The 71839-nt window shown below is 42.5% G+C and overlaps 1 protein-coding gene and 1 pseudogene across 1 annotated transcript; one reads left to right on the top strand and one right to left on the bottom strand.

The window, feature by feature from the left end:
* Window positions 1–11531: 11531 nt before the first annotated feature.
* On the top strand, window positions 11532–43341 carry Pum3 (pumilio RNA binding family member 3). The gene is made up of 18 exons (XM_034484678.2): window positions 11532–11611; window positions 14272–14363; window positions 15387–15605; window positions 17081–17216; window positions 17783–17858; window positions 18655–18748; window positions 18987–19053; window positions 20102–20276; window positions 22233–22336; window positions 23484–23562; window positions 25626–25724; window positions 26483–26536; window positions 27286–27366; window positions 33802–33944; window positions 34448–34670; window positions 36990–37077; window positions 39157–39247; window positions 43081–43341. The coding sequence occupies exons 2-18, from the start codon at window positions 14279–14281 to the stop codon at window positions 43211–43213; spliced, it is 1947 nt and encodes a 648-aa protein (XP_034340569.1). The 5' UTR covers window positions 11532–11611; window positions 14272–14278; the 3' UTR covers window positions 43214–43341.
* A 20438-nt stretch (window positions 43342–63779) lies between these two features.
* LOC117698513 (charged multivesicular body protein 1a pseudogene) lies at window positions 63780–64235 on the bottom strand (annotated as a pseudogene).
* Between the last annotated feature and the right edge of the window lie 7604 nt (window positions 64236–71839).

The raw sequence follows: 71839 nt of genomic DNA, 5'->3' as shown, positions 1-71839 counted from the left end.
GATTGGCAGTCAGGAATCAGTGATAGCCAAAATGGAAGTGATGGTGACCTTTAACCCTCAAGGCCAGACTCTTAGCAACCTATTTCCTTGAGCTGGGTCCCAAATCCTAAAGGTTATACAACCTCCTTAAACACTAGCTGGGAACCAACTGTTCAAACACAGGACCCTGTGGGGACATTTCATATTCAAACCTCGACAAAGGGTTCTGTGCTTTTAAGAACAATGGAGCTGGATGATTTCCTGCAGGAGAGAAATGAGCAGCTGGGTGCCTTTTAACAATGAAGACCTAGTAGGAGGGCCAGCGGACTTTTGGTAGTTTTCAAATAGGCTTCTACCTCCTGTGGGCAAAAGGACAAGCTGAGGAAAAAACACATTTAAAAGTCACGAATCTCAAGATTCTTGCAAGTGTTCAGCCATTGTGGTTTATTATAGTCAGGCCAGTGTTCTAGTTGAAGACACTTGAGACTCTGAAATGTGAGCTAGGGACATGAGAAGATACACCAGTGTCAGTACCGAGCATCCCAGCCAAAATCTAGAGTCCCCTCATACAGGAAAATATGCAAATCTCTCTCCCTGTAAGAACCCCTGTCTTCTCTCCCCAGCCAACAGTTGCCTCATTGCCTCCCTTAGCCATCAGACCAATAACTAAGATTAAGTCCCAGCAGCATGCTGGTCCTGATGATGGAGATGGTCGTAGAGCAGACTTTCAAGAATTTCCCTGTGCACACCGTCCAAGGCAGAAGACTCAGAGGATGAATTACAAGGATACTGGACTGAGGGACTAAACGGAGCAAATGAACACGCAAAGATAGACTTGGGTCACTTTCCCAAGGCATGCTTCTTAACATCTTGGCATGATCTCCAAAGGTCAGAGCGGAGCCATTGTTGTATGGCTTCCCAAATGCCTGCGTTTACCATAGCAGATGGTAAAAGATAATGAAAGCAGTTGGAAAATAGGATGAGAAGCAGTTCAAATTACTTAGAGTGAACAACATTCATTTCTAGTTTTGTACCAGGGCTATGTTAGCTCGCCCACCCTCTGTCTTAATTTAGTCCGAAGAGATCTGGGCCATCTGGACACTACACAGAATGTCACTTCAAACCAGTACATCAATAAAACAAAGGCATGGCTGGAATGCTAGAGACCTTGATTAGAAACAGGTGTTCCATAGGGCAGGCAGTAAACTCTACAAAGCGGGCCACTGCATTAAAGCTTCTAGGAATCCTATGAGAATAGACATGAAATGGTAACATTTTTGCATGCTAATACACATCCACAAAGGAAAAGTCACTGAACAATCACTTTAGCCAATTGACATTGGTCAGTCTCCAGCTATGGATATGACGGGTATATGGATGCAATAACTATGGTGGCAGAGATGGACTCTAGATATAGGTCCACGGCACACATAGTCACTAACAAAGACCAATGTAACTACTACTTCCAGTGACCAAAGGCCAAAAAGGACACTATGGCACTTTTACACAAAGAAACCAGTAAGTCACTTGGTGGCAAGTTCATGACATCAGGTTCTACTCACTCTGAGGTGACCCCTCCCCCGTTCCTTCTGATAGAAGCAATGTCCAATTTCCATTATGAGTTGTCCTTTGCCATTCACAGAATCTCCACTAAGATCTGAATCTATTAGCCTAAGAAATGCCTGGTCCTTGGGCACAAATTCTACAGAACATAACCTGCATGCAGGAGATGCACATCAGAGTAAAGCAGGGGCAGTGGAGACCTGCACCTTGAGATTCATGTGCCATGTCACACCCTGTACTATCCAGATACAGACAATCTGACAAAGCATGATGGTGGCTTTTTGGAGACATAGCTTAAGCACTGGCTAAGAGCTAACCATCTTCAAAAATGAAGTGCTGTCTTCCAGAATACAGAGCAAGTGGTGTACTCCTGAAGATAATGCATGTGTTTAAAGATGATACATGTATCTAGGGACCAAGGGATAGCAGTTATGAATGGAGACAATTGCCACTATTCTCTGTGTCCTTCTTGGAAAAAAATTATGCTTCCTGTCTCAAACTATAAGCTCTGTAAGGCAAAAATAAATAATAAAAAAATTCCCAATAGGGACACACTTGCCAGAGGAGAGAGGAAGAGATCCATTGAATTATGGATGCCACCTAGATCTTTTGGACTGGTTGTATCCAAGACCAGCAGATAAGAAGAGGAATCACTCTTGTGGCCAGAAAAATTAACTCTGATTAGTAGAAGTTACTGCTGCTTCTATACACTAGAGACAGGAAGAAGAGGATGAAGAGCCCAGGTGACCCACTTAGATGTTTTGCAGGGTTCTTTAGCCCCCATTGTAGCTGTAGACATGTAGCAAAGCCTTAGAAAAGTATGATTACGAATAGTGCAAATGACTATGTAAGCCAGCTCTCAGAATCGTGTTGACAGAGATGAGTCCCAATGGGGAGCAGAAAAGGAAGCCCTAGAGCCCCGGTTGCAGCCCCTAGGAGATGAGTTTGTCCCACACATCTCTTTCTTTTAATTTTTCTTTGAGTGGAGAAGTATAGGGACCTTGGAAGAGCTGCTTTCCAGCTTAGTTGAGAGATAGATTGTATGAGGGTTGGACTCTGGTAGCCACAGAGTGAACTGCTCCGGGTGCTTCTCGAGGAAGAGACTGGAATTTGCAGTCCTGTGATTTCAGGAACCACGGTAACAAGAATGCTCTATCTATGTTCTTCCTAGATCCTCTTAGCCAGTGGCTGAGTGCAGCAGCCATTCTAGAGCCCAGATGTTCCTACCCTACAGGCCTTCTTAAGTAGACACTTAAGCAAGTGTCTACTCTGCACTTCCTTCCCTGTTGTGTAGCCAGGACTTTCTAGAAGCATTTATTATATGAAGGCTTCTTACCACAGCACCTCCTTCTGGCTCTCCCTTCATAGTTGTCAAGTCTAAATCCACACCCCACACACACACTGATGCCATTTTTCTACTCTCACCTCTTTCACAAGCTTTGTTCAGGATAAAGCTCTTGACCCTTTAAATCTAACTTGGCATCCACAATCTGGTGACAGGAGGAGTTAATTTTTTTTTCCTTCATCATAAAAAGCAGTGGTAAGTGCAGACAGGAAGTTGGGTCATTTATTGTAAGGTACAAATTAAATTTTTATTATTTTTAAAAGTAAAATTGTAATGATAATTAGAAAATTATTTGTTGAGGCTGGAGAGATGTCTCCCTCATTAAGAACACTCGCTTTTCTTCTAGAAGACCTGGGTTTAATAATCAGCTCCCAGGTGCCTATAATTCCAGGTCTGGGGATCAAGTACCCTATTATGGGCGGCAAGGCCTCCCACACATAAGCAGTAGGTAGCATCTACACACAGAAACACATACATAGATAAAAATAAATCTTTAAAAAGGAAAAAGGAATGCTATTCTTTGAAACCACAAGTTTCTTCTTTGTTCATCTAATGACTAAATATATGCTTTGTCATTGTGTCTTTATTGCTCATAGGTTAAAGAAATCATAAAGTAAAACAAATCGCTGCTTTGTAAAGGAAATAGCTTTCATCAAGTTCAAAAGCAAAAGTTAGAAGCTTACACCACAAGCTCCTTTATTGTCCTCATTCTGGTTAAGAACACAAACCTGCTGCATGCTGCTGAATTGTTGGGTACAACATCCTAGCACCGTGCACATGTGCTGTGTGTGAGTGATTGAGTGTAGGCTTTAAGTGGCGCTCGTTTTTTATTGTGTTTTCCCATCACATGCTGATGTGACAAACCCTTAAAGGTGGCACAAGTACATTGATCAGATCAACCTTTACCCAGGGCACATTGCTTTTCTCTCGTTTCCAAAGCATGTCACAATAAAAGTAGATAAAGCTAAGGCTAACTTCATGTTTACTGGACAACAAGAACATAATAAATAATTAGTGGTTAGACTCACTATCTCACATTTTAAGAAACTTGAGGCATGAAAAAAAAACAAGCTGCTTACTCTGAAGCAGTTCTTTATTTACAGAGGAAAATATATTATTGATGATGGCTCTGTTTCCATGGATTTATTATTCTAATACATTCTGAAAATAAAACCATCTTTGCTAAATGTTTATTTATGCTTCACATCAACATGCCCTTTATCCCTAAATATACAGGTGAGAAACAGAAAACCCAAATTAATTTTAAAGAACTTAGGGCAGGGGAGGTGTGTGGGAGATGACACCGGACACCGGACACCTTATTTTGAAAGAAGGATGGAAGGAGAGAGAGGGGGAGGGGAAGGAGAAGGGGGAGGGGGAAGGGGAGGGGAAGGGAGGGGAAGGGGAGGAGGAGAGGGAGGGGAGGGGGAAAGGGAGAGGGAGAGGGACAGGGACAGGGACAGGGACAGGGAGAGAAGGACAGGAAGAGGGAGAGGGAGAGAGGGAGGGAGGGAGGGAGAGAAGGAGAGAGGGAGAGGGAGAGAGAATGCAATCATACTGAATTGAGAAAAGAAAAAGCAAGCATTCCCGAAACAGGTTTTGAGATGTACAGTTCAAATTTAGATTTTTCAACTTCTTGTAGCTTTAATCATTATAAGAGTCTCCAGTCAATAAAAGATGTGTCCAAGACATTCTACTTAGAGAAACAAGAATATTATACATTAATTCTTATCTTTGTTGACTGCAATAAAATTAAAGAGCAGGACTTTGCAAGGTTTAATTAGAAAACCAAATCAACAATTTGAAGCTCATTCCTTAAACAAGTGGCTCTTGATTTAGCTGCACATTAGGACAACCTGGGGAGCTTCCATGCTCCTTCCACCTAGGTCCACTCAAGAGCAATTAAATGGGAATTACTGACATTTTTAACTCTACAGGTGATTCTGGTGTGCGTCCAAGATTGACAAAGATTTCCTTGGATACTAAAGTTATTTTAAGCTTCAAAGTGTATTCATTTAAGCTACAAATTAAATATCTACAGCTCCACAGCCTTTTAGTCTTAGAAGTAGCAACGCAGCCCAGTTTTAAACCCTGATATAGAAGAACATCCTTGCTGGGTCTTTTCCTTCTGGGATGAGAACTGAGTCCTTTTAAAACAGGAAAAGTGAACTTCACCCCTTTGTCCATTCCCCTGGCCCAGGACTAAACAGAAGAGGACATCTGCCCATCAGAAAGCATCAGGCATAATCAGGATAAATAAAGGCTAACCATGTTGTTTATGTCCACATAGAAGTCGGCTCAAAAATCACTACTCTTAACTATATAGCCACAGTAGTGAACCCTTTAAATAGATTCTCATCTAACTAACTACAGATTAAACTTCATGCTATATCATAGAGCATCAAAAACATCTGGAAATATGGAGGTCTACATTAATATCATTACAGTTGAAGAATGGACAAAGTTCCTGGGTTACAAACAAAATCATAAGATGCAACACTTTTGTATCATCCTATAAGAACGAAAAATACTTCCTTACTCCAAACAAATAAAACTCCTAGATCAATCCATCTCGACAGCTTAGGGGACTTTATTTTTAAATGCATTACTACTAATAATGAAGGCTTTGCTATAGAACAAGTTTTTATCCCCTTTGGTGAAGAGGCAGATGAGCAGTGAAGGGTTAGTGTGTATGTTCAAGTGGCTTGGATGTGTCACCCAGAAGATGAGGTGCGGCTAGTTCTGAAACTAAAGACACAAACGTTCACGGACTGTGTGGTGGGGGTTGTGGTGGTTTGAATCTGAGCGGCCCCATAGACCCATATGTTTGAATACTTTGGATTAGAAAAGCAGTTGGATGCTGTAAGTGGGGCTTAGTGGGAGCATGGAAGACAGTGGTGCTGAGGGTGATTTGAGCTGTCGGGGCCCGGCTCAAAGGGTTTCAGAGGAGAATATTTGTATGTGACGTAGAGATTATTCTTGTGATATTTTGGCTAAGAATGTGGCTGCTTTCTGCCCTTGTCCAGAAAAATCTGCCTAAGGTTAAATTGAAGAGTTTTGGATTGTGTTGACAGAAGAAATCTCAAAGCAGCCTAGCATATTCTCTATCATGAGGCTTGGTGTTCACTCTTATGCAAATCTATATTGAATAGGAGCAAGCTGAGCAAGGAAAAACAGAAAATGTTCAATTCGAGGGGGAAAGGCGCACCAGGAAATGAAATAGAGTTAAGTCCTGTGTTCAAGGAGATTAGGAGATTAAAGAGAGGCCTGATATTAAATAAAATAAAAGGAGTGGTAAGCTCAAGGCAAGATCCCACCCAGGTAAGCTTTCAAATTGTAAAAAGGAATTAAAGAAAAGTTTAGGGCCAGGCCTAGTGGCACATGCCTTTAATCCCAGCACTTGAGGCAGAGACTATTCAATCTCTGAGTTCAAGGTGAGCCTGGTTCTCAGAGCAAGTTCCTATACAGCCGAACTTAGACAATGAAGGAAACCATCAAAACCAAAACGCTGATGCAGATACAATCTGATGGAGGATGAGCCGCGTTCCAGCTCAGTAAGCAGTAGAACTTGGCAGGTTTGGCTAAGTGGCTCTGGCTTTAGATTCAAGGATACAAGAAAGGAGTAATGGAATCTTGCTCCATGAAAGCTGCTGAGGTCAGGTGTGTGGCAGGGGTGTCCCTGCATGGAGGTCCAGAGAGGCCACTGTCTGAAGCTGTGCTGGTGAAGCCCGGATTGCCTTGGAGACACTAACATATTGGAGATGCCAGAGTTGTGGGATATCTGCCAAGGAAAGCCGATAACAGGGAACGGATCCAGCCCAAGAGGAAGACATGCCTTGCAGTCAACAAAGCTGAATGGAGTTGGAGATCTGAAGCAGGCTTTGACATCAGACATAGAGATGTAGAGTTTGGAGTTTGCCCATCTGGTTGTTCGTTTTGCTTAAGTCCAGTATTTCCTCCCTATGCTCTCTTGCCTCCCCTTTGGAGTGGCAATGTATAACCTGTGCCATTGTATGTTCAGAAGTATGTGATCTGCCTCTTCAGTTTGATTTTACAGAGGGATACAGTTAACAGATTGCATGGGTCTCAGAAGAGACTTAGAAGTTTGGGCTTCTAAACAAGTTTGATACTGTTATAGACTGTGGGGACTTTCGAAGTTAGACTACATGCATTTTGCATTATGATGTGGCTACAAGCCTGTGAGGACCAGTGAGTGGAATGCGGGGCTTAACTAGGAAAGGCCCCCCATAGACTCATGTGTTGGAATGCTTGGTTCATAGAAAGTGACACTACCCGGTGGTGTGGCCTTGTTGGAGGAGATGTGGTTTTGTTGGAGGAAGTGTATCCCTGAGGGTGGGCTATGAGGTCTCCTATGCTCAAACCAGACCCAGTGTGGCATTGCCTTTTCTTGTTGCCTGCCAATCTAGATGTAGAACTTCTTCTTCACCATTTCTGCTTGTTTGCTGTGATGCTTTCTGCCATGGTAATAATCGGCTAAATCTCTGAACCTGTAAGCTAGCCCCAGCTAAGTGTCTCTCCTTATAAGAGTTGCCTAGGTCATGCTGTCTCTTCATAGCAACGGAAACCCTAACTCAGGTATATTCTGTAGTTCTTTTCCTTCTGGGAGCATTTACTTGTCAGGGGTTTCCAAGTGCTCGATGGACACTGCCAACCAGGCTCCTGTAGGCCTTGGGTTCTCGTTCCTTATTCTCCTTCCTTTGGCATTTGTCAAGTTAATAAATACCAGTTAGTAAAAGCAGTCCAGAGGCAGCCACATGGAATTTGGAATCTGACTTTTGGAACCAAAGCTAGTGCTTTCCCTTCCTGAAAGGGGGGTGGGGGGGGAACACCTTCATAATTCCTATTTAATTCATTTCTTTTAAAGTTATCATACAAACGAATCAGTTTCATTGTGAAACTTTAACACATGTATGTGTATATATTTATACTCTGTTCTTATGTATCCCCTCAGTGTTCTCTCCACCCCTCCTCCCCTCCACTTTCTCCTTCCTCCCTTCAAATATGCTTTCTTTCTGCTTTCATGTTACAATTATCTTTTGTTCTCCTCTCCCTCCAAAGCTCTGCATCCCAAGTCTCCTTTCTAGTGCCATGCCCTATACACAATCAGGGGCAGGAGGAGTAAATATATTTGTCACAATAAAGGCAGACAAGTATTTATGAAATCTGTGTGCTGACCAGTGGGATGGGTAACTAGCAAACTGTACCGTCTTATGTATTACTCTTCTCAAGCTAAATGTCTCAAAGAGTAAAACACTGAGTGAATTGGAAGATAAGACAATCTTAAGGTCTTAGTCACTGTGAAGACACATCATGACCAAGGCAAGTATTAGAAACAAGAGCATTTAATTGAGGGATTGCTTACAGTTTCAGACGTTCAGTCCTTTATTGTCATGGTGGGAAGCACAGTAGAAGCCTGGCAGCACTCATAGCTAGAGTAGCTGAGAGCTACATCCTGATTCTCAGGCCAAGAAGAGAGAGAAATTGGGCCTGGCTTGGGCTTCTGAAACCTCTAAGCCCACCCTTCAGTGATACACTTCCTCTAACAAGGTCATACCTACTCCAACAAGGGCACACCTCCTAGTCTTTTTCAAACAGCCCACTCCTCTGTGACTAAACATTCAAATACATGAGCTTATAGGGACCATTCTCACTCAAACCACCAGTCAGTACTCCAGGGATCAAGTACTAAATGTTTGTCTTTTCCAGATGTAGTTGGCTGGAATCTGCCAAAGATATCCAGACTTTAATCCACAGAGTATGTAAATATGATTGTATTTGGATAAAAAGGTCTTTGCAAGTATAATTAGGAACTGGAGATATCCTGTTGGGTCTTAAAACAAACTGAGTCCCTTTTGTAGGCTCTTGGTCTTGTAGATAAAAAGAACTGAAAATCAGACTCAGAAGAGCGCAAAGACAATTTTATTGGAGTTTGCTTTCATTGATTCTTAAGGGTGCTTTTTAAAAATCTTATTGCGTGTGTACTTGCAATGTTGCATGTGTGGAAAGTCAGAGGATATATTGGGTTCCAGGGATTAAATTCACGCCAGTGCTCAAGCTTGGGCAAGCAGCTTCACCTGCTGAGCTATCTTAACAGCATTGTGTATGTGCTTGTGTTGTGTGTTTGAGAAACCAAAAGGGACAGCAAGCTAGAGATCTTGACAGCTTCCAGGAAGATGGAATTGGACAAGGAAAAAGTTAAGCTTTCCAAATTATTAGTTAAGAAAGTAGGCAGGATCAATAACATAGAGCCTGGTGCATGACGAGTCGGGGAAGGTTCTTCAGAGAAAACAAATGTCCAGCGAGCGAAGGTAATCCAGTTTGGGATTGGATTGCTAGCCAAAATAGGGAGATATAGAAAGGGAGGTGGAAAAGTTGGAGTCAGTTGTAATTCAAAAAGCAGGACGACAGAGTAGGAAGCGTCTGTAAGGGACTGCCTCGTAAGAGAAGCTTCAGGGAGACTCATAAGAACATATTTCTTTGAGACCATGATGCCTCCCATCTTAACATGCTTTTAAGTTTATTATCTTTTGTAAGGTTTCTAAACATTTCCTCTCCAGATGTTTGACAGGCAGATTTGGATTAACTGGAGGGTCTAATATGCTTTTGTAATTTTATCTTTTGATTAGTTTAGAATATATGTGCCTCCACCCAGCAACAGAGGGATGATTCTGGTCTCATTTTTTCATCAAAAAACAAAAACCTGAAGATCTTTTTAAAATTAAAGTAAAACAAAATAATAAAACAGCCACACTTTATCAGGATTTTTATAGCCTTTCCTTGATGGATCACAATAAAGCCCTGCAACTCCATCCCTTTCATGTAGTATGTATGGAATTTGTTTTCATAAGCCTCTTGTAACAGCTTAATATTAAATATTGAGGGGCAGTTATGATACACCGTTCACACGGTACTTCACATGGTACTTTTAAAAAGGATCAACTGTGGTTATTTTCCATTGTCTTAAATAGGTATTGTTGGCTATTTACACCAACTCAAGAGACAGGGAAGGCTTTTTCTGCCATGGCCTCCCTGTGTAAATTTTGTATACTTAGTAAACCCTCAAGGCACAAAAGTGGGCAGGCCCTGGCCTCAGGAGCTCCAGCAGCAAGAGTGTAAAGGCTAAGAGAGCTCTAACTGCCTTTCCAGTTGCAGGAAAGTGACCAGACCCCGCCTCATGTCCCTTTGACTTCCCTAATGGTCATTTTCTAAGGCTGTAATAGCCATTCCCAGCCCTGAGGTGGGAAAGTAGCCAGGCCTCACCCTTTAATAAAAAAAAAAAAAAAAAAAAAATTCCCTCCAATTCCAGGCCACCCTGGAAAGTCCTCCCTTCCCCAGAAAACAGACATATTCCCTCATCCCTCAATCCTGCCCAGTTCTCTGTTGCTCCTCATCCAAGCAGAGGGAGCCACCCTCCTTAGCTTTTCCCTCCAAATTAATCTCTTGCCTGAGATTTATTGTGCAGTGTGACTTTGTGGTATTCCGTGGCTCCTGACTGCCAGGATACCTTTTGGAGCAGAACTGTCACAGGGGAAATTTTCTCTGAGCCAGAGCAAAGCTGTAACACATCGGGGAAACTTTCCCAGCAGCTGGAGCACAACTTCTGCTTCAACACTTTATAGGTTTGTTACCAAAGACCCAAGAGGCAGGGTCCACAGGGGATTATAGTCTCCAAGCTTATTTGCGAGCTAACAAACTGACAAGTATTCTTACAACAAAGACCCAGGAGAAAAAAAGGCAAGGGCAGGAAACAGATAGTCATAAGCCAGGGAACGCCTGAAGCATCAGAAAGTTCGTTCACTCCTTGGGGCTTCAAAGGGGGCCCCGCTCAACCAACATCTGCATTTCAGAACTTTTAGGCAATAAGGTTGTTTGGCATGACGTAGGATCCCCTGGAACTGAGTTTACAGTAAGCCCCCATGTAGGTGCTGGGAATTGAACCCAGATCCTCTCCAAGAGCAGAAAATAGCTTAGCCATCTTTGCAGCCCGCCAAGACCAAGCTTACTACCTCTATTGCTTCCTCGGTAAAATGGAGTAATACGTTAAATATATATCCTGAAGTGGAAAAATGGGGAAATGTATGCCTAAGAATAGGCCGACGTTAAAAACGCCAAACATTTATGGAGAGAGCTTTTCACAATAATATACTGTGCTCCGTTCTTTACACTTACGATTCCCGAGGGATCTAGTTATTCAGAGATTCACAGCTAGGGTGGGAAATAAGGGAGACATGAGAGTTGGCAACAAGATTACAACAGAACAGACTCCGGTACAATTTTTATCCTCCAGGCTAGAGTAACGAAAAAGACGGAGATGAACACATTAACAAACGAGCAGTCCGAACGATAATCCGGACCGCAGACTCAAGATCTTTTAACTCCTTCAGAAACAGGGTGGCCCTCGCGAGAACCTAAGTCGCTCCCAGAAATCTGCAGGTTTAAGCGTCACTTTCCCGAGCCACTGACTAGTCTTCCATCGGACGGATCCCTTCAAGGGCCAAAATTCATTAGCCCTCGCGTCTCTTCCTGAGGAGTGGCGAAAATGGACCAATTAGAAACTATCGATTTCGTATTTCCTAAGCTCCACCCCTTGACCCAGCACCAGGACGGAACAATACAATCAGAGGATCCGGGGGCGGGACAGAACGCGGAAGCGGAAGCGGCGGTGGGTGGCGGAACTCCGCGAGCTTCTGCCCCACGTGTGCGGTGAGTGTTATGGAGAGTTTGATGAGGGATGTGCGGGGCCAGTTTCCGCCGACCGCTCTGGACCGGGGAGTTCTGTGGAGTAATGGGCGAGCGGCGTCTTCAGACCCGCCCCCGGGACGGTCTACCCGGCCGCTTCGATGGCTCGGAGTTGGAGGAATCCTGGCGAGGGCTGGAGTTAAGCCCTCTCCGTTGATTATTGTAGAGTTAGAGGAACTAGTTTTGCTTTGAAACCCAACCTGTGCGGGTCACAGTCACCCCTCCCGTCCCGTGGCAGACACTGTGCATAGGAGCAGTGCAGGAAAAAACTGAAGAAGTGATCCATAAGCCGAGACCTAAAGCATGGTGGGAGGCAACAGTATTTTAAACAGAGGCGGTGGGCTGTCCTGGAGGTGGGAGTTAGGAGTACGGCGCGGACTGGACAACGAGGAGGGTAGATCGTTGTGTGTAATGGGAAGCAGTTTTCTTTGTTCCGATGCATATAAAATATTGAAGGATTATTAGAAAAAATCGAGAAGCTCATGGTAGGCCTTAATTCTCGTAAAGAAAAATGTACTTAATTTGCAAGTTCGGTAAGGAGTGTTTTGATGATTTGCATTGAGTGTTAGTAGTAGAGACAGAGGTCTCTTTAAGGAGATTGCAGAATAACTTACTGATGGGTATAAGATGACTGACAAGTAAAAATCAGGAGCAATGCTCCAGTTTTCTCTTTGAGAAGTGGAGTAGATGATACCTCGTTTGCTACAGCAAGACTAGGCAGGGAGAGAAAGAGAGCAACTTGTAGTGGGAATGCAGAAGATCATGTCTCAGACATTAAGCATAAGATGCCAATTATATACATAATCAAGAAGTGTTGAGGACTAAGTTCTGTAGGTTTAAGAAGCCGTCTTGGGATCTGAAGACACCCTTGGCCCAAGGCTCCACGGTCTAGAAAACCTAATTTGCTTGTCTTGCTCTTGGGTTAGCCATTAATTTGATAGTGAAGTAACTTCAAAAACAGTGAGTTAGTGATCAGGGTTAACGTCATCGTGGCTGCCACATCCCTTTGTCACTGTGAGAACAGCATCTTCGATATCATGTGCCATCCTCTCCCCTGGCCCAGGCATAACCTCAATCTAACAATGAAAATCTTAAAGCCCCAAAGGGGACATAACCTGTAAAAGCAGAAGAGGTGTGATGGCTACATTACTAGTATCTTGGAATAGGAAGAGGACAGGAGTGAGAAAATTAACTTGCAAATAAACCCTGTTATACCAGTGTTAATTTCGTAAGTATCATCACACTGTCTTTTAAGTTGTCAGTGAGGAAGCTGGGTAACAGATCTATAGGCTCTGTATCATTTTAACTCCAGTGTAAGATACATAGTTTCAAAATAGAGTATGTAAATAAAGGTATCTTTAGGAAGCTACATGTGAGGGCCATTGGCACAGTTGCTTAGCATGTGCTATTTACATGAAACCTCCATGCAGGAATGCAAATGTGAATGTGATATCTTACCAAGTGATAAAATGAGTGTACAATCAAAATGCACAGTGGGAAGCTGAACAGTTGCTGTGCTGGGATTATAGATCGTGCTTGGGAAGTCTTGTGCAATAGGTAGTTCACAGTAGCAAATTAAAGAACTTGAAAACCCTTTCTTTACTCGCTGACCACTACTGTTTGATTCACCGCTTCTCAGTCTCAGATACAACCTGGAACCCTGCTGAAGATGTTCCAGTGTCCTGAGGAATTCATCCCGTTTTGAGTTTTGAAACAGTATCTCATGATGTAGGCCAGGCTGGCCTCTAGTTTATGTTGCCCTGAGTAGCCTTGAACTCACAGTGATCCTTCTGCCTCAGTCCAGGTGCTAGGATTACAACTGTGTGTCAACACAATCAACCAGAAATTAATTCTTGGATGGAAGTTTCTAATGTGTAAACCTTGTCTAGGAATTCTTGCAGGCGACTCTTGAGGTCATATAGAGATGGGTGAGCATGTAGCTTTGGGCACAGTAGACATGAACATGGTGATGCTTGCCTTTTGTCCATACATGTTCTGCTTCTTGCAGAGTTTGTAAATTGGTGGGAGGTATCTGTTACCTATACTCAATGAAGGTCACTGGGCCCAACAGTGACATGTGAGGCAGATTCTTTGAAATAAAGTATTACATAACTCGACGTGACTTAGAGATCAGCAAGTCATTTAACTACCTCTGAAACAGCTGGCCAGTAACCTTTGTTTTAGCTTTCTTTTGTTTTTATTTAATTGCAATGTGTGTTGAGTGCAGCCTATTGCTGGTTCCTGCCTTGTAACGTAGATGCTGAGAAATCCAATGGCAAAGTTGCTATTACTCATCACCAAGGCTTCCCAGGTTAAAAGCTGCTAACAGTGGTGTTTACTCTTACAGTGGTCTGTATTTAGCCAGTGCTGTTGCTTAAGTGTTGCCTCCGGGTGTGTCACACACTAGCCAGGGTGTGCATGTCCTGGGCTCTTAGGCTGGGATCTTTCAGCCTTCCGTTTTAATGTCTTAGAGGTAGCTATTACTTGGTGGACCTGAGAGCCTCCAGGCTGTGCCTGGGTGCATTATCTGAACTCAAGGACTAAGTGCTGCACCAACTACTTAATGACTCTTATTATATGAGCAAGTCAGTGATTCTTTGTGGATTTTGGCTTTTGTTTTTCAGAAGTAGTATGATGGAAGTCAAAGGGAAGAAAAAAATTGCAGGAAAGAGTCCACAGGCATCACAAGGAAAGAATAGATTTCATAAAAACAGTGGTAAGAGGGCCTTGCCCAAATGTGCTTCCCTTCTGGTGACTACTTAGATTATGGGTAATGGGAAAAGGATTTATAGCAGGTGCCGCTCTGTTTACGGACTGGGATTACAGTGAACATGGTAAGAAGAGGCCACTGCTACTGCCCACAAGCTAACCTGTTTTTCGTGGAACTTCTGCATGATTGCCAGAATCATTGAGGAATTTTTTATTTCTAAACAGTCCTTTGTGTCAGCAGTTGATGTGATCTCATGGTGTTCACATTCATTCTCTGTACAGTTTGTTTTAATATTGATGAGTGGGGCTGGCTAATCACAGCTTTTGCTTTCTGACTTCCGAATGGTGATGCCTCTGTCATTCCATCGGGTGTCAGTATTGCAGAGTAGACGCATCCAGGCCTATATAGATAACTGTTTCCTAAGCAGACTTAGGATTCCCCTCGGAATGGTCTTGTTAGCTGTTGTTATTGGCATCCTGTTTGTTAGGTATATGTAAGCTTTTTGACCAAATATTTTAACCAAATAATGTTATTATAGGCGTTACGATTTTTCCCAAATTAGACCTTTTCAGAAATACATTTAGCTCATTTTTATGATATACTTTCTTATTTTCAGTGATACTTATTTTGTTCTTAGACTCTTAATAGAACCACTGATGGAGATTTTTGTATAAATACTGATGGTAGAGCCAGTAACCTCTAGCATATGCTTAAAACAGCAGAAATATGCCAAGCTAACACTAGTGGTTGTTTCTAGGAGGTAAATTATAGTTTATTATGAACACCTCTGCTTTCTGGGGCTTACATCACTAGTCTGTATTACAGTTTTATAATCAGAAAGTTTTCTTTTGATTTTGATTTGATTGTTTAAATTCAAATCTAATCAAAAGGGTTAATGCGTGTTTGAGGATAAGGCTGTCTGTCTGTTGCACTACAGAGCACGTCAGTTTCTGCTGCATGCAGTTGAGTGGATGCCAGTGACTTAGGCTTAGAGTAGGTGAACTAACATGCTTTTGTTGTTACTGCCAGAGTCTAATTCTTCAAAGACATTGCCAAGGAAAGCTGTTAAGGATGGTGGACCTAAAGTCACATCTAAGAACTTTGAGAAAGGTGCTACAAAACCCAGCAAGAAGGGTGTGAAGCAGTTCAAGAACAAGCCACAAGGGGGCAAAGGACCGAAGGACAAATTTCAGAAGGCAAATAAATTCAACAAGAAGAGGAAATTCCAGCCAGATGGTAACAGTGATGGTAAGTGTGACTCATACAGATATTGCAGAAACCTCCCCGTGCTGAGTGGTGGCTGAAACAAGGTGTGCAGGTCCTCCACACTGTCAAGACCACCTGTCCTTGCTCTGACACAGGCAGCATTTTGAAGTAAAAGGACGGAAGCACACAAGGGTTTAAGTAAACAACAGCATGTTTGCTAATCAAAATTTCTCTTCCTGGCTTCGTGGATCAGAGCACTTGTTCTTGCAGATGGCCCAAGTTTGATTCTCAGCACCCTCATGGTCCCTCACATCCATCCGGAATTCCATTCAAGGGGATCAGTGTCTTCTTCTGACCTCCTCAGGCACCAAGCACATATGCTGTGCACAGATATGAATGTTATCAAAACGCTCACAAGATGAATCTAAAAACAACTGGTATTTATACTTAGGACTTACAATGACTCAGTTTACTTTTTTATTCTTTCGGTTTTTGCAGTGAGTCAAATTTATAATCAGAGTGGGAGACATTTAAAAATAACTAATTTCTAAAGGACTTGGGGGAGAGACTCGTGTAAATAATACCCTAGTGAAATACTTTCTTCATTTTTCTCACTGGTTGGTATTACTGTTGTGTGACTGATCACATAATCAGGTTTCAAAGATTGCAATATAATACAGCTATAAGTAGATAATCTGTATAAAACTTTATAGCATCAATCTGTAGAAAACTTAGAAGCTTGCTATGTATTGTCATGGGTGAAAAGTGACTGTGGATTGTCCCTGGATTTGTATCTTGTTTCTACCACGTGGGGGTGGGGGGGCTTTGGACAATGCACTTAATGGGTGGTACCTGCTTCCCTAGTGTGGAGGGGGTGATTAAAGCCATATCTGCCTCATGCTCTAAGAATTAAATAATGCATGACAGCTCTTGGAACACGGAGTTTTTGTTTTTGATGTTTTGATTGAATGCGAGCCCCATGTGTACAAGTGCCCTACCACTGAGCTTCACCACCCACTTTTGAACAGTGGATTTCTCAAATTATTTTTCCCGTTTTAAATCTGGACTAACTTGTTTCCATTGTAAACTCTGACTTAAAGACAGTTGTCCATGCTCTAAAATGGAGTGTTGTTTCACAATTGAAGATGGTACTTCACATGTGTAGGCACTTTTATAATCCTTTTATATTCCATTTTCTCACTAGGTCTCCTGTTAAGAATAAGATAAGCCATTAAAATGGCTGGGCTGTGGCCAGCCAAGGTGGTACATAGACTAACTGAGTTTGAGGCTAGCTTGTGAGACCCTTGTCTTTTAAAAAGCTATTAAATAAATTGTTTTAGATACATTTTAAATGTATAGACTGGCTAAAAATTGTGATCAAATGTAAACGTTCTGGGAAATTGTGTTTTCCCCTTGTAGCTTCTAGAATGAGCATTGGTTCTGGTGATTGTCCTTTGTACTAACTTCACATTTGCGTATAGTATTTGGGATGCTAAACACATTGAATCTGGATCTAGGATCAACAGCCAAGAAACCCAAGTGGGATGACTTCAAAAAGAAGAAGAAAGAGCTGAAGCAGAGCAGGCAGCTCAGTGATAAGACCAACTACGACATCGTGGTTCGAGCAAAGCACATTTGGGAGAGCTTGAGAAGGTACTGCCACTTCGCTCTATCAGTCCATCTGAGACAAGGGCAGCGGGAAGGGTGGCCTGCAAACAGACAGTGCTGTGGGCATCAAAGACAGCGCCTAGTTTCTCTGTTGCATATGCACTCAGTCTGCTGTCACGGCAGCAGGATGGCTGTCTGCTTGGTGCAGACGTGTGTGAAGTCATTAGAATAGTGTCAGATAGCTTTATGGAAATGGAGAGACTCAAATAGATTTGATATCTATCCTGAAAGATTGCGTAGAAAATGAAGGACAATTTCTTATCAGCCAGCTTTTGAGATGTTTAAGTATTTGCCATCTGAGATTGTTTTATTATTTTTCTTTGCTTCTGAAGTTCTGGCTGTTAAGATTTAGATTGATGCATAAAATTATACCTTGTGAGATGAGTTTCTGTCTCTGAGAAAATTGCTTTTGTCTGGCTGCTCCAGAATAATAATTTTAATGTCAGAGATTTGCTGCCTTCAAAGGAAAAACTGCACTGAACTGGTGACCATATATTGCATGGTGTTTGGTTTTCATGTTTAAAATAACTTCATCTGTGCTTCCTCTGCAGAAAAGATTGTGACAAGGAAAAACGAGTGAAGCTCATGAGTGATTTGCAGAAGTTGATTCAAGGGAAAATTAAAACTGTGAGTAGAGTGTGCTCATTATTCTATTTTTAAAAGAAATCCAAGTTGCCTTTGCTCTTAGGGAAGAATAGTTGGCTGTTTGTGACAGGGGCCCACTGTTACACACATGCACAAGTGCTATTTCAGTGGCGGGACTCAAGTGTAAATGAAGTTCTTTTGTTTCGTGATTACTTTATGCATTGACATTGTTTCAGCTGCTTTTGCATATTTTATTTTTAGTGTGCTTGAGTGTTGACTGGCTCATGGCCACCTGTGTCCAAGTGTGGAAATTTTCCCCTGTGGCATCGTGCTAGTGTTCACAGCTTTCAGATTCTGGAACAGCAGATATTAATGAAAAGTGCCAGTCCAAATTGAGGGGCCATAATGCTGTAGAGTTGTGACTAGATTCAAAAACCGATTAACTGAGCTTTCTTCTCCTGTGATGGTCAGCGTGCTGTTTGTATGTGGTTCTGGTAACTGATGCAGCAACATGTCGGCATTGGTCAGTCCCACATCAGAACCTGTGAATGTTCAGCAAACAAAGCTGTAATCAATGCAGTCCTGTGGCTGTAGTTTTAGTTAGGATTGGAAGTTGAAAGGTGGTAGAATCTTCCCATCTCTTGAATTTATTTTAGTTATTAAATGTAAGAAGCAAAGCCAAATAATAGTAGCTCATATAATTAGACGTATTTTTGCCTGTGTCTAGTGCAGTCTACACTGAAAAAAAAAGTATAAATTGTAAGAAATGGTGTAAATAGTAAGAAACATGATTGCTCAGAAGTTTTGAGTCTAGAAAGCTGCAACCATTCTCCTACAGATTGCCTTTGCACATGACTCCACTCGAGTGATCCAGTGCTTCATTCAGTATGGGAATGAGGAGCAGAGGAAGCAGGCTTTCGAAGAATTGCAAGGTATTGTTAATAATGTGTTCATCTCGTAGTAAAGTCACTTGTTTTCTCTTGGAATGCTGAAGAATATCTAGAGAGTAGTTCCATGTTTTCTATGAGACCATTTTCGTTGCTGTGTTTCTTTGCCTGGGGCGAGGAGAGTTAGCTCTCATCCACAGTCTTGGCCTGCTCTTCGTTCCTTGTTTTTGGACATCTGCAGTGAGAGGCTCAGATCACTGAGATGCTTTGTTTTCCCCTCCAGGTGACTTGGTTGAATTAAGTAAAGCCAAATATTCCAGGAATATCGTTAAGAAATTTCTCATGTATGGGTAAGTTGTAAAGTGGTGGTGGTAGTGGTGGTTCTTAACTTGCAGTTTTGTGGATTTTACTTTTGCCAGAATGTTACTTTAAAATCTCTGGTCTTGGTGATTATCTCCAGAGACTTGTGGTCTTCGTAGGGCATAACACCTTAAAATAGTAACTGAAATTGACTTTAAAAAAAAAAAATGGTGCTGCCTTCTCTGTTCTTAAGGACCTGTTTTTACATAGTAACATAGAACAAAGCATTGGAATACTGTTGGTTAACAGTATTTATTTAGTTGATAGTTATTGGAATAACTTGAGTTAACAGTATTTAGAGGGTAGAAGGTTAGGGACAGATAAACTGACTCTGAATACTGCTTGAGACAGAAGAAAGTCTAATTGTGTTACCGGCTATTATCAGCAGTTCAGATGCTTTAGAGAAAATCCTGTTTTTGAGACAGTTGAAGTTTATTTTATCTCCGTCTGTCCCCTTGACTTTACCCTCTCCTCCCCCGTACTCCCTTGTGGTCTGACTCTGGCACTTTCTATGTACTGGCGGCTGCTCTAGGTGCATCTTAGTTCACCTAGTTCTTCTAGAACTGTGTTTCTGGGTTTTTGTTTGTTTGTTTGTTTGTTTGTTTGTTTTTAATGAAGATGCTGAGACACTGAGAAGTTTTAAGATTTCAGGGCTGGGGCTGTAACTTGGTGGTAGAGCATTTGCTTTTCATTCATGAGGTTTTTGATTCTGTTTTACAATTTAAAATTAAAAAAAGAAAGAGAGAGAGAGAGAGAGAGAGAGAGAGAGAGAGAGAGAGAGAGAGAGAGAGATCAGCTCTTTGGGCTGATCAGCAGAGCCAGGCTTTCTTACTAAGGATTGCAGCCTGCTTTGTCTTCTAAGTGTTCAAGTAAAAGTACAGGGAGCTTGATTTTCCCATTCGCAAGCTTTCCTGCATAGAGAAGTCTCCTCTCTAACTCAAGACATTTGTGAGTTGGCCTTTGGAAGAGTTGTAGGTTGATTGTCACCCAGCTTCCTCCTGCTGTCATTTATCTTTTCTGTGCTCTTTGTGACTTTAGAAGTAAACCACAGGTTGCGGAGATAATCAGAAGTTTTAAAGGTCACGTGAGGAAGATGCTGCGGCATTCAGAGGCATCGGCCATTGTGGAGTATGCATACAACGACAAAGCCATTTTGGAACAGAGGAACATGCTGACAGAGGAGCTCTATGGGAACACATTTCAGCTTTACAAGGTGGCCTTTCCAGAAGTTCTTTCCCAGTGTGTTTGTTTTTCTGTGGCGTCTCTTAAGTTTCAGGGTCCTATATTTAGGATGTGTTTTTACTGGGGTAGTACTTCAGGACACAACTCATGTCCTTTGTTGTCTTAGATTATATGTCTCTGCAGTAGGAGCAAGTGATCATTCCGTGCTTGGATCTGTCCATTTTGTCCCTTCCCCTGCTGTGTGTGTAACGCTGTGGCACTTCTCTCTGTAGTCACACTGAGATCAAAGACTGCAACAGTAAGGAGCCGAGCTCTTCTGCTCCATAGCCACCTTTGGCTGAGGTGCACTGGACTTCTCTTCCTGCCTTGTCTCGTTTCTTCCTGGTTTTTCCTTACCTTTGTCCAAGTTGGATCTGGAGAAGGAGACAAGAAATCTGGCAATGGATGATGGATAGATGTCTGAGACTGGCCAGAGATGGGACTGGTACTGCTCTAGGACCTGTTTTCATTCTGAGATAGGAGTGTCCAAGGGATATGAAAAGCTATGGATTGACTACAGGGTTGTCTCCAGCAGCTTCAGTTCCTCAGTCGAGTTGCTTTAGCATTTCCATTGTGACACCCGACCTCGGCAATATCCAGCCAGTTATAAAACATGCTAAGACAAGGATTTGTGATTAGGTACATGCTAGGTGCTTGGTAAGATGTGATGGCTGGTGACTTGTTAGTGGTTAGCCTGGCTCTTGAAGTATAGCTAGCCACCCCCAAACCCTTTTCCATGGCTTCTACATCCTTTGACTTAGCCAACCAAAACCATTAAGAAAAACCTGTCTGTATTGGACAAGTATAGATTTGTTCTTATTTTTCCTTATAGTATAATCTATTTGAAGAACATTTCTGCTTTGTTAGGTCATGTAAGTAGCCTTGAAAGGATTTAAAATATGTTGAAGGATCATGGGTTATATGTGAATATGTTGCTGTTGAGAGTCTTAAGCGCCATCAAGTTTTTGTATCCTTGGAGGTTGCTAGGGCCAATCCTCCACAGGGATGACCACATGCTGGCAGATGTATAAACAGGGAATCAGGTCATGAATTATTTTGCTGCATAGTAGATATTTGTTCTATAAATGTGAAACACCTCAAATTTATTTTACACTCAGTTTACCATGTGTTGAGCCACTTGGTATGGGACCACTCTGCCCCACGCTTGGGGGCCAAAAATGTTGCAGCCCGAGCTACCCTATGTTGGGGGTCAAAATGTCTGGGACCGCTCTGTCACTGTTGGGACCTGTACTGCAAAAACCTTGGGGGCTAAATTGTTAGAGCCTGCACTGCCCCAAGCTGCTCCAGTCCGAGGGTCGGGGTTCAGCAAGAGAGAGAGAGTGAGGATGGACATGAAGAATGGAGAGGCCAGAGAGAGTGTGATTCAATCCTGTTTATTCTTCAGTCTCTCTTCTTTTCTTCAAGTCCCAAGTCTTGAGTTCCTAGTCCCTAGTGCCTCCAAGTTCCAAGCTTCTTTCCAAGCTCCCTTCCAAGTGCCTAATAACTAATGCTTAATAACTAACTCTAAGCTGTACTCTCTAACCTAATTCCTAGTTCCAAGTTGTACTTCTGAGTGCCTAATAATCTGTTGCTTTCTTCTGTCTACTTCTCGCCTTTTATATGTCTCACTTCTAAGTCACACCTTTAAGTCATGCCCTTAGGTCTTGTCTCTAAATCTGATCTCTAAGTCACACCCTTAAGTCACACACCTTTAATCTCACACACCCAAGGGTATCTAAAGATATCCTGGGTATCTAAAGCAAGATGTTATCAGAGTGTGCTCAGCTGTTGTAGGCTATTGTAATCAAATCTCTTGTCAGGGTATATGGCTCAAGATGGCTGCAAGGATGATAGCCGCCTTCTGTCGGCTCCCCACAACCATGGCTGTAATTCTTGCTTGTTTCGAAGCGATTACATTTGGAGGCATGTGATTTTTCTTTCATTTCAGTCAGCAGATCACCCGACTCTGGACAAAGTGCTAGAGGTGCAGCCGGGAAAGCTAGAGCTTATCATGGATGAGATGAAGCAGATTCTGACTCCGATGGCCCAAAAGTAAGAAAGGGTTTTTACTAACAGATTGAAAGAGGCTTGTGAGGGAGCCACATCTTACATAGTCCTTGCCAGAAAGGGGCCATTTCCTCCTTCTGTTACTCATCTGTCCTAAAGAGGAGCATAAAACTTTCTGTGTGAAACCATTCTTGATGCAGGTAGACATTGTTCTTGTTGATACTGTATCCTATTGGCTAACTTGTAATAGTGATTATACACTTTCTTAAAGTGATCAAACCTTTTTTTTTTTTTTTCAAAATAAAGTGTTATACTGAACCTTTGTATGTTAAATAGGTTTATAAATGCAATTGATGATTTAAACTGCACTAGTTTGAGCTTGTTGCCTTCATGTCTTTGGTACCCTAACAAAATGGTTGAGCACAAAGCTTCTGGGCCTAGGGAGGATGAGTGACTCCTGATGGCACATCCTGTGTGAGTGTGGACAGCTTCACCTCTCTGGGCCTAGTTTCTGGACCTGTGGAATTGAAGTGGTAGCAGTGTATCCTCTGTAGAGTTTTATGAAAATGAAATGGGTTAATGTTTTCAAAGCCGTTAGAAGAGTGCTGTGTGCATCAGGGTGTTCATTTCTGCTCTGTGTTTGCATGGTCCCTGTGAACATTTAGGTCCTTGATCTTGGACATTAACCTGCACTGAACTCCTGAGTTCACCACACATCACATTAGAGGGGCATAGATTAAGAAGGAGTTGTTGTTCCTGGTGGCACTGTTGTGGTCCATTCAAATTGTAGTGCTGCTAAAATTATTTCTGGTACTGAGACATTTTGAAGAATGCTCGACAGAAAATACACGAGGACTTAGGTCTATATGTGAGTTCTTAATGAGATGTCCTACTTGAGGAGTGGGTGCAGCTGATAGAACCTGGGGTAGAACACAGTGGTACTAGGTTATCAGTCATCCTGCTAGAGAGCCTGGAAATTTGTATCCTAGTCTCGGTCATGATGAAACTAAACAAGTGTCACAGGCTAAAGTTATTTAACTCTTAGTACTGCTGAAAGATGGAATGATTTATGACAGCGTGTATTTAGTAAAAACCATTTCACTTGTTTAGATGATCTTAGGACCAACAGTGTTACCTGTCTTTGTGTAACTGCTAGATCTGATTTATTTATGTTTGTTTGTTTTGTTTCCAGGGAAGCTGTGATTAAGCATTCACTAGTTCATAAAGTCTTCTTGGACTTTTTTACCCATGCACCCCCAAAACTTCGATCAGTAAGTTCTTGGTTTCTGTTTTTACATCAGGGTAAAGCCAGTGTAGTGACACACTTGAGTTTGGCACTTGGGGGCCTGAGACAGGACGCTAGCTCTAGTTCAAGGTTAGCTTGGACTCCATAGTAAATTCCAAGCCGGTTTGGACTTAGTTTGATGTTGTGTCTTAAAAAGCAAAATAAACTATGACAAAGTATAGGGAAACAAGGCTGCTCTGATGCCCACAATCCTTTACACCTGTAAGGTTTCCTTCTTACTCAGATAACCCACTAAACAGGCTCTGAACAGATCTGCTAAATCTCTTTAATGTCCTTCCCCCCCCACCCCCCGAAAATAATAGAATTGACCCTGGTTTTATTAATGCCACTGAATTTTTAATTTTAGTTACAATCTGGAGACTGTCCTCTAGCTAATCTAATCCAAAAGGTAACTTACATTGGAGCATTACTCAGTGTTCCAGTAGTTTTAAATTAAAAAAAAAAAAAAAAGCCTGCTTTAAAAGGTTACGGGAGGATACTTAATGTAAAACTAAATGGGCTGTGAAACCCTGGGCCTTATCTGATGGAAGGCGGAAGGACCAGTGAAGGTAACTGCACCGTCCTTCCAGTTAGTGGTGCGAATACAGATGAGAGCTGATACCTCAGTTCCCTGACCTTCGCTCGCCTCATCAAGCCGTGAGCTACTGTCTGTTTGCTCTCGTTGTCTAATCCCAAGGGCTGACTAAATCACACATCTGATTTCTCTCAGTGACTATGCCTGTCACACATTTATGGGAATTTTGAAGCCCTCCAATTAGCACGTAGAATTTTCTCTGCATTTCTCTGCAGCAGCCCCCAAAGCTTGTGATGAGAACAGCACTTACTCTCTTAGGGATTTTCCTCTTTCTTACTGAAATCCGAATCTTAGGGGTTCTCGTGGTTATCTTAGGGGTTCTCATGGTTAGTGTGTTTTGGTGACAGCGAGGGCTTGGAGTGGGTTAAAGTGACAAGACCTCTGGAGATCTTGGAAGCACAATTGAAACCTGTGTTATCCTGTAGCCCAGTAGCTTTCTATTAATTCTTTGAGAATTTCATATATGTATATAATATCTTTTGATCATATTTCTCCCCCAGTTCCATCCAGAACTACCTCCCAATTTTCTGTCTTTTTTTTTTTTTTTTTTTTTTTTTTTAAATAACCCATGAGTTCAGTTTGTGCTATCATATGTTCACAGTTGTGGGGCCATCCATTCGACATACTATTAGTAGCTCTTCAGCTCAGGTAGAAGCTTGTGAGCCCCTGTCCTGCCTCCATGCTGAAAGTTTGACCGGCAGCCTTGTGAGTTTGTGGATGTAATGGTCGTGTCCAGTCAGGTGCACTCCAGTCCAGAAGACTGTTGGACTGGGTTCCTTAGGCTGTGGCTCTTAGAATTTTCCTGCCCACTCTTTCACAATGTCCCCTAAGCTTTAGGGGAGAAGCTGTGATTTAAATGTCCTGTTTATGGTGGAGCACTTTTGGAGAAATTCTTAAGTTCAGATATGTGACCTGAAATCTGTTCTTGAGATTGATCCCTGTACAGGGTGGTACTCTCTTCAGGTGAAGTGCAGTCCTGCTGTATATGCTCACCTGCTGTAAAATTGTAATTTGGGTCCCTATAGCTCCTAGGTTACAGAACTCATCCATATGACTTGTGGATCTCCAGTCTGTGCTGTATTAACCACAGAAGCTTGAGTCAGGGTGAGGCTTGAATGTGTTTGTTCAGGCACACATAGGGGAGCAGTTTCCTTCCCCCACTGTTCTGTTAAACACTCCTCAGCACCACTGTCCCCTGGCTGCTTTTCCTATAGTCATTAGAATATATCACATGCCACCTGTGAGCACCTTTAAAGATAGATACAGGGAAGAGGTGGTTATGCTGTTTATTAGACGTTAGCTGTGAGCTGTATTTGTTGCTTTTGATGGAAAAGACTGCCTAGAAAAAGCCTGTCTGTAGAATTAAAGCCTGGACTCAATTCCTTTTCATTCTCTGCCTTGCTGTTCTCATGTACACAGGGGAGAAATTACAACTGACCTCTTCTGTTCTCTAGGAACTAATTGAAGCCATCAGGGAAGCAGTGGTGTACCTGGCCCACACACACGATGGCGCCAGAGTGGCCATGCACTGCTTGTGGCATGGTACACCCAAGGTAAGTGTCAGAGCCATGTCTTGCCTGCAGTCTGCATTTGATGAGCCCTTAACTTTGAGTTGGTAACCTTTGGACTGGCTTTGGCTCCCAGTTGTACAGAAGTGTTATCTTCTAGAAGTTGTGTCTTAGGGCCTCCCAGGGCTCTGGCATCTTTGAGCCTTGTATTCTCTGCTTCAGCAGAAATGCAAGACTTGATTGAGGGTTAGGAAGAGATCCTCTGTGGTACATTTATGCTCAGCTTTGGCTTACAGGGGCTTGGAGACTTGTGTTCTTTATTCTTCATTCTAACGGTCATTAGTAGTGAATACACCATGTGCATGTTCTTGTGTATATTGAGTACTCTGAGAAAAAGGAGAGCATCTGTCTTGATGAGAGAACTTTCCATCTTCTGTCCTTTAAATGGTGTTGTGTTTTATCTCCCTTTTACTTAACTGTACATTTAACTACTGCATACACATTAAACACATCTGTATGCTGGATTCTTGACATAGCGGATATTGATGGTTGTAAAGGTGACTTCACTAGGTTCGCATGTGCCTTAGACTTTCAGGTTCCATATCTGTGTCTAAAATACGGCGAAGGATTTACAGAGCTGCTTACAGCTACGTACTGGGTCCCACTGCACTGTTTCACTCTACTCTATACCGTCTCTCTTCACTAATGACGCTGGTGAAAACGTAGTACTACACAAAGTATTAGCCATGAGGTAAGCTTAATGTGTAAATAAACGTTCATTAATGCAGTTTTTCCTTTGTAAGGACAGGAAAGTGATCGTGAAAACAATGAAGACATACGTGGAGAAGGTTGCTAATGTAAGTACAGCAAAAGCATCTTTCTTGCAGTCACCAACAGCAACTTGATGTAACAGTGAGATGAGTTTGTGCCTATTGGTGATTTGAATAGTTTCTATATGTGGCTAGTTAAGTTTTTATTTAATTGTCTATTTAAAATTTTTCAAATAGCCATTCATTAATTCATTAACTGAGTGCTTAGATGTTGGATATTCATTCTTGGGCTATTTGACGACATGTTTCTTTCTCTCTCTCTCTCTCTCTCTCTCTCTCTCTTCTTTTTTTAATTAACGGTATTTCTGATATAATTAGCTAGTTCATTTGAGTGGCTTTTATTCACCTTCCTTGAATGAGGTTGGTGCTGACTCTATGGGTGGAGTGTATAAGAAGGAAACTTTTTAAAGGCTGAATCTCATTATGTCATAATAATGTAGATCTCAAACTCAAAGAGATCTACCTGCCTCTCAGATGCTGAGATTAAATGCATATGCTACCATGTCCAGGGATTTACTCTTATTTTGTCTTGTTAAATTTTTTTTATTACATTAAGTTATTTAGTTTATGTATATGTTGGGCGATAAGTGGTCTGCACATGTATATAGATAGGTCAGAGTACAACTTGGGAAAGTTTGTTCTCTTCTATCATGTGGGTTTTGGAAGATTGGATTCAGGTCATCAGGCTTGGCAGCAAGTGCCTTTACCCACAAGAATGGTTTTGCCAGCTCTGTATGAAATATTTTTAAACTTTTTCTGTCTCCCCTTTCTTACAGGGCCAGTACTCTCATTTGGTCCTCCTGGCAGCGTTTGATTGTATCGATGACACTAAGCTTGTGAAGCAGATCATCATATCAGTAAGTAATTTGGGTGGGCTTAAGTTGCTCACGTTGGTCAGTGGCTGGTGTTGGAGTTTAATGTTACACTTTAACCTGTGCTTTCTGTCTGTAGTCTCCATGACTTTCTAGTCAGCTGGGTTATGGGTTATTTTAGAAACTTGTTCTGTTCCTGTATGAATCTCAACCTTGTAACTAGATAGTAATTGTTTTTAATGACCACAGTTAAAATAACATTTTACACACGCACTCACACTCACTGTGTCCACACAGCGGACATCACCTCTTGACAGATGTAATATTGACACTTCTACTTTGGATTTGGATTTTAGCAAAACAGTGCTTAAATTTGATTGCCTGTATAGTGATGGCTCAGTTTAACACCCTTTCTGTGGACAAGCAGCCTCTGCAGTTGTCCAGTCCATCCATCTCTGTGTTCTGGATTATGCTGGTAGAGAAGACAGCACCCAGCACTTATTCAGCTGTGTTTGTAACATCCTTTTATGTAAAACCTTGTAACATCAGGTTAAATGTTACTGAAGTTGAAATATTAACTTCCTTCTTAACAACTTACCAGTTACGCAGGTCTAATACAATGACCAAAAGTGGCAATACTTGAGTCAATGTTTTTATTCCTGCACTTGACTTTCAAACTCCTGGGAAAGCTACTCGGAAGATGATATATAGTCAGAACCTTCTGTCTTCCACCTGTCCTCTGTGGCATTCCTTTTTTTATTCTGCTTGTATGAGTCCTTCTTCCCTGTGTGTAGGATGCACAAATTGAATGGCTAAGGTTGAGATTGGCCAAGTGGGGAAGAGAAATTGCAATATTGGTAACAAAGACCAAAACTGAAAATGATTTCAAAACTGCTTACTCTTTGTGAACACAATTGTTCACCTGAAAATCATAAGTGCCGTTGTGTTTGCACATGTGTGGAGCCTTGGCGAAATCTTCCTGACAACTGAGACTTACAGTGTTGGCAGAGAAAAGACTATGGTCAGGTGGGGGTGCTGTGCCCTTTTCAGTCCCGCATGAGGGTGTCTGGATGTTTACAAGTTTATCCCTAGTGGAAGGGAGGTGGGGAGGTCTGTTTTTCTGATGGCAGCTGTAACTCCCAGCTGTGGGTTCTCATGCCCCGGCTGCCACTTTCCAGCTCTGTTCTTGACTGTTTCAAAGTTGTAATGACTTTCGTAGGGGACTGGATTGTGGGAAGGAACATGTTGGCAAGAATTTGTGTCACAGACTGAGTATTTTGACATGTTCCTTGTGACTTTAGTACTTTTGACTCCAAGCAATAGTGATTGTTTTTAATTCCTGTGACAGAGATGTGAGGCTGTAGAATTGGCTATGAATAAAGCTGATTCACAGAAATGCAAACCGGCTGGCCTATTGAAAGTTTGCTTTTGTGTAATATTTCACAAAATTGAAAATGTGCATAACTGTTCCAAATGGATTTCAGGGGAAACAATCACCCTTGAGGACTTGCCAGAACTATCTGCTGGGTTGGTCTTTCCCAGTGAGTTATCTCACTTCAGCTTGCTGTTGGAGTCGTGCTCATTTGTCCTGCTTATCAGTTTGAAGTCCACAGCTATGGAACCCATGTTCCTAAAGACTCATGGTCATGTCTCTCGCTGACAAATGCTCTACCGGTTCTGTGTACCATTAAGCCCCAAAGTTAGTGATAAAGCTGTACTTAGTGTTCATTGCTCTCTCGAGTTTTCCCACCCATCCATCACAGAGCCTGTTACAGTGCTGTTTGAAAATAGCCAGGAAAAGTTCAGCATGGCCAAGCAGTCCTCGGGGTATCCGGACTTCCCAGAGTGTTAAGTCGAAATCTCAACTGGTCAGCTATGTCTTTCTTTCACTTTTCAAACTAAATTTAAGCTGTTTCTCATCTACTTTTCTTTCCAGAATGAGCGTGTTTAGAAATGCAATGTGATCCCATTGATTTTGGTATGCACTGGCTGGTTTGGTAGCAGTGTTCTTAAGGAAAGGGATAAGAAGCCTAGCCAGTGGCTGTCTGGGAATGAAGAAGTATTGATGCATATATTAAATATCATGTCTTCAATACGTACTTCAGGTTACAAGGAGCAAAGTGCTGAGTGAGTGCTTGGCCTTCCATTTTGTGACACAAGTGAGACTTGACTGGTCTTAGTGTCTCATGCCTGTAGTCCCATCACTTTCAAGACCAAGACTGGAGGATTGCCATGAATTTGGAAGCCATCCTGGGCTGAAGAGTAAGATAATGATCTTTAAAGAGGGTGTTTGTAGGAAAGTAGAGCTTGACAGAGTTGAGGTTTTTCTTCTTGTAAAGACATAGACATAGACAGTAGTTATTTGGGGCCTTATGGACAGTATGTGGTTTGTCTTGTTTGTTTATACTTTTAAAGAATGTTTTGCAAAGTAAAAAAAAAAAAAAAAAAAGCAAGAGGAGGAAGAGAAAGGAAAAACTACTCTTAGCTTAATGGGATTTGACCTGTGGTCCATAAGTTTCCTATCTTTGTGTATTTCATTACTTTTCAATGACAAGTAGGAAGTAGTCCACTAGTGAATATACTGAAGTTTATTAGTTTTTATTTTCATGGTGATGGTTAGTATTTCTTACACTCTTAAAAACTATTGTCTCCATTAAGCCATGGGCTCCATACCCAGCACCACATAAACCAAGCATGGTAGTACAGGCTTTAAGTAATTCTAGCACTTAAGTAAGATGGTGAAGGCATAAGAAGAGGAAGGTCAAGGTTATCCTTGGCCACAAAGCAACTCTGAGGCCAGCCTTGGGATACATGAAACCCTGTCTCAAAAAGAAAAAACAAACCATTTTTGGAGGGGTTTGTATGTAGTTCATTGTGGGAGCATGTGGGCAGTGACAAGAGGCTTGGCTTCAGTCCCTAGCATTGGAAACCCAAACCAAACAGCAACAAAAAGCAGAGAAAGCCCAGGAGTTACTCTTTCATTTATATTGGCTTTTGCTATCCCATATATAAGAATTCTTAATCACATGTGTGTGTTCTAGTTTCATTTCTGTAGCTTTGAAACTTAAACAAACAAATGAAAACCAAACTTGGGAAGAAAGGGTTTATTGGGCTCACAGCTGACAGGTTAGGCCTCTTATTGTGGAGAAGTCAGGGAAGGGGCTCAAAACATCACATCCATCGTCACTAACAGAATAAAGGTGTGGGTTCTTGCTTGTTGTCAGCTAGTTTTTTTCTTATATTGGTCATTACCCCTATACCTAGGGGATGGAGCTTCCCACAGTGGATTGGGTTTTCCTACATCAGTTAACAGACAAGACAGTTTGCCCTCAGTCGTACCCACAGGTCATCCTGTTCTTGCTAACTCGGTAAGACTCTCTTTCCAGATGATTCTAGACTGTCAGATTGACAGTGAAACTAACGAGTAGAGTCCTTTGATGATATTCCCACCCAGACACTAATGGGTTTTCTCTTCAGAGTAATTGGCTTTACCAAAATGTCAGGTTGAAATCATAGGCTTATAATCACTCTTTGTTTCTAAGGCCAGTTGCCAGGTCGTGCTTTCTGACCTCTCAGCCATAGTTCTACCTCTCCCTTGAAACTTTTTTTTTAGGTCACTTTTATTCATATTTAGCAGTTAACTGTCATCTGCCAGGACTTAAAACTTAGAAATGCCCATAGACCAGATGCTTGCATGAGCGAGATGAACTAGGTGTTCAATAAAGAGGGAGGTTGGGGACTGAGACCAGAGAGGGTACATACCCTGAGTGCAGCCAAGGGTAGGCTTTGGAGTAAAGCCTTAAAGTGTATTCTTAAAGTATTCAGCTTCCTAGTCACCCAGCCTTCCCGTGGCTCTTCTGTTGGCATCTATTACTTAAGTCTCTTCTGCTTGTTTTTAACTTTCCATTAATTCTCTTGCCTGTTCTGCTAGATTTTAGCTCCCTGTGGCTAAAGTAGTTTACAGTGTTTTGGTTTTTTGTCTTTTGTCTTTCCTCACACATAACCTATTATAGCAATGTGTTTACTGTAGGTTCAGGCCTCATGTTTCTGTTGCTTGTTCTGTTTCTGCCGTCATAGAAAATGTGTGTGCACTTTAACTCCATTGCCTGTGTGCATCTTTGTTTTGAACCGTTTGCCCTCTTAAGAATGCCAAGGAGCCTTGGCAAAGGCCTGCTTGTTTAGAGCAAGCGACCCGAACATGTCAATTACAGTTATTCATCCTGGCTGTGCCATTAGAGTGGTTCTTATGTGTGGGACCTGTCAGTGCGGTCCATTGCTTATCTGGTGTTTTTACCTTTCCTCATTATGCCATGAAAAAGAGTTCAGGTACACTGAGGACATACAGAAGCTTTCCTGTGTTTGGGTCATTAAATATCTCATTATCAAAAGCACAGATAATAGTGGCATTTGGGGACTTATTTACTTTGAGATTACAAAAATAATTCTATACTCTGCAATAAATTCTGTGTATTTTTCCCTTTTCTTTCTGTTTCCCTCTTACTACTGAAAATTTAAGTCCATTTTTCCCCTGGTGTGATTGAAATTATAGATCCATTTTTAAGGATCTGGAAACCTTCATGTTTTGTGTGGAAATCATGCTTTGACTTCTTGAAAGGTGATTAATTCAGAGATCTGGGTGGGCATTGTATTTCTGGAACCTGGACATAGTGTTGTGAGGAGGGTCATTCAGTATGGTAGATGACCAGCACTTGTACTTGGCAGTCAGTGTCTGCTCCCGTCTCAGTGTTTAGCCAGTGGTGGCTACTCCATTAGCTATCAGAGGTACATAGCTGGTGTAGAAGTTGAGGGAAACCTGGGATTTTATCATCAACATGTGATACTGAATTTTGCTGTGGTTAATGACTGACTTTTTAGTTTAATCCCTTGTACTAAAGACACTAAATTTAGTTATAAAGAGGTATATTTTGTTGTGTGTTTGATTGATTTTTTTTGTTGTGTTAAAGAGCAGGCTGGGGACTGGAGCAGTGCTTAAGAGCACTGCCTGCTCTTCCAGAAGACCCAGGTTCAATACCCAGTTCACAGTGCTGTAACTCTAATGCCAGTGGATCCGACGCCCTCTTCTGGCTTCTGCAGGCACTGCGTGCATATTGTACACAGACATACATGCAGACAAAATACCCATGCACAACATGCACAAAATATGTTTTTTTTTTTTTTTTGTTTTTGTTTTGTTTTTGAGACAGGGTTTCTCTGTGTAGTCCTGGCTGTCCTGGAACTCACTCTGTAGACCAGGCTGGCCTTGAACTCAGAAATCCGCCTGCCTCTGCCTCCCAAGTACTGGGATTAAAGGCGTGCGCCACCACCACCGCCTGGCCGTTTTTTTTTTTTTTTTTTTTTTTTTTTTTTTTTTTTTTTTCTTAAAAATAAATAAATAAAACAAACCAGGGGCTGGAGAGGTGGCTCAGAGGTTAAGAGCACTGAAAAACAGACCTGAGTATGTATCATTTTAAGAGAACTTCTTCCTTTGAGAGGAAGTGTATGCTTTTTTTTGGATCTGACAGATTTGGAGTCATGTTTAGGACTAGTCAGTTCCCTGCTTCTAATCCTGACCTATAAATTTAGCACGTGAGTAGTACTCTCTGTGGCTCCAGGTAGCTTCCGCTCAGTTGTGTGTGGATTTGGACATTTATAAAGGTTGTCATAGGAAACAAGAATGCTGTAACAAAGTAATGATGACTTTCCTTTGCATTTTCTGTTAACAGTTGGGGGTGCAGAAGCTCACACACACTGATAACTCTAGCATTCAGTTCCAGGCCCTTTTCCAGGCTACCTAGCAAGAACTTGTCTCTAAAAATAAAATAAGATAAATACAGGAATTCAGTGACTTTCTGTTATAGATCTGCTCAGGCATTTCACTGGGGTCAGACAGCATCACTTCAGTCCTAACCCCTGGCAGCACTGATGCCCGCTCAGGTTGGTAGGCGTCCTCTTGCTGGATTATTTTCCTATCTTCCTGTTTGTATTTTTCACTGTAGTAAACAGCCTTCCTGTGCTGTGAATAAGCAACCTAGCTAAGCCTGGATACACATTGTGATTAACCGAGCTGCCTCCTCTCTCATATCTCAGCAGGGAGGTTCTCAGGTACGCGCTCCATCAAGGCACATGCTACATTAAGTGCTCCTCCAGATTGACGGTCCACTCGGATCACAGCAGGTGCTGTCCTACGTGATAGCGGCCCAGAACATACTCATACTGAGTGGAGGTGGCTCTTCTAACTTTAAAAAGTCCTTGGATTTGATCAGTTAGTTCAAACAGGTTGTTCAATAATGATGGCCACAGTAGAGACTTAACTATTCTGAAAGTAATTCTTTGTGCTTTGATAAAACATGTCAGAATTGATGTCACCAGTGACGTGAGTGAAGTGAGGACAATAACCCAGAATGTGTTCTTCATCCCCATCAAATCTCAGCGGACCTGAGACTTCATTCAACAGTGGAAGTTTCTGTTCTCATTATCTAGGAGATCATCAGTTCCTTGCCCAGCATAGTTAATGACAAATATGGAAGGAAAGTTCTGTTGTACTTGCTGAGCCCCAGAGATCCCGCCCACACGGTGCCAGAGATCATTGAGCTTCTGCAGAAGGGCGATGGCAACGCGCACAGGTGAAGGCCGGCTCCTGACTCCAAGAAATCCTCACAGATCCTCTCCCTCCCTCCTAAAACTTCCTAGTGAATACCATGGTCTCAAGAGCCACCTTAAAGGAAATGGCAGTATCGGGCTGAACGAACACAACTGAACACCTACCTGGCACACAGTGGGCATTCAAGTGTATCGTTTGCTGTTTGTTTTACTTTACTTTCAAAGTTCCCAGTATCTTATACTTAAATGTCTTGAGCGTCTGTAAAGTACTCTGAACATATCCTGCTCACATGATGACTTGTCACTATCTGGGTTAAGATTGGCTGGGTGGGGAATGATTACTTGTTTGTGACTGTGCTGTAGAAAGCAGCTTCCTTTATTGAATGAAGTCTTGTTCCATGCCAGGTAGTGTTCAGATCCTGGGAATGGAAAGGAGACGGTGCCCTGGGCTATGCTAAGCTCCTAGAGGTTTGTGATAACAAGATTGGTCACTGAGCTTACCACCTCATTCAACATATTCCAACAGTAAGAAGGACACTGCAATCCGCCGGCGGGAGCTCTTGGAGTCCATTTCTCCAGCTTTGCTGAGCTACCTACAAGGACACACTCAAGAAGTGGTGCTGGATAAGTCTGCATGTATTCTGGTGTCTGATATCCTGGGATCTGCTACTGGAGATGTTCAGCCTGCTATGGATGCCATCGCTGGTTTGGCAGCAGCAGAACTGTATCCTGGTGGCAAGGACGGCGAGGTGATGTACTGGTGATTATAGTACCAGCAGGAGAGCCATGGGGTCCTAGACAATCCAGTCATGGAGACTGCAGAGTGTTAACAGTAATGCCCGCACTACATTTACAAACAATAATTCAGAGCACCATGATGGTAGAACTTGTCTTCCCCAGAGTACACCTGTGCTCCATCAGTTCAAAGCCTAACTCATTCCCGTGCCCCCAGTTCTCCTTAAAATCTTCCGTAATCTGGTTTGACTCATTAAAAAAGACTCACACAGCCGAGTGCATACCCACAAACCTAGACCTTAGTCCTGAGAGATTGAGGTAGGAGAAATAGGAGTTGAAGGTCATCCTCGTCTACATGTGGAAGTCAGGGCCAGACTGAGCTAGATGAGGCTATCTCAGACAGACAATAGAGTTGCTCATTCTGATCATTTCTGTTTATATTTACATGGGCGTGGTGTGATTCTACGTTGCATTTTAAGTGCACTGATTGTATGGACCTTGTTAGTGCTAGACAGCAGGCAATACTATCCGCAGTACCCCAGAAGCTTTCGGAAGACATGCTGTTTAAGTACAACAGTTATTTAAGTTAATACTGAAACAAAAACTAAAGGACAATTGTGGGTTCTAAGGGGTTGTGTAAGACCCAGCTTGTCCCCAGGTAGCCTTCCTGCAAATGGGAAAAGCTATGTTAAGCCCTGAAGGGTTAGCAGCTCAGCCAAGAATGGTGGAGTGGAGAGCCTGGGCTGCAGGGAGGCCGAACTGCAGCCCTGAGGAAGGGAGCATTAAACAAGAGTTAGAGTTAGGCAGGGGCTGGGTGTACTGGCCTTTGTCCTGTGCTGGCTTGTAAGCTCCAGGAGCTCTGAAGTAGCAGCTAGTTACAGGGAACCCTTTTTTTTTTTTTTTTTTGAATCTTTGACCTCTGCTGTCAGTCTCACAAAAGTCTTTATGTGCTAAATACAGTAGCCTTTCATTATGAGCCCTGGCACTGCTCAAGGATGTAAACGTGAACTGCTGTTCAAGTTCTAAGCCTTTCATTCAGTAATCGAAAAAGCAATAAATCTGTCAGGAATGCTTAAAGAGATACTCAAAGAAGAAATGGCAGGCCCTGCCCTTAGAGTTTGGAATCCATTGGACAGACATGTGCATGTCACTTTTATGCATACCTTTATGTTAGCTGAATGCTAACATCTGCATTTTAGTTCAGTCCCAGGGGTCTGTATAGTTCTGACAACAGGCTCTACATAATGGAATACCTTGTGTTAGTAGCACTGGGTCGTCACAGTGCAAAGGTTGGGCTGCACCGGGCAGTCTGCCTCCTGTTGAGCTCCTTGCTCTGCCACCTTTCCCTGTTGTGTTCTGGTCATAGCCAGCTCCCATAGCTGCAGCACTTCCTCACGTCGAGTCTCAGGCAGGAAGGAAAACAAGAGTAATGAGGCCTTTTCTTGTTGGCTGGAAGACCGTCTGCAGCCAGGTGTGCCTGCCATATCATTAGCAGAAATTGGTCTGAGTCACATCTGCTTCCAGACCAGTCTGGCAGAGTGATTGGGTGGCCAGGACTGCTTTAAGCCATTGAGGATGTCGTCCTGACAACACGGTGGAGGCTGGGGCTACCTGTTGAGTGACTAGTCCAGTGTCGTCTTCACAGCAGTTATTAGTTCCATCTCTAATTCCCTCTAGCCATGGGTCTAGTCTGGCACTCAGCCATGTTAATACCCACTCGAATTTGATTCTGAATTAAAAGGATGCATGGTATTGAGTGTCTGGCATGCTTTTGACACATGGATTGGAGGAGACAAGTGGCTTGTCAGCTGAAGCTCAGGCCCCTGCCTTCCTGGAACAGAGCAGCTGAATGTGATGAAATACTGCTCTCTATGGAAATGGTGCTCATTTGTTCTCATCCTAAGGAAGGGAGATCACTGTTACTGTGGGAACAGTGGGTAAGGCCAGCAAGTAAGCTGCACAATGTTTTCTTGGCCTGCTGATTAGGTCAGTGTAGCGAGTAATACTTACACACCATATAGCATTCTCCTCAGGTTTCTTTGTATCTTAGAACAGTGTTGCCTTGGGAAGAGTGGACAGGTTCACCTGATTTTTAGATGAACATTGTATATTGCTGTTCAAACAAACTCACAAATTCCTGAACTACCTTGTAGGGGCTGTGATCTCCTACTTAGCTCTTTCTTGCTCCCTGGGTGTGTGATGGGCATCCTGGGTAAAGATTTCTTAAAACTGAAACTTAACTGCATCCATGTCTGCACATGGGTAGAGACAGGCTCAGGGACCAGAGGTAGACGGTAGCTTTTGAAATAACAACGTTTCGGGTTCTCTTGTAGCTTCATGTCGCTGAGCATCCTGCCGGACATCTGGTTCTCAAATGGTTAATAGAGCAAGATAAGAAGATGAGAGACAGTGGGAAAGAAGGTAGGCTGTGCGGCTTATCGTGTGTGTGTGTGTGTGTGTGTGTGTGTGTGTGTGTGTGTGTTACATGGAATCGTTGTGTTTTTTGACTTTTTCTTCTGACCATTTAGGTTCAGGTATGATTTGCCAAGTATACAGAAATCATGCCTGTGAATATGTAAGTGAGGATTACATTTCAAGGGCTGGGCTACAGCTCACTCGTAGACTGCTTGCCTACCATGCAAGCACAGTGTCTGGAAAAGCTTTGAGCTGAGGTCATGGACTTATTTCTGAGACAGCTTCCAGTGCAGGGCATGGGACGGGACCGTCATCTCTCACTCTCTGTTTTAAAAATAAAGACCTGGGACTGTTTTTTGCTGCAGTTTCATTATTGAGAACATTGATGCTTAGTTTAGGTAAGATTGACAAGTTACTAATTTCCAAACATTTTTCTAATGATTTTTCATAATTAAAATTCCCAAAGCCCTAAAACATGGTTGTTGAGCTGGAATGCTTGTTGTTTTCAAGCACAAGTAAGTGTGTCCGTTTATCCGGGTTATGCATTGCTGTGCGACAAGCCACCTCGGCTTAGTGGTTCACTGAGCAGTGGTTGGGCTACTGCTTGTCTCTGTCTACCTCTCAAGGCTCCTTGTCGGAGGTTGGAGTGTACCCACTGTTAGAGTAGCTCAGTCACAGGACTGCCAGTGTTGGCCGCACTTCCTTGTCCTACACTGCTTTGCACACATCATGGTGGTGTTTTTCACTTTTTTATTTTTACTTTTTTATTTGTGGCACGTATGTGTATGACTATGGACATAGCATGTCATGGCACATGTGCGGAGGGCAGAGGACAGTTTCAGATGTCAGTCCTCGTTCATCTACCTTGTTTGAGACAGAGTTCGTCTTTTGTGATCTGTCGCTCCAAATGTTAGGCTAGCTGGCCCCTGTGCTTCTAGGGGTCCTGTTTCCACATCTCATCCCACCTAGGAATATTGGAATTCTAGGCATGGGAATATAATAATAACAACCTTCCCAGCAATAATAAGTTCTAGGAATCTGAGGTCAGGTCTTCAGTGCTTATGCAGAAGCACTTCCCGAGTCCAGGGATTGGTTCTTAGATTGAGTATTCCAAGGAAACAAAGCACATGTATGCTTAATGCCTCATGATTAATCCTTAGAGGCCATCTCATGTCACTTCTACCACGTTCTGTTGGTCCGGGCAGCGAGACCACCCAGATTCAACAGAAGACTTAGATTCCACCCTTATTGGGGGACTGGCAGCATCTAGAAGTGCACACAGTGGGGAACATCTTGTTGTTACCACCTTTGGAAAGCAGACAGCCTCACTAGCTGCCCCTGTTTAGCATGAAGAGCTAAGTGTGCTCCATGTGTGTCTGTGAATTAATGATTACATATACACAGTACCTTCTTGAGATTTTTCCTGTCAGCATAGGTCATCCTTGCCTTTCTAAGTCCCAGTCACTAGAATGCCCCCACTGGCTGAGAGTGAGCTGCACCTAGAGGGACAGTGAATAACAGGCTAAGACTTTGGAGATAGAGTTACAGATGTGTTTGGAATGGAGGAGTCAGCTGACTTGAAATTCATGGCAGTCCTCTCGCCTCAGCCTCCAGAGCCGGGACAACAGGCTATGTGGCTATGAAAGCATTGTAGAGAGAAATTGCCAGGAGTGAGCCAAATGTTCGTTCTGTAGCCACTAGCCACATTACTAGTCCCTTCTAGTTACGTTTTTTCTGTAAGGGGAACTGACTCAGTCTTCAGGTGAAGTGATACTGTCAAACATTTACCTGCTGAGTAGGTCAAGGTTAAATCATTAAATATTACAAAGAAATACAAATGTGACCAAATGATCTTTTTAAAAAATAATTTGTTAAATTTTAAAAATATTTGGATAATTATTGCTAAAAAATAGTTTGGAAGTTGCATCAGAGTTAAGAAAGTAGGCTGTGTTTTTAGAATACTACTAGATCTATACTAAAATTTTAGTGTTGATAGGTAAGGGTTGTTTTTCTTAACTTAAGGGGATAGAGATGAGGGACGGGAGTGTGCATGTGGTGCTCACTGAGTATCCGTCTGCTTTACAGGTTGTTTTGCGAAAACCCTTGTAGAGCATGTTGGTGTGAAGAACCTCAAGTCCTGGGCCAGCATCAACCGAGGAGCCATTATTCTTTCCAGGTTGGTAGCTGTGTCATACAACACAGAGGGACACTTATTTCATTTCTTTCTTTTTCTAGAATTTATTCCCAATAATGTGGGATTACCCCACCACTCTTAGTCTAGACAAATATTAGAAAGTACATAGAGGCGGTAAGACAAAGGCATTTGCCAGTTGGCTTGACTACCAGAGTTGCATCCCCAGGCCCCACATGATACAAGGAGAGAACTCCCTCGAGTTGTCCTCTGACCAGGACTCTCATGCTGAGGCAAGGAGCTTTGTGTGCCCACTCAAAAACAATCAGATGGGACTTTAAATTTTCTTTAAAAGCAAATATAGCTCTTCAGTCCTCAGATTTAAATGTCATCTTTGGGTGTCAGGATCACAGAATTTTATGTTTACAGTGTACATAGTTTCACTACATTTGTAAATTTGACCAAAATATAGTTGTATTTTTTTCCTCAATGAGTAAGATATATGCCTCTGGAAACTGTCACAACTGTTTAAGTCAAGCCTAACTTTATAGTTTATTTTCTTTTGTTGTCTTTAGTGATTCCAGATTGATACAGGATTTGTTAAACTACAAGAAGCTGGTGTGTAAATGGAGGCCCTGCTTCTAGAGTGCTCTCTGGACTTGGTTTTGTTGAGTTTGTAATGTATAGATCATTGTTTAAAATGGTCACTTTATAATATCTGTGTGCTTGGTTTTCTTCTGCCATGTTGCTGTCCTGATTTGCTTCTCAATTATAAAACACTGAGCAAAATCAACTTTGGGGAGGAGTTTATTTTATCTTAGAACACCTGGGTCCCAGTCAATCACTGAGCAGTGTCGGGGCAAAAGCTTGAGGCATGGAGGGAGCTGAGGCAGTGAAGGGACGTTGCTTACTTACTGGTTTGCTCCCAGGTTGACCGTCAGCTCCTTTCCTTGCCTGGCGCAAGGCCACCTACTAGGGTTGGCACTGGCCACAGTGTGCTGGGCCCTCCTGCGTCAGTGAGCAAGGAGGTGTCCCATGGGCCAGTCTGTTGGAGGCAAGTCTTCAACTAAGATTTCCTTCTCAAGTTGACAAAACTGGCCAGCACATTTACTGACACTGAGAAAATGGGTCCTCCAGTTTGGAGCTTCCTCCATATTTGTGGAACTGCCCAGCCTAGCTGTGTGATGTGCAAACATTAGGCTCAATATTCCAATATATGATTTGATCTACTGTAGATGCACGAGAATTTGTTTTTAAGTCAGTTGTTTTATTTGACTACTGTATGTTATTACAGGTAGATTAGACTTTCTGTTTCTTAGTAAAATGAGTTAATAATATTCCAGGGGATGTTAGAGTCAGAACCCATTAGCTGCAACAGGAACTTCTTTGACTTGCATTTCTTTACCAGGCCTTTGGAGAGTTAATGCCTACTGACACATGCTTTCATTCTGCCCAGCTAAGTGGAAATTTCAGCGATGCCATGAGATTAATGTGTAAAGTTTGCTTATCAGCCAGCACTCCCTAGGATAGATCAGACATAAGAATGATCCAGTGTGTTTCTTGTGGAGCTTTGCCTGAAACTATATGTAGACGTGTAATGTTTAAGGTTCTAAACAGAAGTTCGACTGTTATGTGGCTTCATGCGCAGTCTTCATGTTTGCTGGATACTTGAGTAGCATTTGTTTGCCAAACTTCCCTGCCTGTTTAGTTAGAATTCTCGTTAGAATGTGTGTTTCCTTATAGGACTATTTAATGTTGTTGTTTGTTCACAGTTGGTATTCAGTTACTGAAGGAACATTTTGGGTGGAAAGGAAAAAGCCTTGTATGCTGGCTGAGGAGTAACAGTATAAAGTAGAGTTCTTTAGCAGCTAGGAAAGTAGGCCTCAGTCAGTCTGCCTGGGCCTCGAGCCCTGCTTACTGCATGGCTTGGAAAGTCATTGAGCTTTCCTGTTTTTTCTTGGTTGTAAAGCAAAAAGTTAATAATCGTAAAGTTGCTTTGAAGACAAGACATGTATCGCGCCTTTCACTGTGTCTGTGTGTAACAGACTTAATAGCTGCTAACTTGTGGTAACATTGTGTACCATGTGGCTGTTTAGCCAGGGTGTTAACACAAGGACACTGAGTGACAGGTCCATTACAGGTCACTCTACTAGCATCTGCTGTCATCTCCTGTGGCTGTAGGCTGCTGCCTAGTACTGTTAACACATTTTTCTCATTCCTGATATAAATGCAAGTGACTGGGTCCAGGGGCTTTTGAAAATGCCAAGTGATCTCCTTCTAGAACATATTTCAGAGGTCGACATTTAAATGTGGTCCTAAAGAACTTGTAGAGAAAAGGAAGTTAGGGTCTGGTGACTGCATCAGGTGCCTGGGACCCATGTTTAATGGGTCTCATTTATTGAGTGTTTACTAAGTCTCAATCTCTAGCTTTAAAAAACAAACAAACAAACAAACAAACAAACCATTCCTCTGGGAACTGGGGCTAGCTCAGTGGCTAAATATGGGCTTAGTGTGAGTGTGGGTTTAGCCTGAGTATGGCTCAGCTTGGCAGCAGAATGCAGCCATAAATGCACATAGTCAGTGGTGGAATCTCTGAGATCCTGGATTCAGTTCTCCAACCAAAAACAAACAACCTGAAGGAGAAGGTGAATTCTGTTGTTAATCCTATTCTGCAGACCAGAAAACTGAGTCTAAGACAGTTACCCTGCTCTGAGTGACTGACAGAAGGCAGTTTCTGGCCTAATTAGGGACATTGTAAGACAAAGCCCTTCCACTTCCACAGCGTAGTATGTTGTAGAGGTCAGTGACAAGGTCACCAAACTCTGCTTTCTTCCCATGCTTTGTCTGCCACACCTATTCACTAGGGTGAGTTCATCTATGTAGCCATCTGCATCCATACTGTGCCGTGGTGTCTGTAATGAGTAAACCATATGGTCTCTGCTTTTGAGATTGTCACCAGGATAAGACAGTGCCCTGCTGTCTTAGTTACTGTTTATTGCTTGGGGTGGGGGAGGGGGGAGAAGATATAGAGAGAGAGAGAGAGACAGAGAGAGAGACAGAGACAGAGACAGAGACACAGAGAGACAGAAAGAGACAGACACCAAGAGAGAGAGAGACACCGAGTGAGACCCATCACCAAGACAGCTAATAAAAGAACAAGTTTTTGGGGGGAAGAGAGAGGGGGTTGCTTACAGTTTTAGAAGGTAAGCCCATGACTATCATAGCAGGGAGCAGGCAGGTAGGCATGATACTGGCACAGTAGCTGAGATCACGTGTAGTCTATAGGCAGAAGGCAGGATGGACAAGACTGAGTGTAATATGGGCTTTTGAAACCACAAAGACCACCCCAAGGGCTCTACCTCCTGATCCTTCCCAAACAGTTCTGCCAACTGAGAACCAGATATTCAAATATGAGCCTAAGCCACCATGCCTGCCAAACAGTGTTAAGGTGGATGCAGGTAAGTCAGAAGATAATTGAAATCAATGAAGTCTTATCTCAGTTACGCCACCCACAAGATTATAAAGCATTTTCATAGTTTCAGAATGTGGACTACTCTCATTTGGAGACATTTAATTTTTTTAAACTACATTTATTTGTTCATTTAGTGAGTAGAGGTTATCTGTATACATATACATGCCACAGCACACGTGTATGAGCCAGGAAACAAGTTGCTCTAGCCGGTTTTCCTCAGCCACCATATGGGTTCCACCTGCTGAGTCATCTTGGTGGCCCTCATCTGGTAAATGTTTAAAAATCTGTAAAATGCACTGTACAGGAGGTGACTGAACAGTGAATTGGTTACACTGTCAATATGGGTTGTGTTGCAGATTCAAGGCTTGTATGAAATTTAATATTTTAATCCTTTTCCTCCCTCTAGCCTTCTTCAGAGCTGTGACCAAGAAGTTGTAAACAAAGTCAAAGCTGGACTGAAAACCCTGATCCCTACCTTGGAAAAAAACAAAAGCACCAGCAGAGGCATCCAGACTCTGCTTGAGAAACTGACTGCATAGGCATGCAGGATGGGCAAGCAGGAACCCGCTTCCCAGAGGAGAAGGGCAGACTATCATACTCATAACTGGATGCTCTGTGCATGTATTTGTTAAAGGACCTATTTATATAAAATTGTTTCTAAAAGAGACCTTTGGTTTACTGTCAACTGTCTGATCTGTCAGACTGAGTACTGCACAGATTGCAGTGCGACTTCTGTATTACTGTCACACTGCAAAGGGATATGCTGGGCCCGGATGTGTGCACCGTGATTGAATGGCTTGATTTAGGAAAGGAGACAGCTATGACATGAAGTTCAGACAGAGTGTGTATAGTGGGAACAGTAAAATGATCTGAACTCCAGGAAGCCTGTGGCCAGGGCAGCCTGCGTTGGGGACAGACTGTTTCTTCAGTAGCTTTGCAGACTGAGTTCTGTCAGGTTTGCTTTGGAAGCTGCTCTGGTAAGTCCAACACATGGAGGGAAGTGTGCTAGAGGAATTAGGAGATGGGATTTCGATGATGTCGAGGTTGCTGGGAAAGTCTGATCTTTGTATTTGGGCCTTCGGGTTAAATACCTTCCAAGTAGGATGAGGACATTGTCCCTTGGAACAGTCCCCAAAATAGTCATAGCCTATAGTGTGACTAAAAGGGGGAGCTGTAGAAATAGGTTAGAGTGTAGAGGTTTGAGTGCAGGTAGTGTGTTTGGACTTTAAAAGTGCAGATGGCTTTCAGCAGCAAAGCTGGAAATCTGTAGAGCACGAGAGCTCCTGAGAAGTCATGTAGCAAGAGTCGTTAGTGCACAGGCCTGGCCTTGCTGCTCTGGGTGTCGGATGATGTAATGAGGAGGCCATCTGGTCTGTAAGTGTTTAGGCCCTCTGGGAATTTGCTGTGCTTTACCTGTGCCAGCTTAAGGTTCCAGGACTACTAATGCCCCTTCTGGGACTCTCCTGCCCTCTTGTGCTGGGGTGTAGTAAGCCCTTTCCAAAGGTGTGACACCTGCCACTATTGGTTGGATGGAGTGAGGAGGAAAATGGGGAAAAGACAGTTTGATTTGCTTCTGTGTGATTAACATAAGGTTTGGGTTTGAGTTGGCCGTAGAAAGGAGCATTTAGAGACATGAGGGTTGAGGGTGCTACATGTTTAATCTTTAAAAGTGAAAAGATAAACACGTACATAACTTGAAAAGTGCTTTTGTGCAGCTTGTAGAAAAAGCAGCTGTTTCCCTGCAGCCCTAACTCACACTTTCTATAGTGACTTGAGTTCTTAGCTCTGGTAGGTTTCTCACATGCAGTATGAAGTCCCAGTATCTGAAGCATATATATTCAAGTACACAATAAAGAGCAGGTTTGGTTTTTGGTTTTTCTAGTCATGTTCTCCCTGTGTAGCTCTAGCTGTTTTGAAATTTATAATGGAGACCAAACTGGCCTCAAACTCAGAGATCTGCCTGCCTCTGTCTCCTGGGTGCTGCTATTAAAGATGTGGACCACTACGTCCAGCTGAGGACACAAGTTTCTTGCATGACTAAACTAAGACAGGAGTTAGCATTTCTTTTTATATTTTCAGTGAACTTTTATAAAAATCACATCTATTAGAAAACTAATCTCTTGTAATAGTAAATCTTGGGCTGGCAAAATGGCTCAGTGCACACCTGTAAACAAACCTGACTGAGTTTGTTTCCTGGGACCCACTTGGTAGAAGGGGAGAACCAACCTCCCCCAGATTGTCTTGTGACCTCCAGACATGCACTGTAACATGACTACGTATACACTGAATGAGTGTAAAATTTTTTAAGGTAAACCTTGCAGAGGCGTGTGTATTAGTTGAAAATAATGGTGACCAGAACACGAGGACGGCTAGTTTGTATAAGCATGCTTGTAATCCCAGCACTTGGGGGCCTGTGGCAGGAGGATCATGAGTTTGAAGCCAGCCCAGGCTAAAGTGAAAAAAAAAAAGAGTAAAAGAACATGATGTCTTAGAGAATCAGTTTATATGGAGCCCATTACAGTGAACTATCCACAAACCATCAACTCCATCACTTGGGCTTGCAGTGTAGCTTCATAGCAGAGAACTTGCCTAGCATGCAGGAGGCTAAGAGTTCTGTTACCAGCAGCCCAAGAACGAAAATGCAAAGCTTGGCCATTTTGTGATGCTGCTTAACCAGGGAGACAGGTCATACCATCCTCTCTCCCATTCCCTTCTAAATTTGAGATATCACCAAGGTGCTCCAGATCCCCTAGCCTATGTTGTGGGGAGTGAAAGCGTGTTGTTGACGTGAGTGTGGCCACTGTGTCCAGGTCAGTGATCCCAGTGTCTCAGCCCCATGGAAGTTCCAAAGCCTCCCCTGGAGACTGCTCCTATGGAGATTACACAAATCTCCGTGTTCAGCTGTATAGAATAAGCACACTGAGCTTCCTGGGTGCTACACCTTCTCTGTCAGCAATCCCAGTCCACCTGATCCCAGCTTTTCTCTGTGTGTCTTTTCTTCCCTCTTCATCCCTGTCATGTTTCTAGGACCTTGCTGCACAGAGCAAAGCACTGTCTGGATGAATGCTTAAGATTTTCACATGAGTGGTCCCACCCAGGAGATGCAGTGTGCTGTTTGTGTAGTCTGCATTTTATGGTAGTGCAAAGTGGCTGCTCTGCACTCTAGCCTGCAAACCCGCCAAATACCACACAGTGTCTTGGAAGGCATTGCTGGTGCCTTCTCTCCCAAAGCTGTCAAAGAATGATGCTCTAGAGTCCTTCATAAAAGAAAAATTTCTCACTCATTTACACAATTATATTCAATAAGTAAGCATGTTTGTAAGCCTATGGATGGATAGATAGCGCTAAAGAGATGTGGGAGTGAGAAATTTTAGCCCATATTCTGTTCTTAATTACATCCTGGGAAGACATGATTATCTCTTGGTGCCTCGTGTGTTGGGTACTTGGGTGGGAGGTGATAACGGTCTGACTTTGCGCTCTTAATGACTACAATTAAGCATAATGAATAATTTAGATATGTTAAATCACCTCCAGATGCTTGAAAACAGATTCTCCTTTTAAATAGAACTTGTCTTGCACTTAAAGCTCATGTTGCTAGCCCTCTCCCGGTATCTGCTAGTGGATACAGATGACGTGATGGTGCTTATCAGTAGCAGACAGTGATGGGACTCATAAAGACCAGCATCACAGCAGGAATGTGCTCTTTGGGAAGCATTTGACCAGATAGGAGTTTTGGTTTTCTTACTAGATCAACCATTCTGCCGTTTGCATTTCAGTATCTAAGCCAGTTCTTCATATGGAGCTGCTGGAAATAACAGCCTTCTGGGCATCTGCCTTTGTCCATCTGGCACCTTGCCAGCCCTTGAGTTTCGTCGTCATCATAGGTGAGAAAGAGGAGGCCATTTGTGACCTGCCCCAGCCCAGGATTCATGACCTCATGTACTCCTCATGTACAGTTGATTCTTTGGGGGAACAGTGATTGGTTAACAGACCAAAGAACGCTACTTAATTGGGAGCATCAAATCAGAATGTAGGACATTTGAGTTCTCCAGCTTAGGTGAGCAAAATAGTGAAAGATGCTCTTTCCTGTGATTCCCAGGCTCCTGGGACCCCTGGACTGCAGCTGCTTGCATGGGTATTACCATATTTCTTCACTTCCACTCTGAACACTTGAAAATTGCAAATCTTTCACTTGCATCTTAACAGTGATACAGGAACATGGCCAATACTTGACAGGCAGCTCATAAGACAGCAGAGTCGGGCTCAAGGTGTTTGTAAAAGCACAGGCAGTATTATTCTACCATTCTCTGCCTTCTCTGCAGTAGTCTGGTTTGCTCAGCCTCTCGGTCCTTGAAAGCTTTATTGCTGGACCTTCCTATCAGTTAGCAGGGTGAGATGGCATGGCTTCCAAAACATTTGTAGACAGAACCCACTGCTTTGGAAGAGGAAAAGCAGGTGAAGTGAGAGGCAATAAAAGGTATTGTCTGGGAGCATCATCCTGGAGCAACTGATTTGAAGCCTAGCCCTGCGTTCGGTCGACTGCGGGAAGTTTGCACAACTTAGCTTCAGTTTGTGTATGTGAAGCACTTAGAACTGGACCTAGCCCAATCAGGGATGGTTCACAGCCAGGCTTCCTACACAAAAGTAGGATCACTGGAGTTTGCAAATTATTTTAAAGGCCCCATGGCAACTCTGAAACTTGTGACTTGCAAATAAAATAAACTCTAGCCTTTTGGAGGTAGACCGTTTCTGCCTCCCCTTTCCTGCACGAAGGAGTCAGCTGGAGCTGGACATTCAGTGCTTCAGCTATTGATTAGGGTAAGAATATCCGCAATCTCCTCCAGCTACTTCTGCCTGTGGGTTAGGAAGCCTGGAGGAACTCTGAACCCTAATGGAATCCTTTTGAAATGCAAATGATCTTGATAGAAATAGCACCTTGAGCTGTTGCTTGTCACAACACCTTCTTGTGAAGTCTGTCAACCCCATTATGTAGATGGCATAGTGCAAGACTTGTTAGAAAGGTAGGCTGTTTCCATGGGGAAAAAGATGGGGGTAAGATAAGGTTACCTAGGCTCAGTGGGTGAAGGTACAGAAGAGAAGTGGGGCCTTCCAGTGTCTTGTAATCTTGGCCTCACAGAGGTCAAGTTTCAGTCAGTCAGAGACAAGGCAGGGATAACCCTAGGTGGTGGTTTTGTAGCAGAAATAACCGTGGATTTTTTTTTTCTTTTTTGAGAGGGCTACCATAGGGGTCCGCCAACTGACCAGCAAGTGATCTTGATCTTCGGTTTCTTCATTTATAAAGCAAAACACCTGCTTTAAGCCTTCTGCTTACTTTCCTCAGAGGTTCTGTTAGTGCTTTGTGGCCCTGATCCTGACCAAGAATGAAGGCAAGTGTTCATCTCTGGAACACTCCACTCATCCCTGTGAAGGTTGAAATAACGCCTGAAAGCTCTCAGGATGCTGTGTCAGGCGCATAGAGGCTGTGTGTGCACAAAGATGCCTTGTAAAACGTTAGGTAGCCACCTGTCTCTAGGCTTGTTTTAGACCCATATTACAGGGTTCTAGGTTACAGATTTAAAAGAAAGATGGAAAAAACAGACAAAAACAAAATCTCTACTGTCTGGCAAAAGGATCCAGATTTTCCCCATTCAAGAGCATGCTTGAACAATGTCTGCCTGTCTGTGTCTTTCTAAGGGAAGCATAGCTATTTGAAAAGTGGATGATGTAACTCGGCTGCCTTGTCTAGCCTCAATAGAAAATGTGCCTAATCCTACTGCAAACTGATATGCCAAGGTGGGTTGACATCCATCGAGGCCTCCCTTTTTCTGTGAAGAAAGGGAGGACAGGAGGATGTCTGTGTATGTGTGTGTCTGTGTGTCTGTGTGTCTGTGTGTCTGTGTGTCTGTGTTGGGGGAGGAGATAATGGAAGGAAAGGAGGGAGGGGAGCTGGGATCAGGATGTAAAGTAAATAATTACAACAACAACAACGAAAGTGGGGGTTAAGATGGTGTGTAGAACTGTAAGTGTTAGCACAGGAAGCACCTGAGATGAGGTGGCCTGGAGAATTTACTCAGGTTGATCTACGTTTGTCATCTTGTTCTAGGACTTTCATTATGTTTGTGTGTGTGATTTCAATCTACTATGTCCTTTTAACTTCCTGTACCTTCCTGCTTTTTTTTTTTAATTAATAAGTTATATGTAAATCATTGTATGCTTGTGTAAGGATGCTTTTCTCACATTACAATGATGTGTTTTGTTGTTTGTATGTTTGCCGCTTTAAGTGTAATTACGTTATTTTTCAACCTTTTGGTTCAACCAAACCTAGACAACATTTGGCCCTGGTAAAAGGTAGTGGCCAGGCAATAACTGATTGTCAAATAGAGAAAGCAAGTTGCGCACTGCTATTGTGGTGTCATCAGCAATGCAGCCGTGGATGTGCTGTGAATAGCCATTTTCTTGCATTCACATTGCATTTAAATTTGTTTGGAAGAAAATGTTTAAGAGTGACATTTCAGTTCCTGAGTGTCCATGACACGGCAGCCTATAAATATACAGAAGCGTTTAATTGGGGGCTTCGTTGCAGTTTCAGAAGGTTAGTCCATGGCCATCGTGGCAGGAAGCATGGCAGCAGCCAGGCACGGAGCTAGAGCAGTTGAGAGCTAACAGGATCAGCAAGCACTCAACAGAGAGTGAGACTGGACTTGGTTGGGCTTTTGAAACTTCTAAGCCCACCACTTCCAACAGGGCCACACCCCCCCTAACAAGGCCACACCTCCTCCACAAGAGCACACCCCCTCCCCCCAACAAGGCCACACCTAATCTTCAACAGTCCATGAGCTGGGAACCAAACACTCAAAAGACATGAGCCTGTGTGGACCATTCTTATTCTAACCACAATGATGAGCATTAAAGCTTGCTTGGTTGAAAATTTTTCCTTGAGGAACGAAACTCTTCTCTCTCATTAGAAAACCTAAGTCAGGGAACTTTGCCCATATATAATTTAATGATAGGAGTGTTCAAGTCAAGAAAAGCACATACCATGCAGGGAACATTTGTTTCAGGACTCAAGTGGGCAAAAAGCAAACTGATATTCTATGAAAATGAGGAGCAACTTAAAATATCTCTCTAGAGAAGCTGTTTAAGGCCAAGACTAGAAACACAATCAAAAAAAGACACGAAGTCCCAGCAAATGGGGAGGAATAAGTTTGCAGCCCATATTTTAGTCAGTCAGCAATAAAAATGAAAGATGGAAAAGCAAGTGTCTGTGTGTCTACATACAGTTCCTTAGGTCTCCCTGGGGCTTTTTGAATGGTTGCTTTTATTTCTGTATATGTAGATTCAGCCAATCCAAGATCAAAACTAGTTTTGAAACTGTAGCACGGATATCTCTGCCTAGCCTGTAACTTCTGATCCTCCTTCTTCCACTTCCCAAGGATTGAGATTACAGGCATGACCACCATACCCTGTTTATGTGTTTCTGGGGCACAGATCCAGGGACTACTAGCCAGCTGATAACTATTTTCCAAATAGGAAAAGCATGCTTCTTGTATGCATGCCTCCGCAAACAGTCTACCAACTGAGCTATATCCCCAGCCTCAGAAAATGTTTTTAATGTTTTGTACAGGACCTGGGAGTGTGGCTCAATTGGTAAAGTGCTTGCCACACAAGCATGGGAGCCTGAGTTCAAGTCTCCCACCATCTATGTAAAGAGATGAGTGTGGCAACACACACATCCCAGGGCTAGGCTGGGGTGTGGGGTGAATCCAGGGCTTGTGGGCCAGCTAGTCTTGTCAAGTTGGTGAGCGCCTGTGTGGCAAGAAGCCCTACCTCAGAAAATAAGGTGGAAACCTTACTGAGGAAACCTGTTGAGGAAAACACCTGATAGTGACCTCTGGCCTCCACTCCTATCATGAATATCTGCAAGTAGGCATGTACACACATACATCCAGGTACAATGCATGTGCTGAACATGTATAGATCTTTTATTTTGTAAGTGATTAAAAAGTAACTATTTGCATAACATTTACATTATCTATTGTGTAAACTATATAGATATTTGGTAGGTGACTTGTTCAGGATGTGCTTCAGTGAGCATGTGGACTTCATCACCATATACTGAGGAGGGTTCTAGGGCCTATGGCCATGGTTGTCTAGAGATGAATTGTATTTCATGTTTCGTAGAGCCACTGCCACTCACTTGTTTCCTTCTGGGCCTCTTGCCTTTTGTGTGTATGCCAGTGGTAAAGTATGAGGTAAGGGCAGACAGGACCTGTACAAGGCAGTGACTTCACTGACAAGGCTGAGGGGAGGAATACCTACCTTCCTGGGCCACACTGAGGAAGAAATTTTCTGACTTTTCCCATATAAGGGGAATTATATTACCTGCTGTAATTCTAACCTGTGTATCCTATTAATAACCCTATTCTGGGGATAAGGTGGGAGACAAATTGATAAAAGGCTTTGAAGTTTGGCTTTGTTGAAGTCAAGGTGTTGTTATGGTGCAGTGGAAGATCTGGGGGTAGACAAGAGTTCTTGGCCAACACTTAAGCATATGAGGTAGGCTGAACTAGCCAAACTTTCTGGGTCTTCACTGTGTCCAGCATAAGAAGCAGACCTTGAGATATATCGGGTAGTTTTCAGACCAGATCCTTGAAGCCATTGTTTCTGCACCACACATCAGCAGCTGAGTGGAGCAAGATCATGGCAGAGCAGATGGAGCTCTAGAGTCCCCACCAGGACTCAACCTAGTCACCCCAACCATATCTGCTTAATATATTCAGATGTGGAGTCAGACTTCCTTTGTAACTGCGCTGTGGTCAGGAAACAGCAAACCAAAGTTAGAAAACCATTCATCAATGTCATCTTGGTGTACCTTCCAGGTGAGAGTCCCTGACTTACCTATGAGGACCTGCCCCTTGCCCTTGGTGCTATCAAGCAGACAGTGCTGGACAAGAAAGCCTTAGGCTATGAAGCCAGCTAAGTCCTTCTTTGGATAGCACAAAGTTCATGCTACCTAACAGTGTGTTCCTGATTTAGCATTTCTTTCTAAAAGAAGGATCTTGCATTGCACAAAACTCTAGGCTCCACACCCCTTTATACTATCTTCCCCCTCCCCCCACTTCTTACCATACAGGCACCATTACAAGCCTGTCTGGAGCTTTGGCAAAGTCGGTAATGTTCTTGCTAATGAGTCTGATTGTAAATGGAAAGCACCTAGTAGAACATCCCCAGCTCACCCGCCACCATTGTGCCATAGCTTTGAGACTAAGAATGCATGCTTGAAGACAACATTCAGTTTGATGCTTTCAGTTACTCTCCACTGCTTTCCACTCATGGGCATGTGTGGTGCTGGTTAGTTTTTGTCAACCTGAAATGAAGTCAGCTGGGTAAAGGATACTTCAGTTGAGTGATTGTCTCCATTAGACTGGCTTGGCAGCATGTCTGTGAGACTTATGGTTAGAATTACTATTGGTTGTGATGAAACTATGACTAAAGACAACTCAGGAAGAAAGGGCTTATTTGGCTTATCTATCCCAAGTCACAGTTCATAGAAGGAAGGTGAGGCAAGAACTCAAACTGGAGGCGGGCAAGGGGCAGAGCCTGAAGGCACCTGATACAGAAGCCATGGAAGACTGCTGCTTACTGGCTCGTTCCTCATGGCTTGCATATCCTGCTTTCTTATAGCATCCAACACCATCAGCCCAGGGGAGGCACCACCTACAGTGTGCTGAACCTACCATATTGATCGATAACTAAGAAAACGCCTTACATTTTTCTCAGTTGAGGTTCCTTCCTCTTAGATGACTGTAGCTGTGTCAAGTTGACATGAAACTAGTCAGCATAATAATTCGGGAGGGCCAAGGTCACTGTGGGCTGTGCCAGCCTTGGTCAGATGGGCCTGTGCTTTATAAGAAAAGTGGCTAAGCAAACCAGTAGGCAGTTTTCCTCCATGGTCTCTGCTTGAGTTCCTGCCTGGACTTCCCTGCATTAAAGACTGAGATGTACGTAAGCCAAATAAACCCGTCCTCCTTTCTTGTTTTATCACAGCAACAAAAAACAAAAACCTTGACAACCTCTTCAAGCTCCACTTTTCTCATCTATAAAATTAGAATAACAATTCCCCATAGGACTGTGAAGAACTAGGATACCACGCATGCTGAACTTACAGTAGTCTGCATGCTTGGGTTGTGTACATAGGTTTGCTTTTCTTACTGCCGTTGTTGGATGACTGGCTACAACAGAAAGAACTGGTTGCTTCTCTCAAATCACCAGAAACAGTCCCTCCGTTTTTTTTTCTTTTTTTCCTTTTGAGTGTGTGTGTGTGTATGCCTGTTTTTGCATGTGTATGAGTATATGTGTGCAAGGGTATACATATATGATTATATACACACACACACACACACACGTGTGTGTGTGTGGGGGGGTGCATGTGCGTGTGGAGGCCTGGGCTTGATGTTGGGAATCATCATCCATCACTCTTACAACTTTATTCACTGAAACAGGATCAATCACTCAGTAAGACTTAGAGTTGACCAATATGGCTAGTCTTGCTAGGTAGCTTGTTCTGGTGATCCTATCTGTGCCTTTTCAAATTAGAATTATAGACAGGCTACCAGACCCAGATAGCATTTATGTGGGTTCTGGGAATCCAAACTCTGGTCCGGCAAACATTTTAACCACTAATCTATTTTCACAGCACACACACACACACACACACACACACACACACACACCACTACTGCATTTTTTTTTCTTTTTTAGAACCTTGATCTTGAACTGGGTAGTTAAGTATTCACCCAACAGTCATTTTCAGCCTTCTTCACAGAAAAACAAACTGACTGTAGCAACTTAACAAAAGAAACTTTTATTATGGTCTGAGTTTGATAGGTTACCCCACCACAGAAGGGAAGGTGGTGAGAGCAATTCGAGCTGTGGTGGCAAGAGTGTAATGGTGCAGCTGGTCCCCATACCTCTGCAGTCAGCAGGCAGGGATGCTGCTGCCGAGCTGCAGTCCTCCTTCTCCCCTTGTATTCTGTCTAGGACTCGACCCCGGCGGATGATGCTGTCCACATTCAGGGTGGACATTCCCAGTTAAACCGCTCTGGAAACCCATTCACACACATACCCAGAGGTAAATGTCCCAGGAGATGGATGATCCCAAATCCAGTTGAGCTGACCATGAAGCTTAAGTGTCAACAGCCAGTGACTGAACCAGAAAGTGGGTAATGAAAGAAGCCAACGGCTTCCCATCATTCAGTCTGGAAATGGGGGAATCACAGCATCCTCTCCAAGCATGAGTAGTCAATCCCACCTGCATCTTGAACTCATCTAAAGAGCTTACTTGGGCTATTTATCAGGGATTCTTCTGTGATTGCCTGGGGTGGGGATCCTGTATCTGAAATATGGAAATACACTTGATGAAGGTTGAAAACCGCTGGTCTAGCCCTCCAGAGAGGCTGGGTGGCTGGACCCAAAGTTATTGGTTTAGAGAATTAGAGGTAGCTCTGCTGTGCCATCAGTGTTCTTTAGATGCTGGGTGGCCCGCTCTTCTGACCAAGGCCAGGTGCAGGTTAATCCTCCCTCACGTGTGCTCAACAGGCAGTTCTGTGATCATGTGTTCCCAGCTCGCTAACAACTCGCTGCAGCTCATCAGTTTCCCTAACAAGATTTTCCTCGGTGACAGGGAAACAGATCATTTTAATTAGCATTAGATAATGAATTTAAATGGCATTGCAGTAATTCCAAAATCTCCCTTAACTGTCCTAAATAACATCATGCAGGCAGGGCTCCAGTGGGATTTATTGCTGAGAAATATCCATGGCAAGAACAGAGTTCTTTAAAGGCTCCTTACATGAAATTATTTTCTCTTGATACGGTCGGGTTAGAAGTACGCTGGAAGGATTTACGTGTCATCTGGTGGCCTTGCTCCTTGGCTATGTGAATATCTGCTCATCCATTCGCCACTGGGTGGAGGGAGTGTGTTCTCTGACTCCTGAGGAGCCCTTGTCCCTTCAGAAAGTCCTTTCCACTACTTAGTTAAGAAGGTCCCTGTGTCTTCCACCTCCATTCTCCTTTCTGCTCTCTGGGAATTCATTCCCTGCTTCTCTGTGCTAAGGGAATGCTTCTGGGAGCCCCACACTGGATTTGAATAGATGGAACTTTAGAGTGAATATTACTATATCAGGTCTGGGACTAAAAGAACCAGAAGAATATGTGCTATCTTTGTGGTTCTGGAGGATCTTACAAGTCATTCCTTTACATAACATGGCTGTGAAGTTGGTTGTGTATTTGTTGTTTGCTTGGTTGTTTTGGTTTTTTTGAGACACAGATTTTGTACAGACCCCTGGCTGTCCTGGAATTATGTAGACCAGGCTGGCCTTGAACTCACAGAGATCTGCCTGCCTCTGCCTCCAGACTTCTAGGATTAAAGGCATGCATCACCATGGCCAGCTTGTTGTGAATATTTTTGATTCACATTTCTTAAAGAAAAGGAAGGCAAAGGAATATGTTTGCTACCTTCAAGCCACTAAGCCATGGGGCTTGCTTGTGCTGGCTAGTTTTTATGTCAACTTGACACAATCTAGAGTCATCTAAGAAGACAGAACTTCAATTGAGAAAATGCCGCCACAAGATTGAGCTGCAGACAAGTCACTAAGACATTTTCTTAGTGACTGATGTGGGAAGGTCCAGCCCATTGTGGGTGCTGCTAGCACTGGGCTGGTGGTCCTGGGTTCTATAAGGAAGCAGGCTGAGCAAGCCAGTGAAGAGTACTCTATGGCCTCTGCATCAGCTCCTGCTTCCAGGCTCATGCCTTGAATTCCTTTTGCTGGCTTTGATGATAGACTGTGATCTGGAATTGTAAGCAAAGTAAACCCAAGTTGTTTTGGTCAAGGTGTTTCATCACAGCAATAGACACCTTAACTTTAAAAAGAAAAAAAAAAAGAAAAGAAAAGAAACCCTCTTGTTATTGTGGTGTTAATGTCTCAGGCCATAGTCTGGTTTAGAAAGAGGGGCTCTGAAGACTGGGTATGGTAATGTATGCCCATGATCCCAAAACTTGGAAGGCAGCAGAAAGAGGATTGATATAAGTTTGAGGCTCATCTGATCAACATAGTGAGTTCCAGGCTAGCCAAGACTATATAACAAAAACCTCACCTAAAACCAAATGCAAGAGAGAATCTCTGCCTCCTCTTCCTAGCTGGCCTTGCCTTCCTGTGGACAGACTGGTCATCAGTAGTCTTGACTATTCCATGATAACACAGGTCAGTAATGTACTATTCATGAACACATCGACTGATTAGGTTTTCTCAGTTACGTAGAGTAAATGGACGGGAGAGCTTCAGTCTCTGAGATTCTAGCCTACAATTCCTGATTTATTGACATGGTCTGGGGACACTCTTCTCTTCATGACTTAAAGTCTCTTGGGAGACATAGTATGAAGAACTGAATATTATACTCCAGGAGTGGTTAAATAGAACATAGCTGTTACATTTCTTAACTTGATATTCTGCCCATTGATTCCATCATCCCCAAATGACACTTGTTTGGCTGAGTAATAATTCGTTGGTCTTTTTCACAGAGTAAATGCACTTGGTTTTGGTTTCCCAGCATCTAAAACAACATGATTCTTTTGGTCATCCCCACGACCCATATAAATACTGGGTGGAAACAGCAGCCCACCTGCAGTTCCAGTGCTCAGTGGCAGAGTCAAGGATCTCCAGAGTTAGCTGGCTAGGCAGATTAGATTATCAGCAAGTTCTGGTTCAGCTGAGAGACCCTGCCTCAGTGGGTGAAGAGTGATGGAGGAAGACTCCTGAGTTCAACCTTGGGTCTCCACCTGCTTGGGCATTTATGAATCCACATATACTTATTCCCACATACACAAATAACTATGTGCACATTGTACTCCCCCCCACACACACACATAAAAGAAAGAAAAATTAGAACAAATATCTTAAGACAGTTGTAAATACAAAGTCATTAATTTGCTTGACAGTGATTCCTTGTCTGTTCTAACATGCGCTCGAAATGGTCTGCTAAATGTTGTAATTCTAGCAGGGAACAGGGGAGAGTCACTTCCCATTCAAACAGATATTTCTTGAATCAGTCACTTATCTCTCTGTATGTAGTCCACTAACAACATGGAATGACAAGACCACTTCATCAGCTCAGCCAATCCAATAAGACCACAGTGTTGTTGATATATTCTAAATGCATAGCAGATTGTGTGTGTGTATGTGTGTGTGTGTGTTTGTGTGTGTGTGTGTGTATGTGTGTATGTTTGAAGACTGGATTGTATATCTATTCTTAAAGGAAAAAAGCTAAGAACATTTTTAAGATTTACTTTCTTACTTTTCTACCTCTTACTGATCCATCCTTGGAGCCATGTTGTATAGAATCACCACAAATTCTGGTGGGACAATTCTTATCTAAATCAAGGACTATCAAGTAGACAGATTGATAGAATCGGGGATTCCTGGAGCTTACACATAAAGAACTTCAAATTCCAAACATTTAGTTTGATCTTTTCTCAGTCTGAAAAATACCGTGGCTCAGAATTTGTCTTGAGACCAAGGTTTCAGTTCTGCTTAAGTTGATACCTCAAGCTCATCACCTTACCTTAAATGGCGTTTGGTGTGAAGAAGTTCATGAAGAAAGAGAAAGAATCAACAGGGTTACTGTATTCAAAATAGGCAATAGAAGGAAATAGAGGTGGTGAGAGTGTCCACTGAATCTAATCTGACTTTAGTCTTGAATTTATTAGCACAATATTAAGATTCTTATAGAGAGAATTGGAGTGTAATTCTTCTAGAAACCTTTATATGCCAGTTAAATGATGCATCCCATGGTTTGGGGGAGATTTTATATCTTATTTTCTCAAGTGCACTTCTAATAAATGACTATTTTATCTAAGGGAAAGATTCCCAAAGTGGCCACAACAATTCCAAATTATTTTTAGTGAAGTTCACCAATTTTTCAAAAACACAAAATTCCAGTTGTAAGTGTTTGAACTGTAACCGCTCCCAGACCTTAGCACAACTGATCCTATTCAGGCCTTGGAACCCAGCATGTGAACAGCAATACCGGCCAAGAGACAAGAACAAAGCTCTAGTCTACCTGCCAAGACAGGAACAACGGCTAAGTCCTTGATCCCAGGTTGGAGCTGGGAGACTCTCTAAATGTACTAACCTTGCCTTTTGGCTTTAGTGCTTCCATTTCTTGCTAACTGTTCTTGTTAACTGAAGTGTTTCAACCCAGGATATGGGTTTTTTTGTACTTAAGAAGCCAAGAACAGTAGGGCTCAGGGCTGCAAGATTTGGGCAAGTTCTTCGTGCAGCTGCTGGCTATAAGGGCTTTCTGTTGGCTTTAATAATCTGTGTGTTACAACAAAATTTCTAAGCAGGCTAATGCCAGATGAAGTAACACTAGAACTTCACCAGGAAGAAGTAACCACAGTGGGCTCTATGGGCCCCACTGGCTTTGAAGCTTCTCTGGGCTGTTTATGTATCCCTCCCCCAAAACAAAACTAGACCAAAGTTACTATGATACAGTGAAAGTAGATCACTGGAAATACGTGAAAAGGACAGATTCTCCTTTGCAGATGTGAGGAGAATGCCTCAACTCCACCCAGATTCTACACCTGGCCAACCCTTTAGGGACTTGGTACAGGGGAAGAAAAATCCACAGGATCTTTCCCAGCACAGATGTGCTCAGAAGAAAGAAAACTCCGTCCTCAACTGTGATGGTTTGAATGAGAATGGCCCCTGTAGACTCCGATAGTTAATACTTGGCCACGTGTTTGGTGGAACTGTTTGGGAAGGGTTAGGAGGGAAGTCGCTGGGGGTGAGCTCTGAGGGTTCAAAAGACTTGCACCATCCCCACTGTGCCTCTCCCTGTTTCCCAGTTGCCCATCAAGATGTAACCCCTCAGATGTTCCTGCTGCCATGCTTTTGCTCTGGCACCAACTCTCACCCTCTGAAACAGCCCAATTATACACTTTCTTTTCTAAGTTGCCTTGGTCGTGGTGTTTTATCACAGCAACGGAAAGGCAACTACTATATCAGCCAACTTATTATACTTATTTCCTTATTAAACAATAAGTTTTTCTTTAAGGCTTAATGTTTTAAGTGTGTGTGTGTGTGTGTGTGTGTGTGTGTGTGTGTGTGTGTGTGCAGATGCCTACAGAAGTCAGATACTCTGAAGTAGTGCTGTGGATACCATGTGGGTGTTGGCAACTGAACTGAGGTCTTCTGCATGGGCAGTATATACCTTTAACTGCAGAGCCATCTCTTCAGTTCAAACATTTTGGTGGTGAGCACTTCTTGTGAGCCTTTAAAGAGGACCATGAGAAGAAATTCTCTAGGAAGGAAACTCATTCCCTGTAATTTGAGAGGAAAAAACTATCTTACCCCAAGTGGCTATCCTGTCCGACACAGATGTAGTCATTAAAGCCTCTGGAAACAAACCAGCTTCTTGCACTGCTGCCCACCCCTGAGTGAACCCATTCCTGAGCTGTTTGGAATGTACTTTAGCTTTCTTAAATCAATCTCTACTTAGACTGGCCCCTGTCTCTCTGCTGAATTCTTTCCTCTGGAAAAACAAAAACCAAGAACCCTTTACCTGGCAGCAATATGATAAGTGAAGGACAGAGTATGATTCAGAAAATTCCTTGCTAAAAATGGCCAGAAACTCAGCTAACAGGAGGTACAACCCTACTTCATCAGCCAACGATAAAGGGCATTGCTCTCTGCCATGACTGACTACTTGAAATGTGCATTCCTTTTAGGGTAGCAACACTGCTTAAGTCTGTTGTGGCTGACTGGCTAAGAATTGTAAGGTCACACTGACCTGGGAAGCCTTGAATTTTGTTCATGGTTACAGCTTGCAATTTAGGGAGATAAGAATAGCTTTTTAGCTTGTTGACTACCCAGTGACAAAGAACAGTTTAGTTATTCTTCGGTTAGTCCAGTAACAGTCTCTAAAAAATGTTTATCATCAGCAGGTTACTTGGAGGAACAAATTACTGGGGTAGGATACTGCTTGTCTAAACTACTTTAAGGCTTACTCAAGAGTCCTAACTAAACATACCAGTTTTCTATGTAGTGGTGTGCTAGTAAATGTTGGTCAATCCATTCTCTTTGGGAGGAGAAAGGACAATACCTCATGTGTCATGCTTTCCTATTTTATAATCTATGCATTCCCACTGTGAGGACGCAAGCTATTGATATGAAGCCTACATCCTTGCAGATACTCTGAAAATGTAACCATCAGCTTTCATAAGCCAGACATAAGATACTACTTATTTGGTGGATTTGTCAAGTTCTAGTTCATTTGTTTCTTTTGCTTTGCTTAACAAGACCAAGCCAAAAATCGTCAACTAGGGAACCTTCCTCTCGTAGCAATTTGGCATGGGTGCTTCAACCGATACTATTTGGGGAAGACTAGCAAGCTCCACATTTCTCTCTTTATACTGTCAGCCACATATTTCTATTTGGTCCACCATAAAAGTATGTCCAAGGGAGCAGAGAGTGAGAGACTTTGGAGACCTGAGGCCTAAATGAAATTTCTTCATCAATTCCTCTTCCCTCAAGGTTCCTATATCTATGTTGCAGAAGAGGAGGAAAGATTGCAAGAGCATGAGGTGGTGGATTCTTGTCTAAACTTCTTTGATGCTTATTCATCCAAGCAACAGCATCTTCCAGACACAACAAGGCTGCTACACATAGAAACTCTCAGACACAATGACAGCACACATAAAAACTGCACAAGTTTAAACCAGACAAAATTCCAGCACTAAGAAATGGAAATGGACATGAAGTCTCCCATCACAAACAAGAAACTATTTAGAATTGATACCTGCTGGGAAAGGGGGAAATGTGTTTTCTCCAGTGGAGTGTCACTGAATGGACCAACTACATTCCAGGGCAGGCTCCATGCCCAGTAGTTGACCAATGTCAAAGGAATTCCATTTTGTTAGTGTGCTTTTTTTTTTTTTTTTTTTTTTTTTTTTTGTCTTTAATGGTTTTTGTCATTTGTTTTGACTTTTGCTTTTTGTTTGTTTCACTCGGGTGAGAAAGAACATGAAGGTGGATACAGAGGCAGGTGGGATCTGGGAGGAACTGGGGGAGGGGAAATATGATCAGGATATATTGTATGGGGAAAAATAATAGAAGAATGTCCAGTATCCAGCATCATTCTGTCAGCCCATTCGTCTTGTTAGACAAAGAAATGAGATAGCTTTAATGTTACAATGGCTGATTTTTTTTTTTTTTTGGTAGGAATCCATGCTGGCTTCTAAAGATCACTTCCATTCTGAATGGCCAGGCATACACTAAACGCTCAAGGCTAGGGGTTTAATTACATAGCAACAAAACTTTGGAAACTCTGGAAACTTTAGTGTGCCCACAGCCAGTCTTTGTTAGCATCTCCCTCCTCCCTTCCCCCACTCCCTCTTTTTAAGATGGTGTCTCACTTATGTATTCCAGACTGGCTTCAAACTGGGATCCTCCTGCTTCAGTGTCTCAGATGCTAGTACAACATTACTGCATCCACGAATCTGTTAACTATCACCAAATATTCTGCACATACAGAGTGGGAAAAACCAGAAACAATTGGTGTTGTGCTTTCACATAACCTTACCATTTTCATCTTTATAATTTTGCTAATATCTGATTTTCCCCCAACAGATTCTCAATTTCAAGTATTCCTAGAAGCCTGCTCTACTTAAAGAAACTGTTTTTTTTTTTCTAATCTTTCTTCAATCTTCATTTTGATTTTACTATAAATAATCTTTTCTGGAACCCTTTGATAAAAGCTTAGTGGTGCAGAGCTTATACATCTCCTTCTTCCTGTCCTTTCGCAAATGCTCTTCCCTGTCACCGTTTAGTCTGTGGATTTTCAACCAGGATAGCATCCTCTTACCATTTCCTATTTGGCTGTCCAGTGGTTCATATTTTCCACAGGATACTTGGCCCTATCTCTCTCTCTCTCTCTCTCTCTCTCTCTCTCTCTCTCTCTCTTTCTTTCTTTTTCAGTACCCTACCCCCTGTCTCGGAGAGCTCTCACTCTGTAGGCCCCAGTTAGTCTGGATCTTGACTTGTAGACCAGGTTGGCCATGAACTGCCTCCATCTGCTTCTGCCTTCTGTCTATAGTGCTGGGATTAAAGGGGTGTGCCACCATGCCCAGCCAATTACTCACCTGTGTGAGGAGCTCTCAGGTTTGAAAGGCTGTCCTGGTGTCTGTGCTCCTCTCCATCTCAGGTGACATCTCAGGTGGTGTTCTTCGATTCTACTCTCTCCTTTGTTACCTGCTGTCTCTATGACCTTGGGCAAGCCACTTTAACCCTCTTCCCTTTTCTACTAGATAAAGCCAGGGAAACCATGACGTTTCTCCCTCAGTGCTGTTTTCAAAGTAGAAGGAGAGTGTTTTAGAAGGTGTTTGTCAGGGAAGCACTGTGTACCAGTGAGACACATAGCTACTGACATTCCAAAAGCTTCTTGTAAAACGTGGGCATGTGACGTGGATCCATAGTTGTGGAGTTTAACCAAGTCATTTTCCATTCGTGATCAAAAGGATTTACATGAACGATTCGGCATCACAATCGGAAGGAGGAAGAATGTGGATGCATTTGCTGAGCCATTGATCTTCACTTCTCTGGATTGACCCCTTCGCTGGTGACTTCATGGAAACATTCTGACGGGTGGCACTGTTTTGTGACAGCTTAAGGGAGACACTGGCTCCTGAGGACCACAACTTAGCTACTTCTGTGTCACCTTGAGCAAATTCTTCTCCATCCCTGGCTGCTCGGGAGTGGTGAGGAAGAGCTGAGAGAACAATTGGCTTGTCTTTCTGTTGGTAACTTAATGTTGGTAATTTAGAACTGATAAAAGTAATTGCTGTCCTTATCAGCATGTTGCCTAGAAGAGTGTGTGTGTGTGTGTGTGTGTGTGTGTGTGTGTGTGTGTGTGTGTGTGTTGTGTGGTGGTTTTTCTTTTTTTAAATTCTACTGGTTACTGATAATGTCTCAAGAAAAGAAAGTGGCCAGATTTGGCTTATGTCATACCGCCTCTCCTATTTAAAATAAACTTTTAGTAATAGGATTTTTACATCAGATTTAATAAGTTTGGAGAAGATTTTTTTATCATTAATTATGTATGAATATCATTATGTAAATAACATTAGGAAGAAAAATTATTTAAAAATTCAGTATGCATGATGTATCTCAACTTGAGTCCTCCCTGGCGAGGCTCTCAGTGCCTTTAGTGTGTTGATCACAGATCTGTCATTAGGTTTTCTGAGCCTTTGCCCACTTTCCTGTGTATGGGGACACACAAAGACATGTGACAAAAAGATGCAGGCTGGGCAGATCATGGCTGCTTTCTAAGAAGATACAGCATGTCTTTATTTATCTGTCTTCTTTCTTCTCTGATTGATTATTGGTGTTATTAAAATAGAATATAATATGTTTTCCCCCTATTCATTAAAATTACACTAAAATACTTCCCAGGCAACTGGTTATCAGCCATTTTCCTGCTGATGGGTATCCCTCTCTTTCCTTCCCTTCCTTCCCCATTCTGTCCCCTCCTGCTCTTCTGTGATCCATACCATTTATTTTAATTAGTGTCATGAATAATCATTTTACAAATAAATCAGATCATCACATTTCTGCTCTCAAGACCCTGAAGCGACTCCCATTTCATTACCAATTGACAACCAAAGCCCTAATATTATTTACATAATGATATTCACATGTAATCAATGACTTAAATTGCTTTTTTTTTGTAAGCTTGTAAACATGTTGTAAAATAAGCAGAGGACAAAGCTGAGCCAGCCACCTTGCAGCTGTAGCCCAGAGCCACAGAAGTCACCCACATGTGTGTGCAAATTTAACACCAAGACACTACCACTGTTGAAGCTAAGGATGGTTCTGAGGTACCTGACCTTGCATGTCAGGAGGAGCCTGGGAAGGTTTGCAGGGTCAGGGAAAGGTGAAACATGGAGGTAGGGAAGAAGACTCTGTTTGTCAGAGGGCAGTGGAGGCAGTGCCCACCCAGGCCACACTAATTTCTCAGGGCAGCCAACCCTGAGACATCTGGTCTTCCTGGCTACACAGAGCTTTTGCCCACAGCAGAAAAACCCTCTGGAAGCTGGCTGTACTGGTCACTCTTCTCATCAACTTGTACAAAGAGGCTCTCTACCTGCTCCTGAGGGGTGGTCAGTCGTGGAAGCCAAGTTCACAGGATCTCCAACACTGATGTGTGCATATCCAGATTCTGTACTGTCTGCTGTCTATCCCTGCCGATACCTTCTGTAGATGCAGGGCATCTACATCTCGTATAGAGCTTTAGTCACTTACACTGTACTCTGAGTCACTCTCTTCATGGTCACAGCTGTCTGCACCTTAGAAACTACGTCATCAACGTGGGACATGTCGGCATGCTCCTCAGTTTTCTCTCCTTCTTCACTTTGGCCTGCTCAGCCTTGGAGTCTATCTCTGCCCTCTTGGCTGGCCTCTCCAGCTACTTGCCTATGAAGTTAACAGGACTAAGGGTATGGTCCATGGCCAGTTGGGTGGTATAGGGGTGGCCCAGGATATTACCACTCACATTTTTAAAGTAGAAAATGTTTGCAAACATAGAGAAGAAACCACAAACAAAACACATCACAAGCCTTTTTAGCTCTTGGCCATACATATAGGTATGTCCATGTCTTGGAAACGATTTTCAGCAATACTGTAAGAAGATTGTTTTACTGGGCAAGTTCAACCTGACATTAGGTTAGCATTATCAGGGCTCTGTGGATTACTACAAAATAACAAACATAAGACTCCTTAGTGGACCTGGTACCGGATGATGGACGGAGCCTGGGTCTAGGTATTTGGTGGCCACTGCATTGTCACAGGCTCTGACAGACCTGATAATTCTGGTATCTGACAGACACTGTCCCCAGCCAGGGGACCCACAGAGACCTTTTCAGTGGTTCCTCACCTGACCTTTCATGCTACTTCAAACTTCAGTGCTTAGACTCCACGTCACATACACCCTGTGTCCGTCCTCCCTTGGGGACTCAGTGCAGTGACAGCTACCTAAAACACAAGGCTGGTACTCTTTTCCCAGACAATGCCACTCCTGCCTCACTAGCTCAAACAAATGGCTTTCATCCTCTCTCTCCCTCTGTCTCTCTCCCTGTCTCTCTGTCTCTCTCTTTGTCTCTCTGTGTCTTTCTCTCTTTCGCAACACACAGTCACTTCTCCAACTTCCAAATTTAAAGAAAGAAAGAAAAAGAAAACCACTTTTCTGGAGTCTTCTCATAATTCTCAATTTTGATTCTAAAATAGCAAAATTAAAAATTACCCATTCTTCAAGAGAGTCAAATATAGTAAAAATCAAGAAAAGCATTCTAAAACTATTTTTTTTAATCGAAGACAGAAACAGTAGTAAAGAGAAGTTAAAATTTAAAAAATAAATTATTCTATCTTGTATAAACAAGTACACACAAAGTAACCCTGGCAGTTGGTGCCCTGCCCAGCAGTTTGAGCAATGACACGAAAAGAAAAGCTTCAGAAGGACTCCAGCTTGCAGACCAATCCCTGATCCAGGGAGCCGTGACCTTGGCTGTGTCAGGAAAGTTCTGGGCTGGCAGCTTTGTAAACTGTGAGTCATAATCCTGTCACCAACCAGAGAGAGGGTCAATCTTTCAGAGAGGAGAGAGGGGGATGGGGCTGGAGAACCAGGTTCCCAGGGCAGTCAGGAACGCAGAATGGCAATTTACTGATTTGCGTTAGGTATGTGTAACTTTCAAGCCAATCAAAGCTGAATGAAGTTCAGCCTCTAGTTAAAGAATCACGAAGCGTCTGCTGAGTACCAGATGCTGTGGCTACACCCGTGAACAAGACAAACGGAGTCTCGCCCTTGCATGCTTAACATCTGTTCATCTTCTCCCTGAAGGGAAACTGCACACGAAGTCAATTTATGATCAGAAAGTTGTGTCGGGACCCTGAAACCAAAAGCAAAATTAAGATGATGATGCTTAGTGCGGCAGTTCAGAAAGTTATGCCTGTCCAAATGCGGGTCGGTGGGGCTGGTCATCTTCTCCTGAAAAAAAAAAAAAAAAAAAGGTTGGGAATGTAAATTAATTTGGGGGGTTTTAGGTCCTCCCCCCCACTCCTGCTTGTGTGATACTGGGGGTTGAACAAGAATCTCATACATACCTGGAAAATGTTCTACCAGTGAGCTCCAATTTCAGTATTCAAACTGCAGCATTCAACATTCAAACGGGGTCTCTCTCTCTCTCTCTCTCTCTCTCTCTCTCTCTCTCTCTCTCTCTCTCTCTCTTCTCTCTTCTCTCTGTCTCTCATCAGGTATAGAGGTACATGCTTAGAATTCTAGCACTCAGGAGGTAGAGGCAGGCAGATCTGATATCAAGACCCAAATGGTCTAGAAAGTGAGTGTCAGAACAGCCAGAGCTGAACAGTGAGACACTGTCTCATCAAAACAAAACACAAAATAAAACAAACTGAAATGAAATAAAGTTGGTTAAAAGACTGTAAGTAATAACTTGACGATAACCATGAATACTTGCCCTGGCCTGATTTTCTGTGCTCAACATCTTATCTCAAATATTTCCAATCCTTTTTCTCTTTTAAAGGAAAATCCTTATGGTTTTAGTAAAAAATAATGCTTTTTATGGAGCGTGCATATAACTAAGAGTAGTACAAAGGTCAGTGCTTAAAAATATTTACCCAGAATATGACACCCAGAAAGAGTTCACTATTAATATTTGTTGAACTCTTCATAATTTATTCTATATAGTCTTAGTTTGGAGTACAGACTGGCTTCAAATTTGCTATGTATCCATGCTAGTCTTGAATTCAAGATCCTCCTGCCTCAGCCTCCCAAATGATGAGATTATAGGCAGGCATCAGGAGACCCAGCTTGGTCAAATACTTCCTTATAAACACATTCAATTTGAAGACAAGGTGACAAGGTAGATAGAATGGCAGCAATATTTTTGTTTTTTTAAAAAAGCATCCTGTTCTTCGGGATTGAAAAGAAAATTAGAAATACAGAAAAAGGATCAATTGAACTTCAGAATATTATTTTTTATCTACAAGAAAAAGATTATTTACATTTTAAAAAGTAATTGTGAGAAACATTGGCATCAGAGGTAATAAAAGCATTTTGTTTGCATATCTGACTTCATTCTGACATTTTTACACACACACACACGCACACACACACACACACAATGTGTTTGTATCACATTCACCACCTTCCCCCTCTCCCACTTCCTCTGATTCCCCTCCTTTAGGACATTTCGTAAGTTGATGTCAGTTGTCTCCATCTTATGGGAGTGTGGCATCTGGATATTCATTTGTCTTTCTCCTTCTCCAGATCTCTGGTTTTGTTGCATTTGCTTCTGTATGTCTGTATGTTTACACATGCAGATGCACATACATGTGTTGACTGACTACCACTGTATATTTGCTCTCACATATCTGACCGCTGCATTCTGTCTACAGCCTTTTTCCCCATTACTGTCTATTATTAGCTTGACACTCACTGAATTTAGTTCAGTACTTAGTCTCATTTTCTGTGTCTACATTCCTGAGTTGTCTTTTACATTCTTTGTAAATTAGCTGGGCACTCTCTGATTTGTGATTACTATATATTGGCACTGTATTTGTTAATTCTTTCATTTATTAAGATATATGATTTTGAAGCATCCCCTGGCTGGGTATGACCTCACCAAGTCATACTTTCTTTTCCTCAGGACTTTGTAAAACAGCTTCCTTGTCTTCTAGTATTAAACCCATGCTGTTAGAGAAGTCTGGAGCCTGGCTAAAAGTTCAGAGCTCTGCAGGGACTTGTTTCCTGCCTGCATGTTAAGCTTTTAATTTTCAATGGTTAAGTAGACTATATCCAAAATTTCCTTGCTTCTGGCTTGTCACATTAATCTAAAGATTGCTTTATATATTTATGTGTTTTGTACATTTTCTGCTCTCTCTATATGGAATTTTCCAATTCCCACAAGTACCACTTATGGGACTGTTTGATTGCCTTTATGTCAGTTCCTCTCTCACTGATTTAGTAGCTGCCCATCTCCATGGAGATTAGCCTTGTCTTCTTCTCATTTTAGTGTTGTGTGCTTGATTCTTTTCTACATCATTATGTCTGTAGTTGGTTTGGCTCCTACCATGTTTATGGTCTTATTCCTTATCCTATAATCTATCATTTGGTTTTGCTTATCTAATCAATAAAGCCTCATTTGGAGCCCCTTCTATAGGAATAACTGCTCTGCCCCTCTACTCTATAGGCAATACAACTGTGCAGTACTGCCCTGTTATATTGCTCCTTTCTCTCTGGTCCAAGAGTTCTGACAAGAATCATATCTTCCATTTGGTTGTAATGTCTCTGTTGTCTCCATTCAGGCTGTTATAGCAAGGTATCCTGGACAGGAAGCTTCTAAACAACAGAAAGCATGTGCCATTCTGGAGGTGGAGAAATCCAGGATTGAGATGCCATTAGGTTAGAACGAACCTGTTTCTTGATTCTATAAGTTATTATTATCTTGACCCGTCACAGGGTAGAAGGGTGAGGGGAGATGTGTTAGTTAGTTGCTGTGAAGAGACACCATGACCAATGCAACTTTTATAAAGGACAACATTTAATTGGGACTGGCTTACAGTTTCAAAGGATCAGTCCATTATCATCATGGTGGGAAACATGGCAGCATTCAGGCAGACATGGTGCTGGAGGAGCTGAGAGTTCTGCTTCTTGATCTGAAGGCACCCAGAAGAAAACTGTCTTCTATAGACAGCCAGGAGGAGGGTCTCCTCTGCACTGGGTGGAGCATAGGACTTCAAAGCCCATTGCCACAATGACATGCTTCATCTAACAGGGCCACACCTACCCCAAAAGGCCACACCTCCTAGCAGTGCCACTTCCCATGGGCCAAGCATATTCAAACCACCACAGATATATCATGGAAATATTTTATTTCTTTTAAAATTATGTGTAGGTGTGTACATCTGCATGTGGATATGTGCATGTGAGTTGAAGGATCTAGAAAGGCCAGAAGCATAAAATCCCCTGAAACTAGACAATTGTGAGGTGCCATGTGGGTGTTAGAAACCAAACTCAGGTTCTCTGGAAGAGCTAGTGCTCTTAACCACTGAGCCATGTCTTCAGCCCCTTTATTACTTTCTAATGACTCTTGTCTAATGTCATCATCTTTAGCTGGGGGGTTCTACATTTTTTTGTGTGACCATTATGTTTTTTTCAGTCTCTAATTTGGAATAGTCCTTTTGAATCTCTTTGCCCACTTACTTTCCCCCCCCCCCCCCGTTTTTCTCCCACCCTCTCTTTTATCACTGGGGATCAGGCCCCAGGCCTTCCACATGTTAGGAAAATGGATCTGAATATCATCTCCAACTCTGCTCTGCTTGACACTGGTGGATAGAGGCTAGTTTCTTTAGAATGTGCATAACCTTGAATTTGCCTGATAATGAATAGTTCATAATACGGGCAACAATAGCATAATTCTTCAGGGTTTGAAGTGACACTTGCTTTTAATTGCCCTAATGTTAGCGACATTAACTTGGACTACTTAATTAAGGAGAATCTGCCACCACTAGTTTAAAGCCACTTCTTTCCCTTTTTCAATTAGTAAGTAATTTTTATGGGGGTTGGGAATGGGTTGTACCATGAGCCTGTGCACAGGCTATGTTTATTATAAAATATTTGTTCACTCATTTTAGCAATGATTTAGGATTTTCTACTACCATTCTTCCTATATGTTTTCATATAACCAAGTAACATTTGAAATAGTCCCTTCAGTATTTCTTCTTGGAAAATCCTCTTTGTTCTGTCTCTCTTGCCTGCTGGGACTAAGGCCAGCTCTCAATACCTTGGGGAAGGACTGATGTGTGTGTTGGGGGGCCGGTTAGAAAACAAAATAAAATTTTTCATCCAGAGTTCAAACATGAGGTCTTAAAAGTCTTAGCTACAGTTCACTCTTTATTTTCATTGCTATGAGTTGAAACTACAGCCTTGTGCATAGTAAGACACATGTGCTCTACCTTTGAGTCAAACTCCCTGCTCCTCATCTTCCTCTTCCTCCTCTTCCTCCTCCTTCTTTTTTTCCTTCCTTTAATTTTAAACTCTTGGCTTTGGCAATTATAAGAAGTCTTACATTAATGTCATAATTCAGAGAAGGGTTATCAATGCATAAAATAAAAATCTGTTGGGAAATAGGTTGTTTGATGTCAAAGAATCATGCCTCCAATTTTGTACAAGTTTCTAAGCAGAGTGTACCACTGCAGGAGAGACTTTTAGCTAAGTAAAGCTAGTGCCCCTATCCCAGGATGAATAGACATTGAATATCTGCTAACCTGATGTTTTTTCACTGTATTTTAGGTGTGTAACACATGAAATTCTTTTTTCCAAAGGTGTTTAACCTGAAGCTCATCTCCAGATTCAATTTCCAATTTATGAAAAATACATGTGAGACAGAAGTTGGTTTTATGGGCAGAATGTAAATGTCCTACAAAGGCTAATGTGCTCCTCTACTTGATCCCAGCCAGTGACATTGCTTTGGGAAGCTATTTTCGAATCTCTGGACCTTAGGGCTGGCTGGTGGACATGGGCTACTAGAGGTAGCCATGGGCTACTAGAGGCTTTGACAGTTATAGTTCATCCTTGCTTCTTGATCTGCCTCTTCTTCCTGATCCACTAAAATGTGAGCAAGCTGTGTGACAAGCTCCACCTGCCATGCTTTCCCTGCCATGATGGACAGAAACTGGGAGCAGAAATAAATCCTCCTCCCTTAAGTTGCTTCTATCATGTGTTTGTTCTCTTACAATGATAACAACAGTAACCATAACAGTACAGTAGGCTAAGTGATATTATAAGGTGGCTGTCAAATCAAATGTGTCACTTTTTTAAAAAAAATCCAATGGGAAGAAGCTGATTTAGATAAAAAGATACTAACAAGGCAAAACAATCAAACCAGGTAATTGGAGACATTTTAATGTGTACAGGATGTTGATAAATTACTGGAGTCATAATATAAAATCATCAAATTTTGTACTTGTAATAACATATGCTATAATTTTACATAACACCATCTCTTATTTTTAAAATATACATGTTGTAGTATTTAGAGAGGCTATGTACTGATTATGGAGAGAATGTCTGGGTCTCATACATTTCTGCACATCTTTTTATTTTTATTTTGAGAATTTTGTATGTTTTGATCATATTAACCTCTCTCCCCAAATCTGCCCAGTTCCAACCTCCTTCCCTGAAGTGGAAACTGCTAATTTCTTTGGAGACTCAGTTGTGTCATGTGATGATTTTCTGGAGTTTGCCTTATGAGAAGATGTTTTGCTGAAGCAGAAATGTGAACAGATGTTTTGTTGAAGTAGACACATGAGAGGATGTTTTGCTGAGAACAGACGCATGGTGGTTTTCTGGAAGCTGTCTTGTGAGAGGGCACAAGATGTTTTGCTGGAGCAGACGTTTGAGAAGGTGTCTGATGTTTAGAAAGAATATATTTAAAACCCCACAAACAGTGAGAGGATGTTCTTGCATTGATTCCTTGCAACACTTCAGTAGTCTTCTCTAACGATGTTCTTGCATTGGTTCACCTTGCAATGCTTTGCTGGTCTTTACTGATCTTCACTTGTCATGACTTCATAGAGAGAAATGTGCCTCTTGGTACTCTGGCTGCTTTTTGCTACTTCCATGGACTTGTGCCAATTCGGCAGAATCTCGTCGTTTCTTCTGGATCCAGCCACTGCTACTGATTTGTGTTTGGGGTTTGCTGATTGGGGTGGACTGCTGCCACTGATTCAAGTTTGATGTTTTGAACTTGACTGCTGATATCCTGATAACAAAAATTGGAATCGCCCCCAAAGAACTACTTCTGAACAGGTTCACATCCCCCTTGTCCTATCAACCATCTTTTCCTGCTACCTCTAGTCGATGGGCAAGAAGGGAGGTTGAAGCATTTAAGAATTTAATTAAAGTAGGTTTTGAAAAATCTAAGCCTACAATTCCCTTCTATTTTTTAATTCTCTTTAAATACACAACATACACACACGCACATGCACACACATGTCTAGTTTGTGCTGCCCATATGTTCTTCGATGTGTGGTCATTTA

This window comes from Arvicanthis niloticus, chromosome 1 (assembly GCF_011762505.2).
Source record: "Arvicanthis niloticus isolate mArvNil1 chromosome 1, mArvNil1.pat.X, whole genome shotgun sequence".
In the NCBI taxonomy this organism is placed as follows: domain Eukaryota; kingdom Metazoa; phylum Chordata; class Mammalia; order Rodentia; family Muridae; genus Arvicanthis; species Arvicanthis niloticus.
This window is presented reverse-complemented; position numbering and strand designations above follow the sequence as displayed.

Bases quoted from the DNA above. Each gene is read 5' to 3' on its own strand.
- Pum3 (XM_034484678.2), top strand. From the start codon at position 14,279: ATGATGGAAGTCAAAGGGAAGAAAAAAATTGCAGGAAAGAGTCCACAG. The intron at 22,337-23,483 runs GTAAGAAAGGGT...TTTTGTTTCCAG, and splicing joins CTGACTCCGATGGCCCAAAA to GGAAGCTGTGATTAAGCATT. The intron at 37,078-39,156 runs GTAGGCTGTGCG...TCTGCTTTACAG, and splicing joins GAGAGACAGTGGGAAAGAAG to GTTGTTTTGCGAAAACCCTT.